The 72,089-nt window shown below is 37.5% G+C and overlaps 1 protein-coding gene across 5 annotated transcripts; it reads left to right on the top strand.

Annotated features, from left to right (window-relative positions):
• Positions 1-33,224: 33,224 nt before the first annotated feature.
• Positions 33,225-71,296, top strand: RUFY1 (RUN and FYVE domain containing 1). Of its 5 annotated transcripts, none has more exons than XM_031953532.1 (18): positions 33,225-33,914; positions 47,304-47,477; positions 48,395-48,512; positions 50,039-50,140; positions 51,265-51,388; positions 53,367-53,428; positions 54,489-54,554; positions 55,733-55,802; positions 59,726-59,827; positions 60,592-60,708; positions 61,102-61,269; positions 62,942-63,039; positions 63,370-63,489; positions 64,082-64,211; positions 66,171-66,265; positions 68,897-68,945; positions 69,902-69,979; positions 70,597-71,296. In XM_031953532.1, exons 1-18 carry the CDS (start codon positions 33,608-33,610, stop codon positions 70,738-70,740), a joined length of 2,124 nt encoding a protein of 707 aa, XP_031809392.1. In that variant the 5' UTR covers positions 33,225-33,607; the 3' UTR covers positions 70,741-71,296. The 5 variants fall into 5 exon arrangements, with proteins under 5 accessions (XP_031809392.1, XP_031809393.1, XP_023361399.1 ...); XM_023505631.2 differs by lacking the exon at positions 33,225-33,914 and adding an exon at positions 45,661-46,159; XM_023505633.2 differs by lacking the exon at positions 33,225-33,914 and adding an exon at positions 46,331-46,441.
• Positions 71,297-72,089: the final 793 nt, after the last annotated feature.

Genomic DNA, 72,089 nt, shown 5'->3' with positions numbered 1-72,089 from the left:
GATACTTAGAGGCCACTGGATAGTACAGAGAATAGTGCTGAACCTGGAAGATGAGATTTAAACCTGCCTCAGACACTTACTAGCTGTGTACCCTGGGAAAGTAACCTCTATAACCTCAGTTTCTTCAACTGTAAAATGGGGATTATAATAGTACTTACCTCTCAGAGTTGTTGTGAGGATCAAATAAGATGTCTATAAAGGGTTTTACAAATGTTAAAGCGCCATATAAATTATAGCTGTTACTATTATGTCTCTCTCTGGAGCATTTGTTTGGCTCATATCCTCATTCACTTAGATCCTAAATTGTTCTCTTCCCTTTTCAGCAAAACTCTCAAAGAAATCTCTAAATTAATAGGTAGGGTAGCATGAATTTACTACAATGAAAATAAAAATAAAATACATAGTATTAACATCTAAATGGTAGCAACAGCCCCAGACTCTTCAGGTAAAGTCTAAATCTTCTATTCTGACTGACCCCTCTACTGATCTTCTTTTGCATTGCGCTTCTTTATTCTTATAAGTAAGAGGGAAACCAATGCACCCAAAAACCATTGTAAGAAAGCATTATCAAAAAAGTCATAAGGGAAATAAAATCATCCCACCATCCCCTCATCTTCTTATGTGGCTGGGAGCAACCATCAAGTCTGCTACCTGGCTGGCATCCAAGTGACACCTGTCTGATACTTCATCCATTGGTTTCAGTAAGTCCCCCTGGACACCCAAGGAGTTCATGTTCTTTCTCTGGATCTCCTCCCAAAATGTCACAGATGACAGATCATCAAGATCAAGAGTGAGTCAGTCACTTGATGCTTCCATGGACTGGCTCCAAGCTCTCCCTAACTGAGATTTAAAGTTCAAAGAACAAAGCACCTTAACTGACCTCAATGAGGTCAAATCACCATATTCATACAAGCAACATCCCAAGTTACTACAAGAACTGATGGATGTGATCCCTATGCCACTCTCCTGCAAAACAATAGAGGTGCTGCTGGACTAGAGAAAAACAAATGTTGCCCCAATTGGAAGGAAGGAAGGGAGGAAGGGAGGGAGGGAGGAAAGGAAGGAAGGAAGGAAGGAGGAAAGGAATAAAGGAAGGAGGGAGGAAGGGAGGGAAGGAGGGAGGGAGGGAGGGAGAAAGGAAGGAGGGAAGAGAGGGAAGAAGGGATGGAGAAAGGAAGGAAGGAAGGAAGGAAGGAAGGAAGGAAGGAAGGAAAAAAGGAAGGAAGGAGGGAAGAGAGGGAAGAAGGAATGGAAGAAGAAAGGAAGGAAGGAATAAAGGAAGGAAGGAAGGAAAGAAGGAAGGAAGGAAAGAAGGAAAGAAGGAAGGAAGGAAGGAAGGAAGGAAGGAAGGAACCTAAAAAACCAATGGGCTTAGCTTCCATTCCTAAAGAAAATTCTAGGATAAATTATTAAAGTGATGTTAGTGAATTTCTAGCAAGACCATGCAAGATTAAGTTCCCTTCCCTTATTGACAGAGCTAATAGACATGATTGATGCATCTTTTTTCCTATTCATATATCTTATATTCCTTCTACCAGTTCTCCATCATAGTCCTAATATTCTTCATTCATAAAATATGGGGCAACCTGCTTATAACAAGAGACTTGAAGTGGGAGTTACTGATTCCGTATCTTTCCATTGTCCAAATGATCTTCAGAGACCATAGTATTCCTTAATCCACAATTATACACCACCACCAGAAGAACATTGGTGTTTAAAAAGAATATGTTGACCCTTTCTGGAATTTTGTCATGGGTAAATTTTTAGTTATCTAGACTGCTATTCTTCTTCCTACATTGTAGTTATGACTTGGTATCTAGCTTAATAGGTTATAAGATCCATGATAACAATTTTTCCCCTCCATTCTAAGTTGTTCCTTTTCTTCATTTTCTATCTTCCTCCATCTCCCATCTCCATAACTTTGCACAGGCTTTCCCACATACTTGAAACAAGCTGTCTTTTCATCTCTGCTTCACCTCCCTAATTTCCTTCAAAGTTTCTACATAAGAGCTTTTGTGATTCTCCCAATAAATCATTTATTTTACATAAGTTTGTATATGTCTATGTTGTCTTCTCTGATGAAATGTAGGCTCCATTAGGGTAGGAATTGTTTCATTTATGCCTTGGGCCCCAGCACCTAGCACAGTGCCTGGCCCCAGTAAACATAAATAACTTATTGATTAAGTGATGATGGTAAAATAAATATTAAGTCAACCCTGGGTTCTCAAAACTTATTTTAGCAGAGTAACAGCTCTGGCAGATCCTTCCAACCTAAAAAAGATTTATCTGCAGGCCCAGCATCAAAGAATGTGACTATTATCTGAGGACAAGCCTATGCAAGAATGGAAAAGTCCATCCCCAGAAGGTTAGCTTTGCAGTGATGAATATTTTTGGCTACAGCTTCTTATATAACTGTCTACTAAGATGTGGAAGGTTTTTAATCTGCATTTAGTGAGTATACTACCCACTACTATCAGTTGAATCAACAAGCACTAAGTATCTACAATGAGTAAGAGTTACAAAGGAAGGTGTAAGGGCTACAAAGAAAGAATTAAAACAACCCCTGCCCTCAACAAGCTTATACAGTAATGGGGAAGATAGCAAATGTGTATAAAAGTATCTACAGAATGAACATCAAGAAAATTCATATAAGTGCAAGATGGTTTGGAAGGAAGGACACTCCATTTGGAAAAGATCAGGAAAGATGTAGAAGATGGTGCCCAAGGTATATCTTGAAGGAAGAAAGGAGAAAAAGGAATAAGAGAGAAGAGAGTGTCTATAAGGGGAAGATGGAGAAGCAATACTTATTAGGCATGAAGCAATGAAAGGCCTGTGCAAAAGCAGAGTTGGTAGATGGACTGTGAGGAAGTCATAGGAAGTAAGTTTGTCTGGATTGTAGTTGGTGGATAAAGGAGAAATGGCCAACAAAAGATAATTTGGGTCCATGCTGTAAAGGGCTTTCAAAGACAGAAGAGTTAATATTTTATCCCAAAAGCATTAGGGAGCCACTGAAATTGATTGTATCGGAGAGTGATATGATCAAATAAAACTAAACTTTAAAAAAATTAATTTAACAACAGGCTGTAGGATGGACTGGAGAGGTGAGAAATTTGAAATAGGAATATCAATTAGGAGGATATCACAATAGGGAAGGGATTATTTACATGAGGATTTACAATAAGATAGTAGACATATGAATAGAAAGAAAGGGTTGGATGCCAGAAATATTGTAAAGACAAAAACAACAAGATTTTTTTGCATTTAATAATACTTTTTTTTCAATTACATGTAAAGTTAGTTTTCAACATTTATTTTTGCAAGATTTTGAATTTCTACCAGGATTATTCTTTTTTTTTTTCAGAGAATCGAATTTGACTGAGAAAAGGAAAGATGCAGGACAATAATTTGAGGGGATAGTGAACATTTATTAAAGATGGAGATTTGGCCATATTTGAAGGCACTGAGGAAGGAACCATTAGTTGAAGATTCAAGAGAGAGGGATTATTAAAGAAGCACACTGCTAGAAACCATGAGAACATTCAAGGACCACTGAACGTGTACAGGATTTGACCTTGGCAAGAAGCCAGGTCCTATCTTTGTCAGAGACTGGGGAAGAAAGGGACAGAATGAAAGGTGAAAGTACAGGCTTTTGACATGAAGAGAATAATAGAAGATGAAACTGACTTCAAGTGGCCTCAATTTTCTCACTAAAGTAAGATGCAAAGTCCTCTTTGGAGTGGGGCAGTAGGAGAGGTGTGGGAGGCTTGAGTAGAGAAGATTTGGAATAATCTCGTAGAGACTGAGAAAGGAAATCAATTAAAGAAGAATAAAAGGATTACCTCATAGCAGGAAGACCCAGCTGAAATTAGGGCTACATAATATGAATTTATAATTTACCTGGGCAGCACAATTATGAGACTTCCTCTAACTCTATTCAGTGCAGGAGCACAGGAGGTAGATGATAGGAATAATCTAGAACTAGATTTGATTTGGCAAGAAGAGATAGGTGGGGATAGGACAAACAGACAAGAGACTCAAAGTCAAAATTCAGTGTAGAGATGACCCTAACTATAAGGTTGAGATGGGAATGGGAGGAAAATGAAGTCAAAGCAAGGCTAAAGACTTAAAAAGTATTGAGGGAGAGAAGAAGTAGAGATTTTGATTATGGCAATGAATAGCTTAGGAGGTAGAATGGTAAGAAGTTATGGTAGATAAATTTTATAATTTTTATATTTAATTACATATTTACAATATATAATTTTATATATTTATGTAATTATTTTTATATTTACAATTAAGTTTATATTTATAGTTTATAATTAAGGAAGTGGATCACTTGCAGATATGGTGAGATTCAGTGGATGATCATCCCTTTGTGTAAAGGAGTTCAAATAAAGTGAAGTCAAGGGGCATTTATTAAGTGTCTGTAATGTACTAGACACTGGGCTAAGCACTAGAGACATTAAGAAAAGCACAAAACATTCTCTCCTCTCAAAGTGTTCACAGTCTAAGTGGGGAGACAACATACAAATAACTATGTACAATCAGAATTCAGAGAGAATTAAATGGACATAATAGAAGGAAGGCTTTGGCATCAAGGATCTGAAAAGGCTTCTTAAGGAAAGTAGTAGGTAATGAAGGAACCCAATTCAATTCAATAAGCGTTATTAAGTAATTAATAAAAGCAAAGAAATAAAATTCTTGCCCTCAAGGAACTTACTGTCTAAAGGGAGAAGACAGGAAGTAAGCTGGAAGCAAGGTGGTACTCCAGGGAGGTATCCAGCATGGGCATCTTTTTGTTCCTTGGAGGTGAAGCTAAGCAGAGCTGCAGGTGGAGAGTGGGGTAGCTGGAAGAGGTCATGGGATTTAAGGAGGTTCTGAGGAATTGGAAGTTTAAGGAATTTGAGAGAACATCAGTTTGAAATCTGAAGTCCACTAGTATAAGGGCAATTGTTGAGTAGAAGAAAATAAGAAGATAAAATCAGAGATCTTTAAAAAAAAAATAAGGTATTAAGACAATAATATTTGTCCTATTTATATCTGGGTGTAGATTTTTTATATCAGGCAATAACTAAACCACTGATTTGGGACAAGAGAAGAGAAAGGATCTGGATTCAAACATCACATGTGCTTAAAATAGGGGGAAAGGAGTGAAGACCTTGAATAATTTCACATAAACACTAAAATCTGAATCTGACCAACCTCCTTAAAGCCTAGGGAAGCTTTAGGGAGATAATCTCCAAAGTCAGGGACGTGATGATAAATGTTTAATTAGCTTTCAGGTTTTTTTTTGGGGGGGGGGAGGAAGGATTATAAACAACACACTTTTAAATTTAATTCACATTATTAGCATTTTCTCCATCACATTCTTAAATCTAGATCTTCAAAAAACAATAAACCAAGCCCTACTTTATAGTATTTGCCAATGTCTAAGGTATAAATGCTCAGACTAAAAATTCATAATCAGCTTTTATAAACTGATTCAAGCAGGTTCCAGTACACTCTTGTGCCTCTCACAATCTAAGATTGAACTTCAGGGTTTCCAGGACAGAGTATTTTTAAAAGATAGGATACACCCCACATTTGTCTTAGTCTCAATCCCTATTTGCCCCTTTAGCTAATTCGTATAGGTATGCCTTAGCTTTTGAAATAGATTCTAAGCTTTTGGAATATAGGAATCTTATCTCTTATAAGCATAGCATAGGGTTGACCACATACTGGGTACTCAATGAATACTTTTGAATTACCAGATGAACCAATTTGGTCCCAAACCTTACAATAATGACTCAAATGTTCCTTGAACTTCTTTTAAGTTTTAAGCAACACAATTTTCTTTAAATCCATTCAGTTCCAAAAGGACAAAAATTTATTGGGTACCTGGCACTAGCTCTGTGATAGCTGCTGAAGGAATTGCAAAGTTCAGATAACAGAGAATCCTTGCTCCCATAGTGCATACAGTCTATTATTGGAGGAAAAAACCTGAAAACAACTATGTAAAAGCAAGATATACACAGGAAAAACTGGCTAAAATCAACAGAGGGAAGGCTTAAGCATTAAGAAGGATCAGAACAGGGCAGCTAGGTAGCCAGTGGATAGAGCCACCAGCCCTGAAGTCAGGAGGACCTGAGTGCAAATCTGATCTCAGACACTTAACACTTCCTGACTGTGTGACCCTGGGCAAGTCACTTAACCCCCCAATTGCCTCAGGAGAGAAAGAGAGAGAGAGAGAGAGAGAGAGAGAGAGAGAGAGAGAGAGAGAGAGAGAGAAGGAGGAGGAGGAGGAGGAGGAGGAGGAGGAGGAGGAGGAGGAGGAGGAGGAGGAGGAGGAGGAGGAGGAGGAGGAGGAGGAGGAGGAGGAGGAGGAGGAGGAGGAGGAGGAGGAGGAGGAGGAGGAGGAGGAGGAGGAGGAGGAGGAGGAGGAGGAGGAGGAGGAGGAGGAGGAGGAGGAGGAGGAGGAGGAGGAGGAGGAGGAGGAGGAGGAGGAGGAGGAGGAGGAGGAGGAGGAGGAGGAGGAGGAGGAGGAGGAGGAGGAGGAGGAGGAGGAGGAGGAGGAGGAGGAGGGAGGAGGAGGAGGAGGAGGAGGAGGAGGAGGAGGAGAGGCTAATAGAAGGATAGGATACACACAGATAGCCATAATATAACATAACACATTATTACTGTCTCAGAGAGTTGTTAAATTCCAGGCCACATGATTCCTACTTGAGCAAAGTTTATTACTGGCTGGGGAGATCAAAGAAGGCTTCATGGAAGAGATATCATTTAAGTTGGGTTTTAAAGGATGAGTAGTAATTCAGTAGGAGAAAGAAGGGAATACTGAGTATAGGGAAAAGGCAGAGCAGAAGTAAAGCACAGATAGAAGATAGGCATCCCTAAGAAGCCCAAGAAGTCTGGAGCATCCAGCCCACAAGGCAAATGATACATGAAATGGCCGGAAATGTAGACTACAGAGGGCCTTGAATGTCAAACAGAAAAGCCTGGAATTAACTACAAACAGGAAACTGCAGAAAATTGTTGAGTGGAGGACTACCCAATCAGATCCATGCACAAGAAAGATTAGTGTTATATAAAAGTACAAATAGACTGGGAGGAAGGAGAGGAAGGAGAAACTGTTAGGAGCTAAATAGTCCAGGAGGATAGTTAAGGATAGGATGAAGGTTGTTCTGGGGGAAGGGAGTAGCAATGAGGAAAAATAGGAAGAGAGAAGATGTGAGAGATACTGCAGAGCTCTGGAAAGTTTCTGTTTTCATATCCCAGCATGAGGGTCCAGGCATCAGGCCAGGACATATACTCTCCCCATCACCCTCCCTGTAACACCTGAAGTCACTTCATGACTTGGAAGCTTGGCGTGTGAACAAATCCATCTTCCCTTCAGACCTCTTTCAGCACTCCGCAGTTGGCAGATTAGGCACAGGAGGAGAAACAGGTGAGGAAACTTCTGTCCATATTTCTTAGAGTTGGTAGTGGAATTTATTTGCAAAATATTTTGGGAAACTGCAAGAGCTAGAGAGAAAAAATGATAAAAGGACAACCAAGGATTGTAGAAATAAGTTCTCACACTGAGTCTAGTGCAGATGGTCTGCTTGGATTGCTTTAATGCCACAAGAACCAGAGGAGTGATGGGTGCCAAGTTATAGAAAGGGCACAATCATTGCTGTCTGTAGAGGCTTGAACTGGAGGGGATTCTGGTGTGCTGCCCAGACTTCAGCAAAATCAGGGAGCGTTCGCTCCTTAACTTCACTCATCTTTATGTTTTTGCACAAACCTTTTCATTTTAACAACAAATGCTGTAGAACATTTTAAACATAGACCAAACTTTCACACGCAAAAAAGGTGTAACTAAAATATCAGGAGCTCTGTTCTCTTCACTGATGAAGCAAAATATATAGGAAATGAAGACTGATTTACAGGTAATTTGGCATGGATGTAATGTCAAACTTTGTAGCTCTCCAATTCTTTCATTAACTTTGCAAGGTTTTATTGATGTCTTGAGACATCTGAGTGCCCTCATGTGGCTCATTTCAACCTTTCAGCCTCAAAGCAATTTCTATGCTAAAACTGCACATGTTACCAAATACAGTCTGTTGTCTGTTGTCTGTTTTAGAGGAAAGCTTCTTAGCTTTAAGGACGCCTCTCTTCTGACAAATACTAGCTGTGGGAACCTGGGCAAATCACCTATCAGTGCTCTAAGATTTTAAGTTGCAGGTGTAAAAGTATATTTAAAACATCTTATTAGTTTCTCTAGGAAATATTTAAAAATGAATATTTTCTCTAGTCTAAAACCTTTCCCAGACTTCCTCTTTATGAAAGTATGTAGAACAAAGGGTAAGGTACCCTGAAAAGGATCATGGGTGAAATCCAAATTTAATTCTCGTCTAGACAAAAGTCAATGGTTTTCCTACCCTTTCAAGTGATTAGGTTATTTACCCATCTAAGAGCAAAAAGTCTTCTTTTTCCCTAATCCCTGAAACAAGGACACTAGAACTCAATCATCTCCACTGAAAAAGAATGATACTGATCATATGAAAGAGACCCTTTTAAATCTTTGATGGATGTGGCCCTAGAAAGAATGGGAAAGTGACTTAAATAGTAACTATTTTAGAATGTTAATTCCAAATTTTTTTTTAAACATATATTTTTTTCCTTGTTCAAAATTCTCATAAATGCTACTTCAAAATGTTTTGGGATAGAAAGACAAGTCCAAAGGGTAAAGGGGAACACGAGAGGAGGGAACATGACTCACTGAACATCGCTCTCTCTCCAAACTAGAAATGCCTGGATATTAGATTAATATTTAAAATAAGTTGAATTATTTCTGGCAAATTTGTGCCAAAAATATGAGATACCATATTCATAATTTTTTTATTCAATAAAGAGAAGTTGACCTGTGTTGATAGAAGTTTCCTCACTTGATAGTTCCTTATTTCAATGAAATCAAAGCCTCAGTTCTTATTAGAGGGCCAACCCTTGCCCTAACTATGTGGAAATGTCCTTATTTGGAATTTATAGGGACTGAGTACAGAGTGTAGCTTGATTTAAGGATTAATAAATATATTGCATTGTATTGATTTTTAAAACAATCAAGTTCATAGAAAGAACCTTTTAAGATGATGAATTTTTTTAATTCACTAAATCAACATCTTTGAACTTATTTCCTTTTAATCTAATAAAAACCCTTCCTCCTCTCTAGTACCTTGTATTTCTTCACAAGACAGATTTCCCCACACAGAGTTTATGTTTAGGCAGCCATAATTAAATGCTCCCCACTTACTAAGAAAAAAAAAGTCTTAAGAATTGAGTTTTACTGAATGGATGTCCATCAGTTGGAGAATGGCTGAATAAATTGTGGTATATGAAAATTATGGAATATTACTGTTCTGTAAGAAATGACCAACAGGATGATTTCAGAAAGGCCTGGAGAGACTTACACGAACTGATGCTGAGTGAAATGAGCAGGACCAGGAGATCATTATATACTTCAACAACAATACTAGATGATGACCAGTTCTGATGGATCAGGCCATCCTCAGCAACGAGATCAACCAAATCATTTCTAATGGAGCAGTAATGAACTGAACTAGCTATGCCCAGAAAAAGAACTCTGGGAGATGACTAAAAACCATTACATTAAATTCCCAATCCCTATATTTATGCACACATGCATTTTTGATTTCCTTCAAGCTAATTGTACAATAATTCAGAGTCTGATTCTTTTTGTACAGCAAAATAATGTTTTGGTCATGTATACTTATTGTGTATCTAAGTTATATTTTAATATATTTAACATCTACTGGTCATCCTGCCATCTAGGGGAGGGGGGGGGGGGGGGTAAGAGGTGAAAAATTGGAACAAGAGGTTTGGCAATTGTTAATGCTGTAAAGTTACCCATGTATATATCCTGTAAATAAAAGGCTATTAAATAAAAATAAAAATAAAAAAAAAAGAATTGAGTTTTAGAATGCCATCATGTCAAAGACTTCTGAAATAAGAGACAGGGAAAGACCTTGCCAAAAAATTTCAGACTCAGAGCAGACAGCTAAGTCTGGGCCTTATCACTGGCCAATTTTCCTGATATCTGCTCGGTCCTAAGTCCCAAGCTACTTGCCTCTATATCCCCAGACATACTTGAGAAGTGACATTCCTACCATCAGTTCTCAGGGAACACACACACACACACACACATACCTCAACTCTCAAACTGAGGGACACCACAGAGAATCACTGAGAAGTTACATAAAAGTTAGGGATCTCTGAACCCCCAAGAACCACCTTCATCATGTGCAATTCACTTGCATTGAGGACATCTTTACAACTACCTAGTAGTAGAGAGACAATAGGGTCTAGCTGATATAGCTCTGAACTGGAATCAAGAAGATTTAAGTTCAAATTCTGCCTCAGAAACTTAATATCCATGTTATCCTAGACAGGTCACTTAACACCTCTCAATTTAAACTTTCCTCATCTGTAAAACAGAAATAATGATAGCATTAACTCTAGAGTTAGTTTAAGGATTAAATAAGATAATATATTAAAGTGTCCCACAAACTATCAAGTGTTATATAATATTAGCTTCTAAACTTAATACTTTGCCCTGTTACAACAGAAGGGTATGGGTCGATCTAGATTCCAGCTTCTTAAGCTGTGGGTCACAACCCATATAGGGTCCCATAACAACGTGGGGGTCACAAAATTATGGTTTATTATTAGGAAATGTTTGATTCACATACCTATTTTATGTACTTATATACCCAGGATCATGTAAAAATTTCTTAAGCAAAAAAAGGTCATGAATAAAAAAAGTTGAAGCAGCCCTGATCTACATCACACCAGTGTCTGTCATGCTGATGCCAAGGCGTAGCTTTAAACTTCCTTCAGTGAATTCTCGTCCCCATGCGGAGACTTGGCAGGCGTCTCTTCCCAGAAGCAGCACCTATAACCTAACCTAACTCACCCTCCTGCCTGGGCAGTAACTCACGGGGTGCCCCATAACTCTAACTCCTGCACTGGTGGCACACAGGAGAGAACAGGGCTCATACACACACGCAGCTCTTCCTGACCTTCCTATCAGAGTCTATCCCAGCCCTCGGGGTTTGCCTTGCCAGGACTTCGGGCAATGGCAGCACATCCCATGCACAAGACTCCACAGAATGTTAGGGCTGGAGGGACCTCAGAGGCTAAGTTCAATGCAAACCCAAAAAGAATTCCTGTTAGAGAGTAACCATCAACTGGTCTTCTCAGGTCAAGATCATCACTTCTACTACCACCATGCCTTGACTAGTATTTCCTTTCTTCTGACTGGAAGGCTAGAGAATAGAGTGCCAATGTGCTCCCAATGCCTTCGTTTATACGGGGAAGGAATTAGACTTTGTTCATTCTACTTCACATCTGCTGCTCTGCCTTGTCGCAGGTCCATGGAAAAAGAGGCCCCCTGGTGTCTGTCTCTCTTTCACACACACATTCTCTCCATCTCTCTCTCTGTCTCTGTCTCTCTCTGTGTCTCTCTGTCTCTCTCTGTTTCTCTCTCTCTGTTGCTTTCTCTCTATCATCTTTCTCCTCTCTCTCTCTCCCTCTCCCCCTCTCTCTCTTTCTTTTCTCCCCTCTCTTTTCTCTCTCTGTCTCTCTTCCCCTTCCTCCTCCCTCCTCCCCCTTTTTTTCTCTCTCCCAACTCCTTCTGTGTATTGTTTCCCCTTTCTGTTAGATTGTAAGCTCCATGAGGACAGGGACTATCTTTCTTTTTATTAATTGTATCCCCAGTACTTAGTACAGTGTGTCTACATATAGTAGTACTTCATTAAGGTTTATTGGATTGGATTGGTCATCTAGCCTTTTCTTCCCACTAGTGAAAGAGAACCCATTATCTCCTGAAATAGCCCATTCCATGTTTGTATAGTTCTAATTGTTAAGAACCTTTTCCTCATTCCAAGCCAAAATTTACCCTTTCCAATTTCCACTTATTGCTCCTAGGGAAACCCAAACATAGACACACAGGGAAAGGTGCCAGAGTACTAGACCATGCCTCATTCCAGGAGCTACATGGCTCTGCCACCATGAAGTCTTTCTCCCCTAGTTCTCTTTCTTTTCTTCCTATCAAGATAATTAACTGCCCAGTATTGAGGCCAGTTTAGAAATAGACTCATAGGCCCAGGTTCTCCTCCAGCTTTTACCTACTGCCTACAGACAATTTTAGAGAAGGAGAAAAGCTGATGACCTTTTTTAGGGTTAGTAGTTGCTGCTTTCTTGTTGACACAGGTTAATTCCCCTGCCTCTCTGATTGAATTAATACCCAAGCCAAATACTTCTTCTCTTAATATATATATATAAAGCTTCACCTCAAGTATTTGAGGTCACACTGAAAGTTCTCTGTAAATATTTCTAACTAAAAAAAATAAAGTTATTATATAAGGGGGAAAATATGTAATTTTTATTCTCTCTTTTTGCACTAGTTATTTCAAAAGCTCAGAACTAGACTACAGTTAAGTTAATATAGTATTATTTTGGATTGCTGGTTCCTTTTATGAAACTACCTCTGGAATGTTAAATATTTCCATCCTCAGACATTCACACAAATTCAGTAACTTATTCTGAAGATCACACTATCCCTGCTCTTTCTTTATAATGGCCTTTGGACAAAAGAAATAAAACCTGACCTACAAAACATTTTCATTGAATTGGAGGAAAATGATATCTTATTAATAATTCTTTTTAAAATCAATTGCAATATTTTAGTGAATTTTTCTTATGTATATTAAAAACATTTGTATTGGGTTGCCCCATATATTGCAACTTAATTATTTTACCCAAATAAAAAGGCCATTATTCACACTTAAACAGTACCCTCTGATCTTTTGATTGAAGGGTGGAGTCATAAACCCCTTCATGTAAGGAGAAAAGACAGGAGAGATATCTCTGACTGCATTCATTTTGAAACTTTTTTAATTTCTCCACAATGTCCTATTGACTATAGACTTAATTGCTTTACTATAAATAAAGAGGTTTTAAGAACTTCTTTTTGTAAATCTAAATCACATTTTCTTTTTCCCTCCTTCCTCTCAGCTGGTTTTTCACGCCACCTTTCATCATATTTCCTTTCTCTTCTTCTGCCATTCCCTCTCCTATCTTCTCTCTGCCCCTCACCTCTCCTCTCTTCCATACCTCTTCCATTCTCCTATTTTCCCCTCTTTTTTTCTTCATTCCTTTCTCTTCCCTTTCCCTCTTTCTCCTTCCTCATGGTACAAAGTCACCAAAGCCCAGCCTAAGATCTCAGGCTACTCAAAGCACAAACCAATTATGAAAACAGCTCTCACAGGCATACACATCACAGAGAAACAAAGACCCTTACAGAAAGACTACTAGTTAACTAGCAAGTCTGGGCAACTTCATGGCTCTGCCACATTGTGCTTTTGCCAGGCTCTCTTTTTCTCTCACGTCAATAAAATCAGTTTTACAACTACAGTAAGTATATTAGTCAGTTTAAGAAATATTAGGTCAGTGGCCAAAGATCTCTCTGCTTTTCTCTAATATTTACAGGAAGCTTAAGGATGGAAAGATGCCCTCTCCAGATGCATTGGCAACTGCTCCCTTCCTGTTCTCCACAGACTTGTCTTCTTGATTCTGGCAATATTAAAACAGAAGAGACCTTTGTTATGGCCTCTTCAAATGATTATTTTCATTAACAAAATACCATCTTCTCAATTCAGTGAAACAAGCAATTATTAATCACCAATTAGTTTCTTATGCCTGATCCTGAGGATACTAAGATGAAACATGACACAAACTTTACCCTCTAGGACCTTATAGTTTAATAGAGAGGATTACAAACACAAATACCAATAAGTGTTATACATAATAAAATGTGATGAGAGCAAAAAATAGGTCTGGATAAATTAGTAAAAAGAAAATTTGAAGAAAGTAATATATTCAGCTGGAAAGAAATGCCTGATCCAAAGGTTAAGACTTGTAGGAAGAGAGAATTTAAACAGCAAAGGTATAGGGGAAAGGTCCAGGGATGAAAGAGGACCTGAATGAATTCCTGGTGAAAGGAAATGGCAAGACAATATCAGGGAACATCTAGTAGTCCAGTTTGATTGCAACATAGATTGCAAGGGAATAAATAAGGTTGCAAAGATAAATAGAATCCAAGCTTTTCCATTAAGAAGATTAATTTGACAGTTGTATAAGGATAGATTGAAGAGAAGAGAAACTGGATACAAAGAAACTGGATAGAAGGTTATTATAATAGTCCAAGCTAGAGACAATTATGTCCTAAATGAGATTAATGTCAATGAGAGTGGACAGAGGAGTAGATGGATTTAAGAGATGTTCTAGAGATAGAACTGGAAGGATTTGGCAACTGATGTGGAACACGATGGAGAGAAAAATCAAAGAAAATTCTGTGACTTCGAGTCTTGAGAGTCTAGGAAAATAATATTAACTAGAAAAGCCTTTTTGGAGTCCCCATTGGTAATGATCATTCCCCCCACAAGACTTCACACAGTATACACACACACCTTTTACTAGACTGTAATTTTTTTTTTGGCTGAGGCAATCGGGGTTAAGCGACTTGCCCAGGGTCACACAGCTAGGGAATGTTAAGTGTCTGAGACCAGATTTGAACTCAGATCCTACTGACTCCAGGGCTGGTGCTCTATCCACTGCACCACCTAGCTGCCCCTAGACTGTAAATTCTATGAAAGTGCAGGCAGTGTCTTATTTAAAGTTTGTGTTTGGCTCAGCACATAGCTCAGTGCTCTCCATAACAGGTATTTGATAAATGAGTAAAACAGGTATGTACATTTAATGTCTCAGTGATACATGGCATGTCCAAGTAGCAGTAGCAACCCACACCTGTTCTCTGAAGAAAAGAAGGCTTGATTGACTTATTTGTCAACAAGAGAGAATGGGATCTGTCAGCCAGGCAGCACAACAACCAAGTAGTTTGTCCAAGGGTATCCAGTGCGCATGCATAGGTTCTCTTAACAGCTTAATCCACTGGTCAACAAGACTATGTTAACTTGCAACATGCATTTATAATGCTCTGACTTCCTACCATAAGCATGAATAGTAAGGTTTAGCTGCCTTTCCTGATCAAATTCAAACTATCATCTGGAAAAAATAAATAGAATTTTTCTCTAGAATATAAGGATTATAAACATCTTAACATGATCCTCTTAGTGGCTCCATCATCCTGCATTTGGAAAATCTGATCTTAATTAACTCATCTCAAATAGCTAGGTAGTATGGTAGATAAAGTGTTGGACTGGTATGTGATCTGGAGTGCCTGTGTTTGAATCCCACCTCACACACTTTCTAGCTGTATCACCCTGGATAAATTACTTTACCTCTCTCAGCCTCAGTTTCCTCATCTATTAAATGGGCATAAATAAAAGTACCTACCTCACCGAATTGTCATGAGGATCAAATTAAATTGCTAATCTCGAACATTGTGTAAATGTTTATTATAAGATTGAGACAGTTGACTTTTTTTAAAGATCACAAAATTTATTAGAACACTTTAAAGCAAAGAAACTGCAAAAAAAAAAAAAAAAAAAAAAAAAAAAGTTGCTGCACTTCATCACTTCCCCCAGTGTTTCTCCAAACTGGTAGATAGGAAAAAAAAATAAAGGAGGAGGTTAAATGTTGGGAACCCACGAAAATTAGCTCTGCAATCAGAAAAGGGGGGGGGGGAGCAGTGCAGGTTTGAGTAAAAGATAGAGGGAAGAATTGTTCATTGGAACTGGTCTCCTGGCCCGATTTCATTCACCCCTGAGGTTTCATGGCAAATGCCAGGGCAGTTTTGCCTCTAGCCATTGGTCTGTCTCTCCCCACCAATAATTTGGTGTTGTCTCAGCAATAGGTCTCAGACCCCAAACATTAGTTTTTCCTAAGTGTGCTTCCTGTCTCAAATCTTGCTTCATGAATGTGAGCTACTTGCATTTTTGTTTTTCTTCCCAAGTTATTTTTACATTCAGAATCCAATTTTTCTTGTGCAACAAGAAAACTGTGCAGATCCGTACACATATAATATTGTATCTAAGATATACTTTAACATGTTTAACATGTATGCGACTGCCTGCCATCTAGGGGAGGGGGTGGAGGGAGGGAAGGGAAAAGTTGGAACAGAAGTGAGTGCAAGGGATAATGTTGTAAAAATTACCCAGGCATGAGTTCTGTCAATAAATAGTCATAATAAAAAATAGAAGAAGAAAGCTAACCAGGTCCCAGGAAAGGAGACAAAACTTAGAAAGAGACAATAAAGAATTTGGACTTTTAAAAAAAATCTCGTTTCACTTGTTTCCATTCTCCACACTGCTGTCAAAATCGTTTTCTTTAAAAAATGATCTTACCATAAGACTTCTCTACTCAAACAACTTAAGGATAACTTATAAACTACTCTGGTTAGCTTTGGCAGGGAAGGAAACTGGGGGGTTGTGCAAAGCAATTAGAGTTAATTTGCCTAGTGCATTGACCTACACCACATTTCAAGACAAAATCAAAATGGGTTCATGATTTAGACATAGAGTGATATTATAAGCAAATTAGAAGAACATAGGATAGTTTACCTTTCAGATCTGTGGAGAAAGAAGGAATTTGTGTCCAAAGATGAACTGGAGATCACTATTGATTACAAAATAGATAATTTTGATTATATTAAATTAAAAAGGTTTTGTGCAGGGGCAGCTAAGTGGTGCAGTGGGTAGAGCACCAGTCCTGAAGTCAGGAAAACCTGAGTTCAAATCTGGCCTCAGTTGTGTGACCCTGGGCAAGTCACTTAACCCAATTGCCTCAGGGGGAAAAAAGTTTTTGTACAAATAAAACTAATGCAGACAAGATCAGAAGGGAAGCAATAAATTGGGAAAACATTTTTACATTTAAAGGTTCTGATAAAGGCCTCATTTCTAAAATATATAGAGAACTGACACAAATTTATAATAGTTCAAGCCATTCTCCAGTTGATAAATGGTCAAAGGATATGAACATACAATTTTCAGATGAAGAAATTGAAACTATTTATAGTCACCTTTGAAAAGGTGTTCCAAATCACTATTGATCAGAGAAATGCAAATTAAGACAACTCTGAGATACCACTGCACACCTGTCAGATTGGCTAAGATGACAGGAAAAGATCATTGTGAATGTTGGAGGGGATGCAGGAAAACTGGGACACTGATGCATTATTGGTAGAATTGTGAATGAATCCAATCATTCTGGAGAGCAATTTGGAACTATGCTCAAAAAGTTATCAAACTGTGCATACCCTTTGATCCAGCAGTGCTAGTACTGGGTTTATATTACAAAGAGATATTAAAAAAGGAAAAGGGACTTGCATGTGCAAAAATGTTTGTGGCAGCCCTGTTTGTAGGGGCAAAGAAATGAAAACTGAGTGGATGCCCCTCAGTTGGAGAATGGCTGAATAAGTTATGGTATATGAATATTATTGTTCTATAAAAAATGACCAGCAGGATGATTTTATAGAAGCCTAGAGAGCCTTACATGAGCTGATGCTAAGGGAAAAGAGTAGAATCAGGAGATCATTATACATGGCAACAGCGACATAATATAATGATCAATTCTAATGAATATGACTCTTTCCAACAGTGAGATGGCTGATGCCAGTCCCAATGATCTTGTGATGAAGAGAGTCACCCAGAGACAGAGGACTGTAGGAACTGAATGTGGACCACAACATAACATTCTCACTTTTTGTTGTTGTTTTCTTACTCATTTTCTTTCCTTTTTGATCTGATTTTTCTTATACAGCAAGAGAATTGTATAAATATGTTTACACATATAGGATTTAACATATATTTTAACATGTATAACATATATTGGATTGCTTGCCATCTCGGGGAGAGGATGGTGGGAAGGAGGGAAAAATCTGAAACACAAGGCTAGAGGTCAATGTTGAAAAATTATTCATGCATATGTTTTGAAAATAAAAAGCTTTAAAAATTTTTTGCCTATAAACTGGGAAAATATTTTTACAGTCAAAGGTTCTGATAAAGGCCTCATTTCCAAAATATATAGAGAATTAACTCTAATTTATAAAAAATCAAGCCATTCTCCAATTGAAAAATGGTCAAAGGGTATGAACAGACAATTCTCAGATGAAGAAATTGAAACTATTTCTAGTCATATGAAAAGATGCTCCAAGTCATTATTAATCAGAGAAATGCAAATTAAGACAACTCTAAGATACCACTACACACCTGTCAGATTGGCTAAGATGACAGGAAAAAATAATGCTGATTGTTGGAGGGGATGTGGGAAAACTGGGACATTGATGCATTGTTGGTGGAGTTGTGAATGAATCCAACCATTTTGGAGAGTAGTTTGGAACTATGCTCAAAAAGTTATCAAACTGTGCATACCCTTTGATCCAGCAGTGTTACTACTGGGCTTATATCCCAAAGAGATACTAAAGAAGGGAAAGGAACCTGTATGTGCAGGAATGTTTGTGGCAGCCCTGTTTGTAGTGGCTAGAAACTGGAAACTGAATGGATGTCCATCAGTTGGAGAATGGCTGAATAAATTGTGGTATATGAATATTATGGAATATTACTGTTCTGTAAGAAATGACCAACAGGATGATTTCAGAAAGGCCTGGAGAGACTTACACGAACTGATGCTGAGTGAAATGAGCAGGACCAGGAGATCATTATATACTTCAACAACAATACTATATGATGACCAGTTCTGATGGACCTGGCCATCCTCAGCAACGAGATCAACCAAATCATTTCCAATGGAGCAGTAATGAACTGAAACAGCTACGCCCAGAGAAAGAACTCTGGGAGATGACTAAAAACCATTACATTGAATTCCCAATCCCTATATTTATGCACACCTGCATTTTTCATTTCCTTCACAAGCTAATTGTACAATATTTCAGAGTCTGATTCTTTTTATACAGCAAAATAATGTTTTGGTCATGTATACTTATTGTGTATCTAATTTATATTTTAATGTATTTAACATCTACTGGTCATCCTGCCATCTAGGGGAGGGGGTGGGGGGTAAGAGGTGAAAAATTGGAACAAGAGGTTTGGCAATTGTTAATACTGTAAAGTTATCCATGCATATAACCTGTAAATAAAAGGCTATTAAATTTAAAAAAAAATAGTTTAGAAAAAAAATTTTTTTGCCTAGTCTCTCTCTCTCTCTCTCTCTCTCTCTCTCTCTCTCTCTCTCTCTCTCACACACACACACACACACACACACACACACACACACACACCACTCCACATCCCATCTTAGTGTCTTTGCACTGGCTATTCTCCATTTTTTAAATACAGTCTTTCCTTACCTCTACCTCAGAGCATTCCTCTCTTTCTTTAAGATGCAATTCAGGAACTATCTTTTGTGTGAAGTCTTTCCTGATATCCCCCTAACTGCTAGTGCCGGGTCTAACATTTAACTACCTTTTTATGATTTGTATTTATTAACTTTACAGTTATGCCATATGTATTTTTACACGTACTTATTATCTGCTCCATTAAAATATAAGTCCATTACAGGCAGGAATTGTCTCATTCTTTGTACTTGTATCCCTAGCACATAGTCTGGCACATAATGTGTGCTTAATAAATATTTATTTATTGGTTCATTCAGCATCTGCTTCAACTCTTTACCATAAAGCAGATCAGCAGTAATGGAAAGAGCCACAACAAATGATTGCAGACCTTCTGCCCCACCAAGAGCTCCAACTTTGTCCCTCTATGTTCCAACCCACAAGGAAGGAATAGCATAGAATAGTGAGTGAGACTCTTAAAGGGCATCAGGAAAATCAGGCCAAAGGAAATGCAAGGATTCGGGCAAATTTATGTCCCCTACATTTCTTTCTTTCCTCCTTCAATGTCTAAGAGGTCTTAGGAACACTAACCATAAATGTTTAATAAATAGATGCATGCATGCATTGAATGAATGAATGAATTCCAAAAATGAAGACAGACCTAAATTTCAAATTGACTTAAAAACCAGAAACCACTTGAAAAAATTATATATATATATATATATGGCAAATAAATAAATAAGTGTGTGTGTGTGTGTGTGTGTGTGTGTGTGTGTATCTGGCAACTTAAATTGGGAGTTTCCTGATTTAATATTGTTTCTAGGTGAAATATGATTCACCAAAATGGTTTTCCAATGTATATCATCATACACATATTCCTGAGGGACAATAGCCACTTTCCCACCCTAAGAGAGACTCTGATGATGGTATAAGTAGTTTTTCTAAATAAAGAAGTATTCTAGGGCCACCTAGTGGTCACTAGATTCTATGTATAATATATACTTTCTTGGAGCCATGGTCTGCATGGAGGTTTGGTAGATAACTGTTTTTTGCACCATACCTGAAACTATCAATACTTTCAGACTTCCTCTCTGCTAATAGCTAGTGCTATACCAAATGTAATATTTCTTTCTATTTTCCCCAATTCTACAAAAGTAGAAAGTTGAGACTATAAAGGTTCATGGAGAGCTCTAATCCAGCTCTCTCATTTCATAGGCAACAGCAAGATTATAAAATGATCAATTATGATTGCAGTGAGAGGACTGTGGGGATTAAATGTGGATCACAACATAGTATTTTCACCTTTTTGGTTATTATTTTCTTGCATTTAGTTTTCTTATATTTTTTTCCTTTTTGATATGATTTTTCTTGTGCAACATGATAATTATGGAAATATATATAAAAGAATTGTACATGTTTAACACATATTGGATTACTTGCCATCTAGGGGAGGGCATGGGGAAAGGAAGAGAGAAAAAAATTGGAAAACAAGGTTCTGCACAAGTGAATGTTGAAAACTATTTATGTATGTGTTATAAAAATTTAAAACTTTATTTAAAAAAAAGGTAACTTTTTCCCATTCCTCCACTTTCCCCTAGTAGTCCAATTATGGAAAATTCTGTCCCCTAGAATCTTTTCTGTCCCACCCACATCCCAACCTTGGTGTTTTATTAATTCTGGGAAACTCTGTAATTCCCTAAGCAGCCATAAATTGTTTTTAAAGAATCCTAATAAAAAGATGAGGACCTGACTGAACAAAGAACAGTACATCCTTCCAGACCTTGGACCTATCTGTTCCTATAAACTTTTTTTTTCAGTTCAGCAAATATTTCTTGGGTATCTCCTATATTTCTACTAAACTAAGATGCCAAAGATAGATAAGACACAACCTCTGTCTTCAGATAGTTCACAAGCTGGTAGGAAGGGTGATATATGGACATTTTTGTTTTTCTTGAGTCATTTTTCAGTCCTGTCCAATTCTTTGTGACTCCATTTAGGGTTTTCCTGGCAAAGATACTAGAGTGTTTTGCTCCTTCCTTCTCCAGATCATTTTATAGTTGAGGAAACTAAGGCAAACAGGGTTAAGTGACCTGCCAGGACCATATAGCTAGTAAGTATCCAAAGGAGATATGAATATGTGATTATAAGATCTGAGATAAGGGAAACCACTTCCAACTGGGGGATGAAGAGCAGAGGGATAAGTGAAAGATTTATGAAGCAGGAGGCATTTAAACTGAGATTTGAAGAGGTAGAGATAGGGAATAGCTTTCTAATCATAAAGAATGGAGTAAACAAAGACATAGAGGCAGGAAAACTTGAGGCATATTTGAAGAGCTGAGAACTTTCATGTTTTCATTAAAATATAAAGTACTTGAAGATGAGATAAAGATATAATTGTGAGATAAAGAAATAATTATTATTATTTCTTCCTTTATATTTGTAAAGAAATGGGCAAGCTGTTAGCCAAAATACATTGCAAAAACAAAGGATGGCTTTTGGTGTAAGCAGGGTGGGGTGGACTCTTTATTTTTTTTTTTTTTATTTAATAGCCTTTTATTTACAGGTTATATGTATGGGTAACTTTACAGCAATAACAATTGCCAAACCTCTTGTTCCAATTTTTCACCTCTTACCCTCCACCCCCTCCCCTAGATGGCAGGATGACCAGTAGATGTTAAATACATTAAAATATAAATTAGATACACAATAAATATACATGACCAAAACGTTATTTTGCTGTACAAATAGAATTGGACTCTGAAATATTGTACAATTAGCCTGTAAAGGAAATCAAAAATGTAGGTAGGCAAAAATATAGGGATTGGGAATTCAATGTAATGGTTTTTAGTCATCTCCCAGAGTTCTTTCGCTGGGCGTAGCTGGTTCAGTTCATTACTGCTCCATTGGAAATGATTTGGTTGATCTTGTTGCTGAGGATGGCCAGGTCCATCAGAACTAGTCATCATATAGTATTGTTGAAGTATATAATGATCTCTTGGTCCTGCTCATTTCACTCAGCATCAGTTCGTGTAAGTCTCTCCAGGCCTTTCTGAAATCATCCTGTTGGTCATTTCTTACTGAACAATAATATTCATATACCACAATTTATTCAGCCATTCTCCAACTGATGGACATCCATTCAGTTTCCAGTTTTTAGCCACTACAAAAAGGGCTGCCACAAACATTCGTGCACATACAAGTCCCTTTCACTTCTTTATAATCTCTTTGGGATATAATCCCAGTAGTAACACTGCTGGATCAAAGGGTATGCACAGTTTGATAACTTTTTGAGCATAGTTCCAAACTACTCTCCAAAATGGTTGGATTCGTTCACAATGGGGTGGACTCTTTAAAAGTACATAAATTTTACTCATTTTCTTTCCTTTTCTTTTGGTATTTTTTCTTTTTAACTTTTATTCTTGAGTCCTGCTCCTGGAATAAAAGCGATGTTGTCCTAAGCTTCCTGTGCAGCTCTGAAGCTTGGCTCTGAACCCGAGGGCCCATTATATTTGTAGGGGGTAGCTTTGCCTGTTCTTTTTAGGAAACAGCCTGATTTCCCAGAGTTTGCCTTCTGATATGGGACTGGAAGCTGCCCCCTTGTTGTGCTCCTCTACTGAGCCAGGACTGAGAATTTTAGTTGCTGATTTCCTGTGATTAAGACCCTCTTCCCGGCTTTCTCAGAGTCTGTCTGAACTGGGTTGAACACCCTTTTTATCTTAGTGGGACCGACCTTTCTTGAAGTTTTTACAATAAGATATCTTGAGTTGAAGAGTAGTTACATTCCATCAGGCTCTGTTCAGAAATTTGGTTTCATGTGGTTTTTGAGGAAAACTGGGAGAGCTTGAGCAGCTTCTTGAGTTTACTCTTCCATCTTGGCTCCACCCCCAGAATAGACATAAATTTTAAAAAGAATGCAAACCAGGAATGTAGATAGATGAAATGACCTTAACTTCTTTGCTTAGCTTATGTTCTTAAACAGCCTAATTTGCTTGCCAGTGTTGGAGGTGGGGAAGAGTGCAGGAAGAGAGAGCAGTCTGTATCACACACAGTTCCTGTGGGGCTTTTTTTAATCAGTTCCCAAAATGGGTTTTAAGGATACAAGATTTTCATTAGAGTTTAAAGAGGAATTACAAGAAACTTTCTAACCCTTTCAGATGGTTGTCTGGGATCACTAACTTGGGAGTCAAAAGAATATCTTTACTATAATTCTGGGACAATCTTTTATTGGCCACCATTAGCTAAGTGTTGTAGTTCCACAAAATCTTAGTAGATAGGAGATAGGAGATGGACCTGAAAAGCAGAAGCCAAAGCGTTAAAAGAGAAAAATTAGGTGACCGTAAGACTAATCATCTATCTATCAATCAATTTATCATTTGTTCAATCTACCATATTTACTAATTAATCATTTATTATGAATTTGCCATGCGCCAGATACTATATTAGACAGTGGAGTGTAAAGACAAAAAAGAAACAGGCCTTTCCTTCAGGAAGCTACATTCTATCAAGAGAGACAACATGTATATAAATTGCTATATGCAAAATATATGACAGGGTAGGGATTGATATTAGTAACTGGAAGAATCAGGAAAAGCTTAACATGTAGAAGATAATACTTGAACAGAGCTTTGAAAGAACAAGGGATTCTAAGAGGCAGAAGTGAAGAGAGCGTGCATTCCAAACAAGAGAGAGAGCCTGGGGATAGGTTCAGGAGGAATATTCTATGTAGGGAACAATAATAAGAAAGCCGGTTTGACCAGATCATAGAGTAAACAAAAGAGAATAATATATAAGGTTGGAAAGATGGGTTGGGGTCAGGTTGTGAAGGGCTCCAAAAATTAAACAGAGGGCCTTATATTTGATCTAAGAGTGGCAGTAGGGAGTCACTGAAGTTTATGAGTAAGGGAGTGACATAGTTATAGCTACGTTTTAGGAATATCACTTTGGTAGCTGTATAGGAAATGGATCAGAGAGAAAAGAGGTATGAAACCAATGGAAAAATGCCCAGTTGACACAATGCAATGCCCAACGGAGAATGCAGACCGAACACCCACCAGAGATGACATGCCCAACAAATACTATGTGCCTGGGACAGAATCACACCTCATAGAGAATAGAGATTCAATGAAGAGCAGAAAACACAAGAACTGTCATATCAACAAAGTACACAGAGACACAAACAGTGTCAGCCATGTGAACTACTCTGGCCACTTCGAAGATATGTTCTAGCCACAGTTTTTCTCTGTATGTGTGTGAGCCTCTTCATATGTGTGCCTTCAAGGAATATTCCCTGGTTCTCCCATGTTCCCTTTCCCACTTATAATGTAAAACCCCTGGGAGAATCTACTTCATGTGAGCAAAAATGGATATTTCCTGTAACTTTATTTTCTTTGCTGCTTGATTTGTTATATTGGTTTTGATTTAATATGCCTTATGACTGATTAGTAAAAGTAAAAATAAATGGAGGCTCATGAGCTATGGTTTTAAGTAGGTCAGTCAACAAATCAATAAGCATTTACTAAGTGTTTCCCATATGCCAGGAACTGTGCCAAGTCCTTGGATGCAAACAAAGGCTCAAAACAGTCCCTGCCCACAAGGAGCTAACATTCAAATGGGGAAGATAATATGCAAACAACTATGTATGTATAAACTAGAAAGAGAGAAAATCTGAGAGTAATCTCAGAGGGAAGGTATTAATTGTGGGGGGATTAAGAAAGGCCTCTTTCGGAAGGTGGAATTTGAGCTGAGTCTTGCCAGAAGGATGCCAGAAGTAGAGATGAAAAGGGAAAGGATCCCAGGCATGAGGAAGAGCCAGTAAAAGGGATAGTCCGAAAATAGGGTTTTGTGTTGCATAAAATAGAAAGAAAGTCAGGGTCACTGCATCATAGAGTATACAGAGGGGAATACATTCTAAAGCTAATTGAAAGATAGAAAGGGGCCATATTGCAAAAGACTGTGAAAGACAAGGGATTTATAGTTTATCCTGGAGGCAATAATAAGCCACTGGAATTTATTGAGTAAGGGAGTGACATAATCACATCCTGTACTTTAGAAGGGGCATCCAGGTGGCACAGTGCATAGAGCACCAGATTTGAAATCTGAAAGGCATGAGTTCAAATCTGTTCTCAGACATTCTATTTTAATAGCTGAGTAACCCTGGAAAAGTTACTTCACTCTGTTTGCCTCAGTTTCCTTATTTGTAAAAATGATCTAGAGAAGGAAATGACAAACTACTCTACTATCTTTTAAATAGTCATGAAGGGTTGGACACAACTGAAAATCAATGAACAACAACAACTGCAGCACTTTAGGAAAATCATTTTGACAGTCAAATGGAAGAGACTAAAGTGAGGAAGAGGGCAAGAAGGCCACCCAGAAGGCTAGTGCAGGTAGGAGAAGATAAAGACTTATTCAGAGTAGCAACTGTGAGTAGCAAGAAGGGGAAATATGAGAGATGTCATGAAGATAGAAACAATAGGGCTTGATAACAGATTGGATACATGGGGTGAGTAAGAGTGAGAAGTTGAGGATGAAATCAAGACAGTAAGCCTGAGTGACTGAGAAGATTGAGGTTAGGAAGTTAGGAGGAGGGGAAGCCTTAAGGGGTAAGGTAATGAGTTCTGTTTTGAACAGATTTAATTTAAGATATCTACATTCCAGTTCAAGATGTCCAATAAGCAAATGGTTCAGCAAGATTGAAGGAAAGAAGAGTCTGATTCTTTTTGTACAGCAAAATAACGTTTTGGTCATGTATACTTTTTGTGTATCTAATTTATATTTTAATATATTTAACATCTACTGGTCATCCTGCCATCTAGGAGAGGGGGTGGGGGGGGGGGGTAAGAGGTGAAAAACTGGAACAAGAGGTTTGGCAATTGTTAATGATATAAAGTTACCCATGCATATATCCTGTAAATAAAAGGCTATTAAATAAATAAATAAAAAAAATAATTACATTAAAAAAAAAAAAGATTGAAGGAAAGATATGTTGGGGCTATATAAATAGGTAGAGGAATCATCTACATTGAAATGAAAACTGAAGCCAAGAGAGCTGATTAAATCACCAAATGAAGTAGAATAGAAGAAAAAAAAAAAAGAAGACGACCTAGAACAGAGCCTTAAAAAATGGTCATAGCTAGTGTGTATAAGCTGGATGAAGATTTAGCAAAAGAGACTGAGAAGTCAGACAATTAGGAGGAGAACCAGGATAACAGTATAATGAAAACCTAAAAAGAAGAGAGCATCTGTGAGAAGAGGATAATCAACAGTATAAAAAGCTACAGAGGGGTCAAGAAAGAGTAAGACTGAGAAAAGATCATTCGCTTCGGGAATTAAGAGGTCACTGGTGACTTTGGAGAGAGAAGTTTCATTTCAATAATTAATTCAGAAGGTAGATTGCCAAGAGGCCTGAAATCAAGTGAGAAAAGAGCATGTTTTTTTCCAGTTGTGTATACCTAGGATTCATGTACAAGTCATGTATCCTAGAAAGAGAAAAAAGACAAAAATGATAGCTGGACAAGATGGGAGGATCAAGTAGGGTTTTTTTAAGAATGAAGATCCATGGGCATGTTTGAAGTTATCAGGGAAGAGCCATTAGATAGGGAGAAATTAAAAATTAGAGAGAGAATGGAGATAATAGAAAAAGCAACCTACTCCCTCTTGGTTCTCTCATCTGACTGCTCCTAAGTCTTTTTTTTTTCCAGATTATCTTTCTCCTAAGCAGGGGTAGTCACCAATTTGAAATATTGATTCCTTTTTTTTCTCTCCAACTGTCTCCCCCTTTCCTCTCTCATACTTTTAGAGATTATATCAGCTCTCATCAGTCCAATTATTATCTCCAGCAACTGTGATCCAGTTCAATTACATAGAATCCATTATAATGGAAATCTACCTGGATTTTCCATAAATATTTCAAACTTGAGAGGTAGAGTTGTCATATCAGATAGAGCTGATTTCAAAGCTAGGAATACTTGAGTTCAGGTCCCACTTCTGACACATTCTGACTGTCACCTATGTGCCTGAAGCAAATAATTATTAAACAAAACTTCTTACCTTCTTATTTTATATACATACTTATACATATGTGATATGTATATTTCATATAAATTTTTTTTTCATTTTTGTCTTCATATCCCCAATACTTAGTCCTTTATTATGTGCATAGGAACATAATAAATACTTGTTGAATTGCAATGAATTGTGGGGTGGGGATTAGCAATTTTTCATGTTTATTCCCTCTTCATGACAAATCTGTATAGTAAATTTCTAGAAAGTGGGTTGATAACAATGAGATGATTCAAACCAGTTCCAATTGTTCAGTGATGAAAAGAGCCATCTATACCCAGAGAGAGGACTGGGGGAGCTGAATGTGGATCACAACATAGCATTTTCACTTTTTCTGTTCTTGTTTACTTGTATTTTATTTTCTCTCTCAGGTTTTTTTTTTCCCTTCTTGATCTGATTTTTCTTGTGCAGCAAAATAACTGTATAAATATGTATACATATATTTTAACATATTTAACATGTATTAGACTGCCTGCCATCTAGGAGAGGGGATAGGGGGAAGGAAGAGAAAATTTGTAACAGAAAGTTTTCCAAGGGTCAGTGTTGAAAAATTACCCATGCACATGTTTTATAAATAAAAAGGTTTAATTTAAAAAAAAAAAAAAGAAAGAAAAGAAAAGAAAGTGGGTTGATAATTGGGAAGCATGTCACACTGATATCTGTGGAGTCAGCACAGACTGCTGCCCTATAATCCTGTCCCAAACATTTCAAAATTGAACAAACAAAGCTACTGGGCCCACTTACAGGTTCTTACAATTAGCAAATACCTCAGAGATCATCAGCCTAAGATTATCCTAGGCATAGCATTTTCATTTATAGTCTTGTCCAACTCTTGCCATAATTGCATTATAAAGATGAGGAATCTAGGGTCCTTTGGACCAAAACAAAATCTCAGGTCCCTGACTTTCAATGCTACATACTTCCCATTGTACTACAGTACTAATATGTACTTGCAAACATCAGGTTCTGATATTTGCTTCCAGTTTCCTTATCTATAAAACCAGGCTAATAAAAATTGTGTCATCCACTTCACAGAACTTGTGGGAGGAAAGTGCATTGTAAATTTTAAAGTGTATGCAAGTATGAACTATTTGCTCCTACATGAGGCTCTTTGGTTGCCCGATTCAAGTGCTATCTTCTTGAAACCTACAGAAAAAGAGCTTGAAGCTGTGGATTATCCACAGGTGGCATGTAATATCCAAACTGGCCACCAGATGACTCTCTATTTGTATCACTATCCTGGAGACACTGGGTCCCTTTCCGCTCTGCACTGGGCAGCCCTTTCCTAAAAGACCACGCTGTGAAGCAACTCAGTTCAGATTAACCCTTTGCTAGATGGGACTAAAATTAATACAGGGAATTTGAGTGAATATTGCTCAATATGGCAGAATAGAAAATCTACTTTCTATACCTAACTCATAGTTGGAACTTAGCATTCTAGGATCACATGATTTATTGTAAATAAGATCAATCAATAAATATTTATTAAGGGCTTACTATGTGCCAGGAACTGTGATAAACATTGGGTTTATTAAAAGAGGCCCTTCAAAGGGCTTACATTCTAATGAAAAGAAACCCAGACTAATCTCAGCACATTTGCAGGTCCTGGGAATGAATTGGTGGAATGAATGAGGTGTACCCTAGCCATTGCAGACCCATGGACTAAAACGAGAAGGTAAAGAAGATGTGTTTCCACCAGCTCCCCATCTCTAATCTTTTATTTCCAGTTTCCCTCTGGAACTCAGATGCTGCAGCCTTTGGCTCTGTCTTCTCAGAGCAAGTTCCAGCTCCAAGGAAGAGCATTGTGAAAGAAGCAATGAAAAAAAGAAGAGGAGAAAGAGCAGAAAAGAAGGTGTGCAGAGAATTTGTAAACAGCATATAGAGTTCTTTTTTTTTTATTTATTTAATAGCCTTTTATTTACAGGTTATATGCATGGGTAACTTTATAGCATTAACAATTGCCAAACCTCTTGTTCCAATTTTTCACCTCTTACCCCCCCACCCCCTCCCCTAGATGGCAGGATGACCAGTAGATGTTAAATATATTAAAATATAAATTAGATACACAATAAGTATACATGACCAAAACGTTATTTTGCTGTACAAAAAGAATCAGACTCTGAAATATTGTACAATTAGCTTGTGAAGGAAATCAAAAATGCAGGTGTGCATAAATATAGGGATTGGGAATTCAATGTAATGGTTTTTAGTCATCTCCCAGAGTTCTTTTTCTGGGCATAGCTAGTTCAGTTCATTACTGCTCCATTGGAAATGATTTGGTTGATCTCATTGCTGAGGATGGCCTGGTCCATCAGAACTGGTCATCATATAGTGTTGTTGTTGAAGTATATAATGATCTCCTGGTCCTGCTCATTTCACTCAGCATCAGTTCGTGTAAGTCTCTCCAGGCCTTTCTGAAATCATCCTGCTGCTCATTTCTTACAGAACAATAGTATTCCATAATATTCATATACCACAATTTATTCAGCCATTCTCCAACTGATGGACATCCATTCAGTTTCCAGTTTTTAGCCACTACAAAAAGGGTTAGAGTCGGGAGTCAGGAGGCATTTAGGGTTAGAGTTCTTCTTTTAAACTATCACCTGGTGTTTTTGGCCCCCCAGATCCCACTTAGGACAGCATGAGTTCCACTGTCATCTCTATATTCTAAAGAAAGCAGAGCTAATTTCACTTCCCAAAGAGTTTCATTCCATTGCTTTGCCTCCCTCTATAATGACAAGAACTTACATTTATATAGCACTTACTATGTTCTAGGAACTGTGTTAAGTACTTTTAAATTAAAATTAAATTTTAAATGCACAAATTATTTATTTGATCCTCATAACTCTGGGAAGTAGGTGCTATTATTATCCACATTTTACATAGGAAGAAACTGTTATGCCACAGTCTCCTTGAGCTGTTTTACTTCCGTTTACCTGCATTAGTTTCCCTGAATTATATCTCCATTGCCCTGAGTTAGTATGCAACCCTCACCTTTTTTCCTGTCCATTAGGGCTGTACTACCCACTCTAAACATTCCAAAAGATAAGACTATCTCAGGTACATAATTACTTCTGTTTGTTCAGACATCCTGACTCTGGCCTCCCAGTTAGTAAGAATTTATCATTTTCAACCCCATCCTGCTAGAACCGAATTTATGGTCCATCCCTGAAAATTCCTGCTCTTTGCCTCCTGCCTTTGTTTCTCTTCTTACTAGAGTCCTATTTAAAAAAAACCTGGGAGTCTCACATTCACCGCTGGATATTTTGAGACGAAAATCCTGTCCAGTCAATCAATAAAGCTCTCCAATAAATAAAATATTAAAACTCTCTAATCTCTATCTTGCCTCAGTTCTCTGGCATTACAAAGCTAAGGCAAACAAGTTAGTTTCCTTGTTCAGCATTTATAGGACTGCTTGCCATCTAGGGGAGAGGGTGGAAGGAGAGGGGAAAAACCAGAACAGAAGTGAGTGCAAGGGATAATGTTGTAAAAAATTACCCTGGCATGGGTTCTGTCAATAAAAAAGTTATAATAATAAATTTTTTAAAATTTTAAAAAGTTTACTTGTTCAGGATCAAACCACTAGTAATCTGGATTTGAACACAGATCTTCTTGACTCCAGGACGGTTCTAATGACGACTCCATCTAATTGGATCTCAACAGAGACTTTTTTTTTAATCTGCAGAAGCCACAGAAACAGGAAATAGGCCATAAGAAGTAACTGAAGGAACCTCACACAACACCCTGTCTGAGTCCTGCTTCAAGTATCTGGCAAATTTCCCCATCAGTGCCATTTCCACCGATATCAAAGGTTTCATACCGCAGTATATTATATGAATTAAATCCAGGATTGTAAAACAGTGTTTTTCAAACTCAAAAAGAATCCAAGTGTTCCCATCATATGTGAATGAAGTTTCCATAACAATTTTCCATGAAAAAAAAAAAAATCATCAACGATGTACATTTTTCTCCTGTAAAATATTTAAAATAAAATTATTTATAAAAACTAGTTTTAAAAAGTTTAAAAACTGTAGGTAAAAAGGACTTTGTTTGTTTTTTTTTCTTTTTACTTCCTCATGCCCCTTTTTATTCCAAGTGTATTCTTACTCCCAAGCCCCAGTCTTCCTCCCCATGATACAGATGGGAAAACCTTCCGATTTGCAGTCAGAAGCTCTAGGTTCCACCCTGTGTCTTTGTGACTTTGGGCAACTCACTTAATCTCCCTAGATTTCAGTTATCTGTAAAATGAAGGGATAGGAATAGATGTCTTCTAAAATCACTCCCAGTCCTAGGGCCATGATCCCAGTAAAAGATTTTTTTTTCCTAGTGCCTTAGAAGCCATAGCCAAATTGGCCTGGGGAAAAGAGTCCTGGAAACTGTTTAGAACTCATCCACTTGGAATCCACAAGGTGGCACCCAAACCTCAGAGTTAGTGTGTTGTCAGACAGTTCCTGACTTTGGGGAAAGAATCCTCAGAAGTGAGAAACCGGCTTCTAACCTCATGTGATGAAGAAAGGATCTTAGTTCTGGAGCTGGAAAGGGCTTAAAAGATAATTAGCCCAAGTCCCTCCGATTTCGGAATGTTTTCCTTGGGGGTTTTTGGCACTAATTTTAAGTGGCCCGACATCTTTTATTAGTATATGAGCTAAAGCAAGATCTTCTGCCCGTTCCTTCCGTTTTGGGGGTTGAAGGAGTGTGAAGGGGAAAGCGAGAAACAGCTGGGAAAGTAGTGGCCGGGAGGAAGAATATGTAGAGGAAGGGCCACTTGGTCCACTACAGTCTGTAAATCAATAATGTCTAGGAACAGGAGTTAGACACACACAAAAAAAAAAAAAAAAAAAAAAAAAAAAAAAAAAAAAAAAAAAAAAAAAAAAACACTTTGTCCTTTTTATTTCTTAAATATTGATGTAAGAAATCAAAGTGATCAACACAGAGCACTTGCTTCCAAACATGAACCGTAAAAGGCTTTCTGCAGAGCTAATTCTCGCAGGATCATCGAACTCTTGCGCTTATTTCAGGAATCCTCTACCTGGAAGTAGATTTAGGGAAGGATCCCCCCTCCACCACATCCCTGCTTCTGTTTCACTGACACCCGATTTCCTTCACTGCGGAAGGCGTTCTTTAGCAAAAACAGTCGTCTTCATTTCTCAGAACACCCTCCCTCAATTCTGTGTGTTGCTTGTGGCAAGTTGTGTACGGGTTATCTTCCCAGTGAGCTGTAAGGTTCTTGAGGAGAGCGCCGCTGGTTCCGCCCTTCTGCGCCAGCTCGCTGGGTGACTTCCCTGCGCCAGCTCGGGACCGGAAGCTCGCCCCCTGCCTGACAAGGAAGGCCATTCAGCATACCGGAGAGGCGCGGGTGTGGGGGTGACACGCGCGAGCTTTAGGAAGAGTCACTGGACACCGCGTGGAGGATGGAGAGAGAGACGCGTGTTGGGCAGACCCGCCGGCAGGCTGCTATTGCTAGGGTCCGAGCACGAGGGGTAGAGGCCCGCGAGAAAGGTGTCAGGGAGAGAAGAGGGCACGCGCAAGCTCCGAGCTCCCTCCTCTCCCAGAAGCAGCTAAGTCGGGCGTTCCGATGCCTCCTTAGTGCCTCTCCCGCGCTGGGCCCCGAGAACACGAGGACAAAGAAGGGAGCGACGGCACTCACGACGTCCACATTCGTTCCCGAAGTCATCCCTTCCCTAATCCCCTCCCCCACTGCTGGTTCCTGGAATTTATTTACTTTAAATCAGGACGGCCCTTCAGGTCCGCCCCAGGTGGGACTGAAAGAAGCGCGACGCTCGCGGTCACGTGAGCGCCAAGACTCGGGCAAGCCTGGCGCTTTCTCCCCGGAGAACTCCGCCCTCCCCCACCCGGCCGCCCAAACCCTATCACAGCGAAGCCCGGGGAGATGGGCTCCAAAAGCCACCGTCGCGAGCCGCGAAGCGCGTTCTTGCTTAAATGATCAGTCGTCCCTGCGGCTCACCCCTGCCCTTTTTGGCTGGGAGACCCATTCAAGTTGTTGACCCGCGAGAATCCCTCACCAAGTTCACTCTTGCCCGCCTGGCACCCGGGAACTCCCCAAAGTGCCCCTTCTTTCCCACCAGTCCGAAAACTCCCTAAAACTCCTTCCAGCCCGCGCTGGCTCGCGCCCGCCGCCCGCCCAAAGTGGGAGAAAGGCACAAGGTCCGATGGCACCTGCCCGGGGCGAGCGGGCGGGCGGGCGGCTGGGGCGGCTGCGAGCCCGCTTCCTCCTGACTGGTGTCAGATGACTGTGTAAAGATGGCCGAAGGGGAGGCTGCTCACTCCCCCGCTGTGGATCCGCGGGAAGACTTCGAGATCGTAGACCGGACTGGGATCCCGCCAGCGCACGAAGCGCGCAGTGAGGCCGGGGCTAAGGCGACGGCCGGGGACGAGGCAGGCTGGTCGCGCCCCATTCTCTCCCTGGCCAGGAAGGCGTCCGAGAACTTCTCGGCGAGCTGCGGACACGCGCTGCGCTCGGCAGCCTCTTCCGCGGGGCTCCGGAGCAAACTCCCTGGCGGCGGCGGCGGCGGCGGCGGCGGCGGCGGAGACAGCCCCGCCGGCCCAGGTAAGCGAACGAGCCGGGCGAGCCCGCTGGGAGGCTCTGCGAGCCCGGGGCTGGCCGCCGCCCAAAGCGCGCCCGCCGCGGACGAGGCGCCGCCCGTGCGGGAGAGCCGGGCCAAAGTCCGACCCAAATAAATCACGCACCTCCCCTCCTCCCACCCCCCCACCCCCCCACCCCCCTTCTCTGACCGACTCCTTGGAGCGAGGGATGGGGGGTTACTCTTTGTGTTAGCGAAACCCGGATTGAGACGGGTTTTAAAGAAAATCGCAGCGACAACAATAGCGTGCGGTCACGGCCTCGGAGTCAGAAGTTTAAAAACCCCAGTTTATCTGTTTCTAACTTCTAGCAGTAGGCGGGGCTTTATCACAGCTGAAATAAATCTGTGCGATCGAAACATTAAATATTGATGGAATGGAGTTAAGGAGCTTGCTCCACTTCGTTATCCCTCGCACGCTTGCTTAGGAAAGGTAGGCAGGTGACGTGCAGGTGGAATGGAAGTGAGTTGCTTGAAATCCTAGCGCCGTAAGGTGCAAGCGCCGGATTTGAACCCAGGGTAACCGATTCCGTGGCCATAGCTTCTCTCCTCACCCAGTATTGCCTTTTGAGACGTGACCGCACTTTCACTAGAAGAAACTGAACAGAGACTGGATAATAACCTTTTAGAGAAATGGGGATCTGTCCCTTCTGAGATGTCTTTCAACTCCAAAGCTCTGTTTGCTATGATTGTGGAAAAGAACCAGTTTTAACCTGGTTAGACATAAAGGTCTAAATGGGGACGGCCAATGTGAAAATCTTTCTTTTATTTGATTATCCCTCATGCTTTCAGGTACTCTGAATCACAAAATCTCACTGTTTTTAGAAAGGACATGAGAGTTCATTTAGTCCGAACTCTCTAGATTCCCCTTCAATAGCTCTGCCTAAACCTAATCAATCAGGGAGGGACATAATTACTATTACTTCCTTAGATTGTATCACTAGACACCTATAAAATGTTAAGGAGCATACACTAGTTTGAGATGACTGAATAGTTTTTTTTTTTTTTTCTTGCAATAGTATTTTATTTTTCCAAAACTTGCAAAAATAGCTCTCAACATTCATCTTTGCAAAACCTTGAGTTCCAAATTTTTCTCCTTCTCTTCCCTCTCCTCTCCCCAAGACTGCAAGCAATCTGATATAGGTTTAAACATGTGCAATTATTCTAAACATATTTCCATAGATTGAATAGCTTTTCTTAGGGAAACAGAAGTTCAGGGATTAAAAGGATAAAACCTGGGAATGTGGAGTCTGCAATTAGAAGATTTGGGCAACTCACAGCAGTAGCAGATAGCAAGAAGCTCAAGAAAGAAAGATGAGATACTGAAGACAAGTTTTGCTTTTTTTTCTCTCTCTTTAAAAGCAATTTTGCTATCATACATTATAACCCAGGTGGAATTTATACCAGCAATGTAGGACTTATTCGATATTAGGAAAATTGTCAACATATCAATAGTAAAACCAACAGGAATCTTTATCCTAGTAGATGCAGAAAAAGCTTTTGACAAAATATAACACCCATTCCTTTGAAAACACTAGAAAGTATAGGAATAAATGGAGCTTACCTTAAAATGATAAGTAATTTTTAATTAAAACCATCAGTAAACATTACCTGTAATGGACATAACCAAAAGCCTTCCCAAGTACAATCAGGGTGAAACTAGGATACCCATTATTATCTCTATTATTCAATATTGTACAAAAAATATTAGCTATAGCAACAAGAGAAGAAAAAGAAATTGAAGGAATTAGAGTAGGACATGAGGAAACAAAACTATCACTCTTTGCAGATGATATGATATAAAGAATCTTTGAGAATCAACTAAAAACTTGTGAAAATAATTAACAACTTTAGCAAAGTTGCAAGATACAAAATAAACCCACATAAATCATCAGTATTTCTATATATTCCCAACAAAGTCCACCAACAAGATATAGAAAAAGAAATTCCATTTAAAATAACTGTAAATAATATAAAATACTTGGGGTTCTACCTACCAAGACAAACCCAGGAATTATATGAACACAATTACAAAAACTATTTTGCTCCTGGCCCTCCTTAGACAGGAGAAAGGCCAATTAAATAATCTCTCATGAGGACAGTATTTAGGGGAAAAAAAACAATTTTCCATTGGTATATAGGTCTTTGAAGTTTGTCTAAACTATGATCCATGAGGCCAAGAACCACTGTTACCTAAACTTTGTATTTCCCCTAACAACTGTATGTTAAAGTGAAGGTTTGCAGAAATGGAACTGCTATTCATAAAACTTCTATGCAAATGAAATGTGAACGATATACACCATGTTTATATATGCTTTTCTCCTCCCTTTTTTCTCTCAACCTTTGATTTCTGGACTCTCACTGTAAAAGATTTGCAATTTGCTCCCAAAATTGCAATTTGGGAGCGTAGCCTAGGGCATTGTGAGTTTATAACTTAAACTGAGTCACATAGCTTGTTCTGGGGCAGACTTAAACCCAGATCTTCCTGACTCAAAAAAACTGGCCTTTGCTGTCTGAATTATTTTTCCCTGTCTCCTTTTGTTCTAATGCCTTCTTCATAAAAAATTTTTCTCAACCCTCCACCAGTCAGATAGTAATTTCTTCTTCCAAACTTCCATAGTAATTTGTTTTTACCTATCTCAGTATGTAGTTCACATAGTAAGAATTTATTAACTGTTGAACAAATGGATTACTATGGGAAGTGCTGTCAAAATGGTTAATCTACTGCCAGAAAGTGGGATAAACCTAGTTATATTAAGTAGAAAGATTTGTGATACCAAGGTATCTTATACTAATATTCTTAATAGGGAAAGATTTTATTAAACAGGTTAATGGAGCATTTAATATTTTGAATACTGTGTAAGAAAGAACATGCCACATAAAAGGCTAGAGGTGCAATATGAAACAAATTAGTTCATTTTTTAATATAATTATTGAATTTTTAGAGACAGCTTTCTATAGTACCTAGAAAACTACTGTCAAAGCCAGGAAAACCTCACTTCAAAAATTAATACTTAATAGCATACTAGTAACCCTGGGCAGATTAGTTTTTTTTTTTTAAATCAGCTTGGGAACATAAAATTGTGAACATAATTTGTCACAGTATGTCATAATTATGAATCAGATATACTACTTTCTGCTACTGCTAGCTTTGTGACCTTGAACAAGTCATGTTAGTTTTTAGTTTCCTCATGCATAAAACAAGGCATAATAGTACTTTTACTGACTAGGATTGATGGAACACCTTTTGGGTTGTACTCCTCTCTTGCGATGTTATTTCACAATTATATTTGATTTCCCTTACCTGAATGTGAGATCTTTGAAGACAATGATTGTTTTCAATTCATTTATATTCCTTTAACAAGTTCTCATCAAAGCCCTAAATATAGTCGATGCTCAAGAACTATTTGAACAAATGCCATTTCTTGGAAGAGCTGTAGCTTCCATTAAAAAGTGAAGCTGCAAGATTATCTGGATTATCTTTTCTTTTGTGTGTGTGGCCTATTTATACATCCCAGATGTCTTTGACCATTTCATATTATAAGATTTGAAATTTTAATACTGTTTTTCTTAATTAAGGATGTTTTGTGAAGTCTGTTTTTACCAAATTGGCTTTTATGATAGGGTATTTCTCAAGAAATTTCACTTCTGTGAAAGTTTTATTCAAGAAAGTTTTTTTCAGAAATTGGTTTGTTTTTTAATGCTTGATATGTGGACATATCCTTTGTTTTTCCAGTTTGGCAGGTCTTTGTATTTTGCTTTCTGACTAATAGGTACAGCATATTCAATTAAGTTACCCTGGGTAGGTGAATCCTTTCATTATGCTGAAATGTGTGTGCAAAATAGTTTCAGTGAACCAGATTCTGTGAAAATATCAGTGTACATAGGTTCTTTATGACAAAACATGAAAAAAGTCATGAATTCAATATAGCAGAGCTTTGTGAAAGTCTTGATGTATGCTAGGAACTGTGGGAGAAATATAAAATTCTTGATACAAACACAGATAAACAGTTAAACTACAATATAAAGGAAGAAATAACTAAGTTCTAAAATTAAGTTGGATGATAAATAATGAAAGATATGAGCCTTAAGGGAAAACTTCATGGAAGAGGAGGGATTTGGGTTTATCCTTGAAAATGGATGAAAAGAAATTAGGAGAGTATTTCAAAGGTTCAAAGATCATGAGGAAAGTGAGTATGATGTGGCAGAGAATAAAGAGAAGGGCCTGATCCTGCTGGAGGCAGTGTGAGATAAGGTTGGATAGACAGGATGAAGAAATACTATAATGGGCTTGAATCCAGAACTAATTCAGATTTCCTTTTTTTTTTTTTTTTTTTTTTTTTTTTAAAATTGTGCATTAGAATAAGGAATCTTAATCTGGGGTTCACATTCCCAAAGTGGTCTTAGAACTTGGATGAGCAGGGGGGAATCATACAAAAGAGTTAAAACATTTCTAAGGGTTGATCTTTATTTTTACTGACTTCTAACTGAAATTTAATATTTCCTTTAATTATGAATGCAAGCCACAAATCATAGCAGTATCGGTAGTTCCTGTGTTTTATCTCCATCAGAAGTCACAGGCCTTTTCATATCACATAGGGAGTTATTACAAATATTTTGAAATTTCCACACTCATCATTATTTCAAAAGTACTATAATTATTTGACTCACCACTAACTCATACATAATGGAAGTCTTCCTTGTGTTCAGATATCTTTGCAATGCATCTGGCCAACAGTTGAGGTCCAGTGGCTTTACCAGACTGCCAAATGGATAATGACACAAAAAGTTGAGAACCCTCAGGTTATTCTGACAATGGTTTGAAGGATAGATTAGAGGAGAGAGTAAGTCATTGCCATTAGCTCAAGTAGTAGGTACTGGATATAGAAAAGCTAAAATAAGGGCTAGATAAACATCACTAGAAAATGAGCAGATCAGACTTACTGGTTTCTAAAGTCACTTCCAGCTCTAAATTCTGTAAATCTCTAAATTAATAATTGGTGTCTGGGGATATAAGGGATAAAGGAGAAGCAGCTCTGCTCAAAATGTTAAATTCAAAGAAGCAGTGATAACAGCCAAATTATCACCATCATACTTTCTATAATATGGTAATAAAGACCCTGGGATTTATAGACTCATAGGAAAATGTGAATTTAGAAGTCATCTAAGCTTCTCATTTTTCTTTCTAGACCATAAGTTAGTTGAAATCAGGGATCATGTTTCCATATGGTATGTTTTCCATACCTTTGTGCCTAGTAAAAGACTTGGTATTTGGTAGGAGTTTAATAGGGACACTTAGGTAGTACCATGGAGAGAACACTGGGCCTAGAGTCAGGAATGTGAGTTCAGATCAGACTTCAGATTCTTACTAGCGGTGTCATCTTGGACAAGTCATCTAACACCAATTTGCCTCAGTTTTTCTGTAAAATGGGGTTACCCAGGAAAAGGAATGGCAGACCACCCCAGTATGTTTGCTAGGAAAACCCCATAGATAAAGTTCATGGGATGGATCATGTAAAGTTGGACAACTAAACAACTGATGATTTAATGTGGGTCTTTACCTGAGTTGCAAATGAAGACATATCAGAAATTTAATCAAATCAACAAATATAATTTAAGTGCCTGCTATGGACAAGATACTGCTAGATGATAGGGATGTAAAATAAAATTCAATCTATCTTTCAAGGAGTTTACCTTCTATTAGAAAAAGTAATTAGATTTGAATCAGATTCCCAGTTCCCTATTCAGTGTTCTTTCCATTTCTTTGCCACTAGGTTAGGTACCTTAATTTCTTGAAAGTATCATGTATAAGCATATGTCTTTTTTATACATGAATTATTTTGCATTTTGAATGTTAGAAAATGGTTTAAGGTTTTCCTTTAATGATTCTGAATACTTCAAAAGAGCTAAAATCTTAATGGCCTATTTGGAATGGTCATTGTGGAGTAAATATGGAGAAAGTAGTCCTGGAAAAAATGAAGGATGAATCTCACAATAAAAGTATGGTACAATGGAAAGATTTAGTCAGATGATTGAAACTTACCTCTGTGACTTGTGTGCACAGATTATTTATCCTTTTTCAGCCTCAGTATCTTTATATAGAATGAGGGATTTGGACTAGATAACCTTTTAGGTCTAAATCTGTGATTCTGTGAAAATGGTCTTTATTTCTTAGCAGCCTCTTTAGCCTTAATTTCAAAAACACTCATTTAAAATGCCAGTCTGCCTTTTTAAAGTATGGATGACATTTATGTCAAATATCATTTGCCCAGACTATTCAGACCAAGATATAGCCAGCCAGTTCATTTTGGCATTTATGACACTGCTGAATTCTCTAATACAAAAGGTAAACTACCTAAAATCTACCTTTGGGGGAAAAAAATTATCAAATGGTAGGTATTTGAGTACTTAAAGAGCCACATCATTACCACAATTTATATGTATAAAATAAGTGCTATTACTGAACTATTTCATCTTTTATTATTTCATAATATATTTCTTGACCAGTAATAGCTTTAGATTGAGAAAAGCTATTGGATTAAAACTTTGCCCATTTCATCATTTGGACAACATTAAAGGTTTTAAGGAGGAATTTTAAGAAAGTGGCAAAATTCTTTCATCTTCCACATATGTAGTGACTTTCCACCTGACTACTTTAACATAGTCATTTCTTAGCAACTGTATAAAAATAACCAGATTCCTTTCTTAGGTTTTGTGAAGTGGATTTTCCTTATACATACAGTATTACATCTTACACAACAATCTATTTTAAAGCAAGGCCTCGATCACTTAGATTTTAATGTATATAAATGCTGTTAATTCCATTGCTTGATCTCTTCATAGTATCGTTTTAATATTTCTTAGTAATTATCAGCTTTGCTTAGTAGCAATTTTATATTTTAAAAATCTACTAATATTGAGAATTTCCTCTAAGAATATAATGCCAAATCACTGGATAATATCTGTGAAATAATGTGTTGATAGCAATCCTGAGACTTGTTGAAGACCTTAACTTAAAAAGGCCAAGGTCTCCCACTGCATCCAGGGGCATCTCCAGCCATCTTGATCTATAGATTAAGATCTATAGATCTTGCTACTGGACCCAGATAACTCTGGAGGGGAAAGTGAGGCAGGTGACCTTGCACAGCCCTCCCTCACTTAAATCCAATTCACTTTCGTGTCATGTTACCACCTCCCTGATGTCATGTTCCTCTTCCAGAAAGCAAGACAAACAGCAACAACAACTTATTAATCCAATTCTGCTCCCTAAGATTTGTCAGTGTTGCTTTAGCAAAAAGTTTGTCATCATTCATCCTGAAATGTGGGCCATAATTTCTGTTTTCCCTGGTTTAATTTCTTCCTCAAAGCACTCTCCCTAAAGGGAAATTATTCACCTGTATAATTGAAGACGTTTCCATTGGGAATTGTTAGTGCTTTGAAAAGCAAAAAAGATAATTCTAACCCCAATTCTACGGAAACTGTCTATCATTTTGTCTTAAATTGTCCACTCTTGAAATGGATCATCTAGAGTTCTTATTTAATATTTTTTCCTATGAAATAAATCCAAATAGCCTTCAATTTCCTATTTATGATTTGCTTCCATTTTTCCTCTGTAAAGTTTTCTTTTTTTCCTTTACAAAAAATTTTTTTTTAATATGGTAACGTTTAGCAGACTTCTAAAACAAATTTTCCTTTTCAAAATTCAGAGTTCATCTTTCCTCATGGAATTGAAATAGAATAAGTGGTGTCACCCCTGTTTTACATCTGGGGAAACAAGGATCATTCAAGTAAATATGATAACATGGCAATAACCAAGATTCTGATTTTTCACAAAGCTAAATTATACTGAATTCAGTCTAACAAACATTAAATAAAAGCCTGTTATATGCAAGGCAGTGCTCTAGGAACTAGAGATCCAAAGACAAAACAAAAAATAATCCCTATTTTGCAGGAACTTAGATTCTTTTTTTTTTTTTTTTAATAGCCTTTTATTTACAAGATATATGCATGGGTAACTTTACAGCATTAACAATTGCCAAACCTCTTGTTCCAATTTTTCACCTCTTACCCCTCACCCCCTCCCCTAGATGGCAGGATGACCAGTAGATGTTAAATATATTAAAATATAAATTAGATACATAATAAGTATACATGACCAAAACGTTATTTTGCTGTACAAAAAGAATCAGACTCTGAAATATTGTACAATTAGCTTGTGAAGGAAATCAAAAATGCAGGTGGGCATAAATATAGGGATTGGGAATTCAATGTAATGGTTTTTAGTCATCTCCCAGAGTTCTTTCTCTGGGCGTAGCTGGTTCAGTTCATTACTGCTCCATTAGAAATGATTTGGTTGATCTCGTTGCTGAGGATGGCCTGGTCCATCAGAACTGGTCGTCCTCTAGTATTGTTGTTGAAGTATATAATGATCTCCTGGTCCTGCTCATTTCACTCAGCATCAGTTCGTGTAAGTCTCTCCAGGCCTTTCTGAAATCATCCTGTTGGTCATTTCTTACAGAACAGTAATATTCCATAATATTCATATACCACAATTTATTCAGCCATTCTCCAACTGATGGACATCCATTCAGTTTCCAGTTTCTAGCCACTACAAAAAGGGCTGCCACAAACATTCAGGAACTTAGATTCTACTGAGGGGATAAATTATGTAAGCAGTTATATAAACAGTACATAAATAATATTTGAGGAGAGGATAGTTAACTAAAGTGATTGGAAGATTTCTAATAGGAAGTAGTTCATGAACAAAGTCTTGAAGGAAGAAACTAAAGATTCCTAAAGACAGAAGCAGAGTAAGAGTATATTCTCAACATGAGGCCACCTGTACAAAGGCAGGACATAGGCAGCGAAGTTCTGGGGAGCTTTAAATGTGAGACTGACACATTTATATTTTATCTTAGAGGCAACAGAGAGCCACTGACAATTTTTGAGCAAGGAATTTGCTAAGATTTGTGCTCTAGGAAGATTATTTTTACTAGAATGTGGAGAATGGACTGAATGGGAGAGATAGGAAGTTTTTTAGGAAGCTTGCAATAGTCCAGGCAAGAGTGTGGGGGATGTGAATTAGGATAGAAGTCACACGAATAGAAACACATGGTGACAGGTGTTGTGGAAGTAGAAGGAACAAAATTCAGTAACTTATTGGATGGGAATAAAGGAGGAAGAGAGCAATGTAAAGATCGTTCACTTGAGTGACTGGGACTTATAGTATTCTCAACATTAATATAAAAATAAATGTAGATCTGAAGGGCAAGTTCAGTTTTGAATTTAGATGTCTCTAGGACATTCTGTTGTTGATGCCCAGCAGGCATCTGAAGATGCAAGATTGAAACAGAAAGATCTGAACAAAGTTGTCACTGAAGTTTAGAAAATTACACTGAAAGAAATGATAAACACAAAGGAGTCAAAGATTGATACAGATAAAAGTAATAAGAACAGTACAATTTGCTCCTTGGCCACAATCATGTAAAAAAGAAACACTAAAAAACTTCAAAACTCCTTTTTGATGCAGTGACCAATTTTGACATCTGACTGTAGAATGCTTTCTTCTCAGAAGAGGTGGGTTAAACATAGGGAAAGAGGCATACACTGTCAGACCTAGCCAACAATTTGCTTAGCTGTATGTACTAAGTTACCAAAAAAGGTGGGAGTTGGAGCTGATAAACACTGTCAGAGACTACATATAAATAGGTCAAGAATGATGAAGCCTCAGATAAGGCTGTCCAAAGTAGCAACTCAGAAATCACTGGTAACCTTGGAGAGACACTTTCAGTTGAATGATGAGGTTAGAAGCCAAATTACAAAGGGTTGGGAACTGTGTAGGAGGGAAAGAAGTGGAGGCAATGAGTTTCCTATGGCATTTTATTGGAGCTTAGTTATGAAAGACCAAAATACAGAACAGTATCTTAAGGGGATAGTAATGTCAAGTGAAGATTTGTAAAGGATCAGAAGGAAGAGACCTATGGATTTTCGTTAACAGAGAGGAAAAAGTGGATAGTAAGAAATTGAAGAATAGAGAGTGATTAAGGGGTCAAAACCCAGCCCTCCTCCCAACTCCACCATCCCTCATTTACCCAAGTTTTCCTCACTTTTCCTGCCCCTATTCCCACTCCATAGCCAATCAGATGTTCAGTGTCATCTGAAGTAGTTTTCACATCTCTATTTTCTTTCACACACCTAGCACTCTAATTCAGGTCTTCAACACTTCTTATATGGATCATTGCATTAGCCTCCTAATTGGTCTTCCTGTCTCAACTCCATTTTCTGCACAGCTTCCAAAATTTATTCATAAATAAAAGTCCAATCATGTGACTTCCCTGCTTTGGAAACTTCAGTATCATCTCTATAGTAAATAATAATTAATAAAACAGATGCGATCTGGTCTGCTTTCCACAATTAGGCTCCAACCCTTCGTTTTAGAATTTCACATTACTCCTTATAATAAGAGAATGTTGCATAGTAGATAGAGAGCCAGCCTGAAAACCCTAAATCGTTAACTTGAGTGACTGGGACTTATAGTATTCTCAACATTAATATAAAAATAAAGGTAGATCTGAAGGGCAAGTTCAGTTTTGAATTTAGATGTCTCAGAGACAAGTTCTGCTTCTGACACAGGCTGACTCTATGACTGGGCAAACCTCATGCTCTTGGCAACTCTCAAGACAAAACATTGCTGAGGAGCTGTGCTGCATTAATAGTTTCCTCACCTGGCAGTTCCCCATCATTGAAATCACAGGGTTAGTCCATATGGCCCTCTTGTTTTGCATTCCAATTAAATTAAATTGCCCTACTTACTGTACCTCATACAATATATTCCATCCCCCCCATAAGAGATACTGACTGTTCAGCAATAGGGACACAATCCCATTTCTTTCAGCAGTCCTTTAATACCAGGTTAAGTAGAAGCAGCTTCAGAATTCACTTTCACAAAAATCTAGTCTCTTCATTATGCTGGAATAACCTTAAAATAAAAAAAGTGGAAGAGACCTAAAGGAACATGTAATTGTACTCTTTATTTTAAGGATAAAGAAACTGAGACTGAAAGTCAAGTGACTTGCTGCTACTTGAGATTCCAGCCCAAATGCTCCTCTCAATTTTCTGTCTTCATCAGTCCTTGAACTATAAAGCAGTTGCCACATAGTAGGTGCCATACTTGGTCCTTTCCTGTTTAAAACAATCTCTTACCAGATCAAAATGATGGGATAGTATAATTAAAACAAACCCATAGAACTGTTCTATGGGGAACATTGGACCTCCCACGGCCTTTCTGTTAAAGGCATCGAAGTTACCGGGCCTTGCTAAGTATTCAGTAATGCGCCTTTCTTTCATTCCAAAAACAAGTGTGTTAAATGAATAACTTAGGCGAGGATTTGAGGAACAGGGGGTTGATGAGGAAAGGCAAAGCCGGCCAAGCAAGCTCTGGGCTTGGCGCTGACTCCCAGATGGGCCTCATTCATGGAACTGGAAAGGACCCGTGTAGCCCAAACTCTCCATTCAACAGAGGAGGAAACTGAGGTCCAGGGATGGTAAATAGGCCAGAGTCAAGCTGGGACAAGTCTTACTTGAACCCAGGAGCTCAGTGTTCAGCGGGAGGGATATACAGCGGTGCCTCCTCCTCACGGCTCTCCCCCCTCCCGTCCCCCGCCCGTCTTTTAGGAGAGGAGTAAAGGAAATTTCTATTTCAATTAACAGTTACTGAGGGTCTGCTGTGGGTCGGCGGGGCCTGGCCTCAGACGGTAAAGGGGACGGGGAGGAGGTTTGTAGCGCCCCAGGGGGAAAGAGCTCTGCTAGACAGGATTCCGAAGGAAGGGCGGACTGCCACGGTCAGAAGCCCCGTCCCGGCCTGGGGCGACGCCCGGGGGCCCGGTCACTAAGCCCTGACGTTATTTCCCAGCCCAAGCTCCCCTCCCAGTGACACCAAAATCAGATTTAAGGGTAGCTGAGCCAGCACCCGCGTCACCAGCTAACAGAAGGAGGGACCGGAATCTTTCCTCTAGCCCCGTGACCGCAGAACACCATGGCCGCCCCGCCCCTTCCTGAAACGCCGGGGCCCATTTAGCGCGGGAAGGCACCATGTCAGGACTGAAACCGAAGAAGAACGTAAAATGGCGTCTCCCCGACTTTGTCTCGCGAGATTCGGGGACTTGCACCGTGATTCTCTCGTTTGCATCCTTCCCTCTCGCCCCAAGAATTGGAGGTGGGATGATGTCCCTTCCCCGCCCTGGGATTGGGGCGGGGAGGACTGTGTACTTCGCGAAGTTTTGTGTTTTCATTGGTCAAGAGAGCAAGGTGGCGGGGCAAGACATCCAATCCTAAGAAGCCCCTGGAGAGCGTGAGGCTGTCTCCTAGGCAACATCCTTGGGTAGCCCGGGAGAAGGCCCCGGGCGTAACTGACTATCCTCTTCCCGGCCTTTGGGGTCCAGTGGTGATGCAGCAGCCCGAGTCCTGTCCCCCTGGGCCTTTGCAGCACGCCTGGCGGGTGGGAAGCCCGGGGAGTGGAGTGGGCGCGGACTGCAGACGAGCGGGGCCTCTCGGGGTAGAGAATTTAAGGGCCTGGCTGGGGGCGGCCGACTCCTCCGGGCTGCGAGTACGCTGGCCTGCAGGCCGCGCGCCCGAGCCGGGCCTAGGGCCCATTATCCCCCGCCCCGTCCCCGGGCCTGGGCCCGCCTTTGTAAAAGGAAGGGTTGGATTCCCTGATCTCCCACGCCTCCTGGCTAAGCTTACAGTCCTAAAATGGGGATGTGAGTCTGGTTCCCCGAGGGCATGGCGAGGAAAATGCTAGTTTAAGAAAAGAAAAAAGCGCTCTGCGAGTTGATCTTGTTATTGTTACTAGTATTGTTTGTCCGACGGCTTCCTTCCATGGGCTGACTTGGGGGAAGGAAGCGTCTCCAGCTTGTGCCTCTGGAGTCTATGAGCAAGCTTGGAAGTTGGCTTAGTAGTGATAATGACCGCACCCTGGGGTCAGCCCAGCTGAGTACAAGAAGTCCTTTATTCTGACCTTTGATTTTTAGGGGATGAATTCTTTGGTAAACTGAGAAGCATTGGGTAAATGTGGAATGGGGGTAGGGAGAGATGGAAAGGTCTCATGGGAGATAAAACTGGAAAAGTAGCATTAGATCAGCTTGTTATCAGCTTCTCAGCAAAAATGCTGTCGGTTCTGTCCTTGATATGCATAGTAAGTACGTTAGAATTCCAAAGTGCATAATGCAGACAAACTCCTGCTGTCTCTGGAACTAAATTTTGTTTACCATGTCTCCATAGGTAGGCCCCATCAAATGGCAAATGAGCTCATTTTTTTAACTAGTCACATTAAGCAAGGCATGGCTTCTTTTCACCAACAGCTGCTAAATGCCAAATGATGGAAGAACGCTCCAACTTGATGAATATGATGAAGCTGAGTATTAAAGTCTTGATCCAGTCAGCCCTGAGCCTAGGTAGAAGCTTGGATGCAGACTACGCCCCTTTGCAACAGTTCTTTGTGGTGATGGAGCATTGTCTCAAACATGGCCTGAAAGGTGAGCATCCTTGTATTGTAGAATATAAGAATTTGGGCTGAAGTGTTTAGAAGGATGATTTGAAGAAGTGAATTATGTTGATAGTAAGAATTAAAAAGAAGGGTTTTCTTTTAAAATAGTTTATCTGTAATACCTACCTTCAAATGAACATTCAGTATATATATTTCTATGTAGAAGTAATTAGCCCAGGAATCTGTCAGTAGATAGATAGATATAGATGAGTAATTAACCTAGAAATTTCTTAACTGTTTGTTTATGGGTTTTATTTTTCTACTTACAACATATTTCTCCTTATCCATTCAAACCAACCCCCAAAATTATATCAGCTATAGAAAGAACATTAAGTATCACAAAGATCTGGCTTCTATTCCTGGCTCTTCCATTGATTCATAGTATGATTTGAAGTGCCTTGTGTCTCCTCTGGATCTGTTTTCTTATTTGCAAAGTAAGGAGGCTAAACTAGGTGATTTTTTTTCTTTTTTTTTAAGACTGAGTCTCCCTTTATCAGCCAGGTTGGAGAGGTAACTGGTCATGGCTCTGAACCTATTACTACTTTGATCTACTCTTATTTCCAACCTGAGCTAGTTCACTCCTCAGGTAATTTGATACCCTATTCTTATCCTGGGAATTTCACTATATTGGGAACCAGCCTTAGTAGATACCTGATAGTTTGTCTTAGTCTACTTCATTTCAGAATTCCAGAGCCATTGATCCATCAGCCTCAACCTTTATGAATCAATTGTGCATCAGCATACCAAACGTCTAGATGATCTCTTAAGGTTTCTCAGAACTCAGAAGAGTCAACGATTTACAAAGTAGTAATGATAAAGTACCATTTGTGGTTGTAGTTTTGTGGATTAAGGAAGTTTTGAAGCTTTACACTATTAACAAAATTTTGTATTTTCCATTCCTTGTAGTTAAGAAGAGTTTTATTGGCCAAAATAAGTCTTTCTTTGGTCCCCTGGAGCTGGTGGAGAAACTTTGTCCAGAAGCATCAGATATAGCTACTAGTGTTAAAAATCTGCCCGAATTAAAGTAAGTGAGAAGTAATTATATAAATTCTGATATAATTTCAGTTCTCTAAGAAATTGAACTCTTTCTGCAATTCTTCCTAATGCATATAAACATTATTCAGCTAAACATAATACATTTAATAGCTCAACCTTTATATTTAGACTGCAAAACAATTGAGACATTTAAGACACTTTTTACCTTATGATCAAGACCTTTAACCTCTGGGTCTCTGTTTCCTCATTTGTGTCAAATGAGAAAGTTAGCCTAGCTAATTTCCAAAGGCTCTTCTATTTCTTACCGGGATAGGTATTCTCACTGCACTCTCACATTATTTCACCTTCCTCTGAAATCTCAGAAAAAGATGTTTCAGATGTATTCGTTCCATTTTATAAATTAGTAGATTACTAATGGCTGGTTGAAATATGATGTAGGAAACAGAACACTGGTTCTGGAGTCAGAGGACCTGGGGTCTTCTTCATCTGAAGTTTACTATTCTGGCTTCAGGTTCCTTCTCTGCAAAGTGAAGGAGCTGAATTACATATCTAAAGGTCTCTCAGTTCTTGAGCTATGACCCAAGAATGAGGACCTAGTTTTAGGTTCTAAAATATGTAGAGTATAAGTCTTGACCAAGTTTGGCTTCACATGCTAATACTAATTTTACTGTCTGCTGTAACTCAGATATGTTATCATTGTGCATTTCCACAATCAAATGGAAAACAAGTCATTGAAATTTGGTATAATTCTGTAAATACAAGGTGCCTGAGAAATCAGGTTGGCTAAATTCCAATTATTTTTGAAGAACATATCTGTCACTTTATTATACATGTTTTCTTAAGAAACAGAAATATTGCAGAAATTTGTTTATTTTTTGGGTTTGCAGAAGGGATGATTAAAGGAGGTAGCAATTTTATTTCTTTTAAAATTTCTTTTAAAATTTTGACAGAAGTTCTAGAAGCTATATACCATATACACTTGCTTATAGTATTTTAATCAAATTATTTTGCTGTCAGTCTGGCATCATACTAGAACTTGTCAGGCAGATTTTATGCCCAAGTATGCTCTGCCTCCATCTTAAAAATGGATTGAGCTTTCTCTCCTTTTCCTTGGTTTTGTATTATTGCTGTAGTTGTCAGTGTTATTAACTAAATTGGCTTGAATATTAATTCCAGTTTTATTTTAAAAAATTAATCATTCAGAATAAGCTATTTAAATCTGCTCTAGAAGGATTTTATATCTATTTTTCTCCCATGTTGTTTCATGATTTCTATTTTTAAATAGCTATTTACAACCCATTTTTTCCCTCAAGTCATAAAACTGTTGCTCCATAATTAAATCCAAGGCATCTACTTATTTTTATTTTATAATAATATTTGTATTCTTTTATTTAAATCAAGCATAATTTTTTCAGGTTCCTGGAGAAAATTGTATATATATTGGAACTTTATTTTTAAAAATCTGTGTTTCTTAAAAATGAATAAAACTTATATTGGGGTCTTTTTCACATTTTGTTTTTTGCTGGTTTTTTGATCCATTTGTTTTGATTTTAGGACAGCAGTAGGAAGAGGAAGGGCTTGGCTTTACCTTGCACTCATGCAAAAGAAATTGGCAGATTATCTGAAAGTGCTTATAGATAATAAGCATCTCTTAAGGTATCCTATAATCTTTTTGAATTTCTAATAGTTATCTAACATTAGATTAAAAATATTCATATACATGATGTTTATTTTAGGCAAGAATCTATGACATATGGTTTCTTTTCAGATTAGCATTATTAATATTAAAAATTCTCTTTGACCATAATTATAGTAGCAATATTTATAGCATAATCTAGGAATCAGAACAGTGTTGTGGAAATAGCTTCTTAAGTTAAAAGTTCTGGATTCTAGTTTTGGCTTTCACACTTAACCAGTATGTCACACTGGGAAAACCATCTAACTCCTTTGAACGTCAACATCCCTCTCTTCAAAATGGGAATAATACTTCATTCCATCAGCCTTAAGTGCCTGTTATGAAAAAAAGGTATTGAAATCCCTCAAGATGTTATAGAGATATGAGCTATTATTGTTGTCTAAAGAATAGCATTTATTATACAGCCATAGGGGTTTTTTTTTAATTCTTTCATTTATTGAGTACTGGTAACATCCTGAAAATGTGTTATTGGTATTAATAATAACTATTTGACATTAAAAATTATTTTTTTAGAGTTTAGAGAAAGTAACATAGACTTTGTGATTATTTTTCATTGAGATGGAAAAAACTTTTCTTATAAGAGGATTTCACTACTTTGGCCAATCAACAGAAGAATGTCAACATATAAATGTCAGAGAATTTGATAAAAAATCCATATTTATAGGGTCAGTGATACCTGCTATGTTAAATTTAACATTTTACACGGGGGGGGGCCCAGTGCATCTTTGACATTTGTGTTTATGTAAATAGTACCCGTGTATCTGTTTTTTGCTTCTTCTGATTGCCTATGGTTAATGGTGGGAGAATTTTTTCCCATATAATTCCCTTTTCCAATTGGTACAGAGGGTGGGATGGACCTTTTTCCAAGGCAGGTATCATTCCCTAAAAAGTCGTAATAGTTTTCATAAATATTCATGGACAGTGTACCTTTTATTGTGTTACTTTAAAAATCATGTTTAAATTTCCACAAATATAATTTGGGGAAACTTTACAATTTGTATTAAATGCCAGATTAAGCTTGTATATAAATGTCAGCATGATTGTTAAAATAAACATAAGTTTGGTGGTTGCCAATCTCTCTTAGTGAATTCTATGAACCTGAGGCATTGATGATGGAAGAAGAAGGAACAGTAATTGTAGGTCTGCTGGTGGGCCTCAATGTTCTTGATGCTAACCTTTGTTTAAAAGGAGAAGATTTGGACTCTCAGGTAAAACAGAATTCTTGCTATCAATGAAATACTTGAGTTAAACCAGTGTTGATTACTAGTTGTAAAGACATGGGATATACTTGGAACAAATAACAATTTGGAAGTTTAAGTTATAGGCCCAGTGTTTTAAGTGTTTCCATATATTCTTTAACAATTACTGGTGCATTCTTGATTTCTTAACAATTAGATAATCCTAAACTAAGTGAAGAAAAGAAAAACATAGAGAAGTAGGGAGGGAATAGTTCCTTTTCTAGCCTAGTCCAGCTAGAGTTAGAATACTGTGTGGACTCTGAATTTCAGGAAAGACATAAACAAACTAGAGTTTGACTAGAAGATGGTGCCTATGATTTGGGGAAGACTGGAGAATATGCCATATAAAGATCAGTAAAGGAAATGGAAATGCTTGGCCTAGAGTAAATTTAGAAAGGATGGGATTAAGTATTTGAGAGGGCTAAAGAAGAAGAGTGGGTACAAGTTGAAGAAGGGGAGATTTAACTTGATGAAATGAAAAACTTCCTAAGAATTAGAGCTACCCAAAAATACAATGGATTGCCTGTGTATATAGGTGTAAAAGACACAATATGAAATGAGATTTACAGTTTCATATATATTTTTTGTGTTCTGCTTTGTATATATAGAAAGGCTCTATATTTGGTGTCTAAATTCAAAATAATTTCTTTCTCCTCTTTTCATCTCTCCCTTCCCCCATCCTCCCCCCTCTACCCCAAAGTAAGCTATATATATGGAGAAACATGAGCTTTTCTTTAATAGAAGCTGGATCTCCAAGGCTTAGAAGAAACTCTTTGGCACTGATTGGACTAGATGGCCAAAGAAGGCCCATCAGGTGTTTGGATCTTATGATTCTATAGTGAAAATTGATTCTTCTAAAAAACCAGTCTTTGTCTAAATTGGAACTTAAAGCCATTTAGTGGAGGGATTGCCTTACTATGGTAATTTTTCTGTTACTGGATAAAGATAACCTTCTAGTGATAGTGGCTTCTCAACATTTATGTATGAACTCTCTTCTGAGCAGTGGATGAGCAGAGAACTAGATCATAGTTCTTCCCCCTTTTTGTTCAGGGGATATGGAGAACATCCTCACTTCTCTCACAGTACTACCCATTATCATGAAGGTCTCCTGAAGGCAGGCCTCGGCAGTCCTTTTCCCCATTCCCAAAAGACTCCCCAAGACTGGGAATTCCCTTGAGAGTTCCTAGAGTATGGCCTTGATTGGTTCATAAAAAACTCTTGCAGAGAGCACCATTATCACTTTTTCATAAGTCACTAACAAGTACTGAGGAAGTCAGAATTTCCCCCTGCCTTCTTTAATATCCAGACTAACTTCATTCAAATGGAACTTTGTTTTCAGCAAGTTTGTAAGTTATATCTACTGGTCATCATGCCATCTAGGGGAGGGGGTGGGGGGTAAGAGGTGAAAAATTGGAACAAGAGGTTTGGCAATTGTTAATGCTGTAAAGTTACCCATGCATATATCCTGTAAATAAAAGGCTATTAAAAAAAAAAAAAAGTTTGTAAGTTATAATATATTGACCAGAATACATTTTTTTTTTAAGTCACAAAATCTTTAGAGTTAGAAGTTTAACTAGTCCCTCTGATTCTTACATGATAGGGGTATTTGGTTGTCATTTAGCCACCTTTAGGGGGTGGGCTAAATGGCTGCTGAGGACTCTACTATCTCCATTATCTCTGATCACTTTCCAGAGTAGTCATGCAAATCATTTGCTTTAAAAGTCATCAACCATAACAGGAATGTTTTGACTTCTTGAGCTTTATTGTTAACAAAATTCAGATACTACAAGGGAAATGATTATTTTAAGGGGACAGGAATTTAAATGTTTAACCTAAGTTATGAAAACAGTGAATAGTAAAAAAAATAAGAAATGCCATCTTAGATTTTTCTTTTATAGAAAGAGTTGTCTAAACTTTGGTATGTGTGTCTGTGTGTTTTTTAAACCAGGTTGGAGTGATCGATTTTTCCTTGTATCTTAAGGATGTGCAGGATATTGATGGTGACAGAGAGTATGTATAGTCAATTATTCTTTATAATGTAATTCTAACAAATATTGTGGTAGAGTACAAGTTGTCTTGGTGCAATAGAAAGCACAATGGACAAGAAGTCAGAAGACCTGGATAGTCTTCCATTTGCTACTTGCTGCCTTTGGCATATCACTGCTCCCCATCTCTGAGTCTCAGTTTCCATATAATGAAGTATTGAAGTAGTGAAACCAGATTTGCTACACTCTGATGAACTCATAATTATGAAGGGGCACCAGAGAAAGCTTAAGAGGACCAAGTTTCTAATTCTTACTTGAACATTTAATAAACAGATGGTATTCAGCAAATCACTTAACATCTTAGACTCTTGAGATCCTCTTCTATATTCCTACCTTATTCCCCTCACAGACTTCTTGTGAAGATCAAATGAAATAATGGATGTGAAAATCCTTCATATCTATGAAAGCCCTGTCAAAATGTCTGGTGTTATTTTTGATATTCGCACTGAATTAATTCCATATTTTGAAATAAGCAAACTATATTTCACTAAACATAAAGCTAACATATTAAAATCCATTGGGTTTGGTTTATTTGCTTTTGTTTTTTTTGTAAATGCAAGTGCCAGCTCAGTAGTTCCATTTCTGGCCTTTCAAATAGCTATCTAAAATATCTAAATGAGATGAACCCTCTCCATGAATCTAAAGACTGCCGGTTATAACCTTGAGTTTGGGCCATTGACATTCCCAAAGCTCATCAACCAGAAGGAGACAAACTAACAGATCAGATCGTAAAGGCTTCAAGAACCTTAGTGATTGGTAACAATAGTCGTTGTTTTTCAGTAGAAATATGGAACTGGTTCATCGATAGATAATGTCTCACACTTCTTTTTCCTTCACTAGTGCTAGTCATTAGTTTGGAGGAAAAACATTGTACTCCAGCATTTCTTTCTAAGTTTTATGACTGAGTGGTTTTCTAATACTAGAGACACTAATGCTTGTATGAGGTAGTCAGTTTTGGGAGGGGAATAAAGAATGGAGATGAGAAATAACTAATGAATTCAGGAATCCCTTTTTATTAAAAACAGACAAGAAAGAATTACTGATGTCCTTGATCAAAAGAATTATGTGGAAGAACTTAACAGACACTTAAGGTAGGACTCATTTGTTTTTTATTTTTATTGCTCATTAAGCAAGTCACTTTTCTTTTCTGAATCTTTTTCCTCATCTGTAAAATGTGGATAACCATGCTTATACTATTCCACAGAGTTTGTAGACATAAAGTGTTTTGTAAAGCATAAAAACATTTGTAAATGTGAGATTTTACTATTACAGGTGTTTTTTAAATTTCTAATTTGCTTTTATTTTTTCATGAAAAAATATCCTGAATTTACAATTCATAGTTATAATTATTCACAAGATGTTTGTTTCCAAAGAAAATTCACTAGAAATGTTATCATAATTTCATTTTTTTTTTAAGAAGCCTTTTTCTGGTTGTCTTACATTTTCATTTTACAAACAAAAGTAACAGCTAGCACTTGAGTTGTATGAAATGGAGTAATTTAGTTTCCTTCTAGGAAATAGTTTCGAATATTTTTTTACAGTCTTTTTTGGCCAGTATTCTACAAATCATAAGATGAAAAGTTTTCAAAGGGAGACTAGCAGAATAAAGGATTTTTCAGTATTATGTCAAATAATTTAAGCTCAGTTTTTGGCACTCAGTCTTTTTGTTTCCCAGTTAAACAGTTATTCTGAATTTTAGACAGTATTCAGCAAATATGGAATCATATATGGTAGGCATGGAGATATCTTCATCTCAGGAGCCATTCAGATCATAGCAATATAGAAACTGATCTGAAAGGCAGTATCTTAAAGATTTATTCTTATAGTATGGACATAGCTGGACTATGTTCTCTTTGTCATTTAAATCATTTTTGATGAGCTTTATAAATACTATTTGTAGCAAGTAAAATTGTACTAACCATACCTTGGATGTTTATAGCAAGTAAATGAAATTCATGTGTATCTTACAGATATATTTACTTTCATTGCTAAAACTTATCTGACGAGGCAAAATTTTACTTTTAATGACCCTGTCATTATTAAATTTCAAACCTATACTCTAGCTTTTGGCTCCTCTAGAATATACTTTGTGATTTTAAACAATGAAGTGATGGGGGAGGAGATAAGAAAAAGTTCATAAGATTATTCCTTTCCATCTCAGCCCTCCAGAGGTGCTATAAAACCAAGGTTGAGAACTATCACCTTAAGTATATAGAATTGTGTAAGTTTAGTGTGCCCACAATTTCAGTCTTTAATCTTTCTATTACAGCTGCACTGTTGGGGATCTTCAGGCTAAGATAGATTGTCTAGAAAAGACCAATTCAAAACTTCAAGAAGAGGTTTGTAACTTAATTTTTTTTAAGTTTTGCAGTTATAGTTATCTGAATTGGATTTGATTTATCAGCGTTTAATTGATCCCAATTCTCTTCTTGTGGGATCTTCCTCCAGCAGTTATCTTATCTCCTCCCTACCATCCTTCTCATTGGCCTACAAACATATTCTGATCTCTTTCCACTTCCAAGAAAGCCCACCTTTACTCCTTCTAGATCAACTAATTACTCTCCCATTTCTCTCCTTGCTTTTAAACTTTTCAAAGTTCTTTAAACCAGATGTCTTTTTTCCTTTCACTCCCTACTCTTTCTTTTCTCAATCTTTTGCAGTGTGATATGAGTACTATTGAATTGCTTCTCTCAAAGTTACCAGTGACTCTTAGTCACCAAATTCACTGGTAGCTTCTTTTCAGTCTTCCTTTTCCCTTACCTCTATGTAGCTGCTGACTCGCTCTAAATATGTGATCCTATGAGTCCTCTTTCTAGATGCTCCCTCTTCCTTTTATTTAAATAATATTGTACCCTAACAGTTCTCCTACATCCCTTACCATACCTTGTCTCTATCACTGGCACCTCATCTTTTTCTTTACCCCTCGGAGTAAGTTTTCCCTGCAGCAGTCTTTTATCCTGTTCTAAATTCTTTCTCCTGGTAATCTCATTTATACCCATAGCATCCAGTACCATCTATATACAAATAACACTCAAATTGATATTTCTAGTATGGAAAACTTCTAAGCTTGACTCACATCTTCACCTGCTTCCAGGACCTCTACTTAACAATTCCTGTCAGTATCTCAAAGTTAACCTGCTTCAAATCAAAATCACTTCTCCACTAAACTCAGCCATCTTCACTATTTGTGTCTATGGCACACACCCATTCTCTTGACCTTGTGGATATCTCTGATCCTCTCTCACTTCTCATATCTAGTTATTTGCCAGATCTATCTCCAAAACAGTTTGTACCTTCATCTTGTCCACTTCAGTTCTAGTAGAATACATTGTCACAACATTATCCAATCACTGCCACCCACTCAGACTATAGCATTCTCTTTCTTACAGGTCTTCCCTCCTTTCATTTTCTTCTTTCACATCCACCCTGATTAGCAACCTGTTTTGTATAAATAAATCTGGGAATGCTATTTTTTTGCTCAGAAATCTTTAGTGCCTTCAGATTGCCTCCTGAGTTTTTTAGGCTTCTTTTCTTCTCCTTCTCTAGAGCCACACACACTTCCCCAGCCTTATGTTCTGTTTCTCCCTTTATTCCCACTCTGTTGCAGCCAAACTGGACTCTCTGCTTCCCAAATAACGTAATTGCTCGCATACTTTTCTGCATTTGGAGAAGCCATCCTTCTTTCTCTTCACCAATTGAATTCCTCTTTATTCTTTTATATAGCACAATTCCCTTGCTTTCATATTAGGACCCACCTTTTCTTTCAGACTTAATAGAGCAGTTTTTTTTTAATAGTTTTCTGATAAGTACCTTAAAGGTAGGGATTATATTTTATTTATCTTCCCTGCCTCCAACATGTTATTGTTGTTGCTGTGTTACTGAGTTTCTAGTGGGTGAAATTTGTCTTAGGCCCTATGTAGGATTACTATCTAGAAAGCCTTATCTCCCCAAAATCTGTGACCCACTCTTAGCAACTCGTACTGTTATAGCTCTTGTTTCTTTGATTTGGCAACAGGTAAGTGTCAGCCTCAGTCAGAAAGATCAGGGTTCAAGTCTCTCCTTTGACCCATTCTAGTCACATGATCTTTTGATTAATTTAAACTCTCACAGGGCCCAGATTCTCTTAAGTCTGTAAGTTACAGAAGAGTTGCTGATTGGCATTGATGAGGGAATTTCCTCATTAGTATACCCTAAACAACAATTAAATCATAGGTCTAAACCCAGAAAGAAAGAAAAAAGGCTCTCATTTTTTTTAAACTGAGTTTACTGAGGTTCAGGAACCCCTTCAAACTTAGCCAGGCAGGTCTTTAGGTGATAAATTATGACCAGATCTGCACTTGAAGCCTTTCCAGCTTAGTAATAAGGCCTTCTAAAACTTCACTTAAAAACCCAGGGTTCCTCCATGCCATTATAAGACATTAAAATGAAACTTCAGTGGACAGCCTGTGACATTACTATTTGGGCAATTTTTTTGTTTGTTGTTCTTTAATCCAAATGGAAATACTATTTGTGGCATAGAATTATAGATAGTACATTATATAGCTACTCTTTGTACAAGAGGTTATAAAGTTTGTTGAGAGGTACAAATACCCTAGCCTTCCCCCTCCAAAATACCTGCCTCTTGGAAATAGGGAACTAAATCAAATCAAGTCAAGTCAACAGACATTTATTATAAGACTTGACCAGTCTTTCCATAGCATGGTCTTTCTCTTGTTTCTTACATAGGAAGTGGAAAATGAGAGGACAGGAAGATCAAGGGATGAGGAAGAGGCGAAAGTTTTCTACCAGCTGCCAGGCAGACACTCCTTTGTGGACATGATAGCCATCTTGTCTCCTCTCTTAGCAAGAGATGGCATTCTCAACTGTTTGTGAACCTTTCTTCAGGTAGCTGTCCCTTTCTACTTAGGCATCTTCATCTTGCTGTTCTGAAGGGTTGGGAGAAATGTTTTCCATAATTTTATTGATAAGTATGCTTTAAGTGTGGAGTTATTAGTCAGTTTGCACTAGTTCATAAATTAGAAGAATTGAAAAGGAATTTTATATTGGTTAGCATTCTGTTATTGACCAGTGGGGCCAATGTAAAATTCAGGAAATTAGTTGCAATATTATCCATTTTTTAGATGTTACTGAGCTCAAGTATGAATCAAATACATTTACAAGAATTTATAAGAGATTCGCCAGTTAAAGTGCCATTTGGAGTAACTTGTGTATGTTATTTCTTATCTGTTCTTTATCATTGTAAGAAGAGAATTCTGAAAGCTCTTTGTCCCATATTGGACAAAGTGATCTTATGCATATAAAGCCCATTCTTAAGGTTATAGCGAAATATACACAGTTAGTTTCTCTAATCATCAAATGCATGTTATTTGGCAGCCACAAGTTTTGGTTTAAGTGCTGAGACTGAATGATTCCCTTCTCATAATTTGGCTTATGAACTTCCCAAATGAAACTTACTATCACAGTATTGGGGGGGAAAGAATAGGGAAATGTCCTAACTAGGATTTTTCAGATGCTCTCTTGTGCTTTTCTTTACATTTATTCTGAGGCAGGGGTAAGGAGAGCTGGCTTGTGTATTTATACCTAACATACATAGCAGGTCTTTAAGCCTTCCTTGCTGATCATAGAAATTATCTTTCTTTGGGTAATCCTCATTTTCCCTATATACAACTGTGAAAAGTGTAAATAAAAGGATGTTTTTTTTTTTTTTTTTAATACTTTCTCAGTGCTTGATCTTTGCCTACCTGAGATTTTAAATCCTCAAGTTTCTATATACACTGGCAACTCAAGTTCTACTCCTGAAAACTTAAGCTTTTACTTTAAAAATCAACTAATATCCTTTTAGCAAAAGCTGCCAGTTCTGTGAGCTTAATGGCATTTACGTGAATGGAAGGGACAAAAGGAGATGTTTAAAATTCATTCTCTTTATCTGTGACATGTTAACCTTTTAGAACTAAAATTTGATCCCTGACCTCGTAAGAATATATTTTTAAAGAATTAAAAGGGAGATTGTGACAGTAATAGTAAAAGGAGTTTCTTGACTTAGCTAAATGTCCTTAGTGTTATTTCACCTGTGGGAGCCTAATTTCCCTCATCTGAAAGGAAATAATCCTATTTGGCTCTAAATTTCTATGATCCTGCTTTTATATGAATGCTAAGATTTGTGTACTTTGTGTCTAACTTTGAATCATAAATTATATGCAAATTTCAGTGAATTAAATGGGTATTAATGTCTGCACTAAAATTCTTCTCCTTTTTTGACCAGCTTTCAGCAGCTACAGATCGGATTGATTCACTTCAAGAAGAACAGCGACAATTAAAAGAACAAAATGAATTAATCCGGGAAAGAAGTGAAAAAAGTGTAGAGGTTAGAAAACTGGCCGCAGAAAATAAGCATGTTTTTATTCAGCAAACACTCCTCTTGGAGCTGAATAAGGATCGTATCCTTGAAATTTCTCCAGTGGAAATTTTGCTCTGGCTTGTGGAAGACAGCCAGGTCATCTCCCAGCCATTACATTGGCAGTACTTCATCTGTTAGAAATTATAGAGTAACTTGTTTCTCAATTGTTTTGGGCTCCACTGTAAGAGAAAACAAATGTGAAGGAAAATGCTAAAACCATTCTGTGAGTGGAAATGGAGAATTGTTTCATATGGCTCCTTTTTTCTGACTTAACAACAAGCTGGAAAAATATTCCTATATTACATCGATTTTGACTTTCAGATACCATCCTTTGAAAGTGCTATCCGGAAAGGGCAGGACCAGTTTGTTTCATTTATCTAGATTGGTTGTCTGATTATATTAAACCTATGAATGTTTTATCTTTTTCCTTTTGTAATATGAAAGTTAGGGTTTTAGGAAGGATTTCAAGTTCCTTAAAATGGGAATTTATTCATCCCATTTAGAACCTTTATTTAAATAAATGAGCAAAAGAATTGTTCTCAGGTAGCTAAATGGCTCAGTGGATAAAGCACCAGCTCTGAAGTCAGGAGGACCTGAGTTCAAATCTGGTCTCAGACATTTAACATTTCCTGACTGTGTGACCCTGGGCAAATCACTTAACCCCAAATGCCACAGCAAAAAAAATAAAAAATTGTTCTCTGGAGTACTCTTAATATTTGTATTTGATACAGGTAACAAAACAAGATACAAAAGTAGAGCTTGAGACTTACAAACAAACCCGACAAGGCCTGGATGAAATGTATAGTGATGTATGGAAACAGTTGAAAGAGGAAAAAAGAGTCCGAATGGTGAGTATGGGACACTAGGACAAGAATAATTCCAAGAATGTATTCAGCTGCTGAAATCACTGGGAAAGTAGACAAAGTTGCAAAAGTTTAAAGTAAGATTCATTTTGTCAGTCACATCAACAATCATTAATGTTTTGTTGGCATGATGCAGAGGCCAGTTTTGCTTCACAGACATATAGTACATTATGCAAAGAATATTATGTTGCCTGCAGTGTCTTATGTGACCTTACTGACTCTCCTTCAGCCTTGTGATTCCATAATGATTGTTGACTTTAAGGTAGACATGGAAACTTAGTAAATGTTTACAGTGTTAAGCACTAATATCCTAAGCACTAACCAAGAAGGGCAGCATGCAAAAATTAAAACTAGATTTGTGATTATCTTCCTCCTAAGGAACTAGAGAAAGAACTGGAGCTGCAAATTGGAATGAAAACAGAAATGGAGATTGCAATGAAACTTCTAGAAAAGGATACACATGAAAAACAAGACACACTAGTTGCTCTTCGCCAACAACTGGAAGAAGTCAAAGCAATTAACTTGCAGATGTTTCATAAAGCCCAGGTAGAAATCAGCTTTGTAATGAAGGCAATACATTGAAATGCCATGTGGTAACAGAGATCTCACTATATGTCAGACTTTTTTTTCTTTGCTTTCTTTGTTCTGCTCATTTCTGCTTCACATTCTAATTGTTCAACACCAGTCACATACAAGTAGATTTTTATTAACTTAAGTGTTTGGTTTCCAAATTTTTCCATTTTCCATGTTAAGCTTTCCTATTATGTAAAATATACCCACACAGCCTCCGTGTATGCCTTTCCTTCTCTTCAACTAAAGTGGCGGGAAGATTAAGTACAGAAATGGCAGGGATAGGAGTGGGTCTTTGCTGAGAATATGCTTTGATTAGATGGAAACCATTCAAATTGTCTGCTGCATTGTGCTGACTTTCAAATAATCCTTGTTTACTTATATACCTCATATGTTGATCTTGTTTATTCAAAAATATCCTTTCTAAAACACTGAATTTTTTTTTTTAAGTTTTACTTCCTACTTTATTATATAAATAACCATAGAAAATCATGTTTCATTATGGTTCCTCTTTCACTTCCTTAGTCTTTGTCAAAGACATTGAAAATAATAATGCTAATGAATGGACTTTTTACTCCTTTTCTTCTTTGCCTCTCTTTCATCCTTTCTTTCTAGTATTAAAGACATCACTATAAAATGAATCAGTACTACCTTATTGAATCACAAAGATTTAGAAATGTCTTTTTTGGAACCTGTTTCATTAATCATTCAGAGCCCAGATCTCTCCTACTATCTCTAAATTCCTTTAACATATGTTAACCGTTAAATGAATACTCTTTACACATATATCTATTAAAGCTTTACAGATATTTCTCCTCCAAAAATGAAAAAGAAACAATCATAAAGAAATGTTTGATACAAACAATGCCAGTTAATAGAATCTGATAGATTTATCTTTCCTCTAATTTTAATTGCATCTGGATCCTCTCCTTGGATTCTCACCATAGGTTTCTTGAGTGAGGCATTCTGGGATTACAGTTGCTTTCTTGACTTCTCTCTGAACCATAAGTCAGATTTCAACCAGTCTAGTTCAAGTCTGTTTGGACAACTTATCCAACTATCCATTCTGTGACTTGAAATTCAAATAAAAGAATGGCCCGAGAGTTGCCATAGTGACCATACTTCAGTGTATTTGTGTGTAATTGACAGCCATCTCCCCTTCTTCTCATACTCTTGAAAGACCATGTTCCCATACCTTATATTTACCTTCTTTCCACCTAAGTGCTTAATTATGTTACTTTTTTTTTTCCAAATTAAAACAAGCCTTTTGAGTTTATTAGCTCCAGCAAGGATAGTGTACTCTAGTGGTAAATGCAAAGGACTAACATAATCGTTGGTGACTACAGTCTTTCGCCAACTACATTCGTCTTCCCTTTTCTGTCTGTAAGACTGAGATTTACTCATATATTTTCTAGGACTCTGACACAGCAAAAATGATACATTTTTTAGAGGGATAAAAAAATAAGACATTAAGAATATATTTTAGGTAGGCTTCCGAAGGTTTTGATTTGAGTTGATTCTCTGACATCTGATACTTTTGTTATGATTGTAGCTGACATCTCTATATAGCATTCTATAATTTACAACATCGGATACATATAAACATTTTCTCATTTAATTCTTTGAATTTAACTTTTTTCTTATCTAGAATGCAGAGAGCTGCTTACAACAGAAGAATGAAACAATCATATCTTATGAAGGAAAAACCAGTCAAGTAATGTCTGCCATGAAAGAAATGGAAGAGAGGTATATAATGATTATTACCTGATGCTTATTAGCAAGTCTCTGTGGAATTCTATGAAAGTGGGTATTTCTAATTCTGTGAAATAAAAATTCATCCATTCTTCTAGAGACTAATACTGTAATTCTCTTAAAGAATGATACAAAATGACCTTGCACCAAAAGCCTGAGACTTTTATATGTGTCCTTAATCATACTGAAAATGGAGGCTGTGAAAGGGTCTCTACTCTGACTCAGAACTATGTATGAGAGATTGGAATAGTGATTTTATAAGACGTTGAGTCTCAATGCTACCTCATATATTTTCTGAATGTATGTCTTCATATTTTGATCTAGATTACATTACTCAGAAAAGGCCAGGCAAAGTGCTGAAGAGAGAAACAACAAACTGAAGCAAGAATTTGGTGGCAAAGTTGAAACCCTACAACAGCAGCTCTCCCAACTGGACAAACAATGGTAGATAATCCCCAGCTACAATTGCTTGATGTGAGGAGGAACAATGATGTGTTTTCTGGTTGTGATGTAACAATTATTCCCTGAATTTCAAAGTAACTATTACTGGAGCATATATTCCAGTGTACACCACAATAGTAGTAGTAGGTCTTAGCATTACAGATAATACAAATAAAACAGTTAATACAAATAAAACAGTAAATTTGTTTCCTTTTTATCAGTCTTGTTTTCCTCTTCTCTGAAAGTTGCCTTATTTCCTATCTAAAATCTTTTGAGATTTACCTCAGGCAAAAGCCTCTTCTAACCTATGTTCTGAACAGTTTTTCTGTCTAATTCCCAGGTCAGCACAGTGATAAATTTTTTTTAGCACTTGACAATAGAAAACAATTACCTTTCTCATAGGTAATGGTTATAGAAGCTACACATTTTTGGGAGAAAGTGGAATGATTAGAAGGATCACTGAGAAAGAAAACTTGCCAGCTCATGAAATGAGACTTCCAAGTGACTTTCCATTTGGCTTATACTAGTCCAAAGTTTAATTGTCTTCCATAATATAACAATCTCCATTTAAAACCATCTTCTTTTTTAAAAACAGCTCAAGTCTCGAGAGAGAGTTAAAGTCAGAAAAAGAGCAAAGGCAAGCTCTTCAGAAAGAGTTGCAGCAAGAGAAAAATACCGCTTCTCTGCTCAAAACTGAGTTGCACCAGGTTGATGGGCTAAAAAAGGTAAATTGCACAGTGTGTAGATGATTGAGAGTTTGTGCTTATCATATTGAAGCTTAAGAAAAGCCATTTGAAGATAGTTCTCTTTTTGTATAAATGGAATGATTAAAGACTTTCAGAGCCTTTGAAGTGTGATTTAGTTGAACAGAAAAGTTGAATTTCAGAAAGATCTTTCAGCACCATTTACCAATAAACAGAATGGCAAATACCTTTGGGTAGATAATACCTAATAATCCTACCCTAACATCTTCAAGATGAAAAAAGACTCAGGAGAGCCCACCTATCTTTAGTGATTCTGAACCATCCCTGAGAACTATGTATGAGAGTTCTATAGCCATCCCAGGAGGCTAATATCATACCCTTCAAACTGGAACCCTAATTTCATCTTGGAATAGGTTCAAACCTATAGTAACCCTGGCTTTTTCAAGAATCAGAGGAGATAGCCTTCAAATGCCTTGGAACTAGTTCGTGCAAGGGACAGGCTGGGCTTGTTGACAAGTCAGAAATAAAGGAGAAGTGGAAATAAGGGCATATTCTCTTAAGGCAAAATAAATTTCCCTGTATAAATTCCTCTCTAGGATCTATCCTATATGATTCCTTAGCAGAATGACTGGAAGGGGCCCTTTCTTTCTCTGAATAGAATTAGAGATTTATTAGAAACCATGGGTTTCTTATTTCATAAGAGTATAAGGGCCTACTAATTTTTGTTTAGTTAGGTGGTCAAAATAGCCCAGAGGGAAAACAACCAATCCAACACAGTAGTTTCCCTTAATCCTTAGATAGGTCACATAGAATGTTACCACTTTATACAAGTCTACTTCCTTTCCCAATATTAGGATACAATCCCCGTTCAGATTGTTTTCTTACCTCTAAACTGTAAAAATTCACCATTCCCTCAAGTGATTACAATTTTGTTTTCATTGTGATTTATTTTGTATACCCACCGTAACTTATGAATTTAGAATTTTCAGATACTATTTGAAATACCTATATATCATGCCTCTTGGTGCTGTAAATAAGTCATAAATGGGTTTTTGTTACAAGAAACCAGCTAATTGAAGATCCATTGACTAATAGCGTTACTTCCAACAAAAAAACTATTTGTGTTAGCTTTGAATCAAAATACAAAGAATTTAGGAAGCAAAATTCAAGTGTTCATATCTGAATTTTTTAAGTACTATTTCAAGAAAATGAAAATTTTAAAATACATTACGTTTACTATAATTGCTATTTGAGGGCTTGACTACAAAGCAGATCTATATTAGATGGGCATATATCTTTTTTTTGGTTTTTTGAGGAGAAAGTTGTTTTTATTTTTTTCATTTCTAAATTCTTTCTCTTCCCCTCATCCTTTGAGAGACAAGAAAAATACAATATCTTTTCTGAAGTCATGCAGATTTTCACATTAGATGGATTACAAACAGTAAGAAAGGTGAAAAAATATGCTTCAGTCTCCACTCAGAATGCATCAATTTTCTCTGTATAGATAGCATTTTTCATAATGAATCCTTTGAAATTTTCATGGATCATTGTATTGATCATAGTACCTAAAAGTTTCACAATTGATTGTCATTACAATATTATCATTGTGTATAATGTTCTAGTTCTGTTCACTTCACTTTGTATCTGCTCATATAAGTCTCAGATTTTTCTGAAGCCATCCCCATTATCATTTCTTACAGCAAAATAGCATTCCAAGATGAGATAAACTGAGAAATATAGCAGTTTTTAACCTAGATAAACATCTTGAGTTACTTTTTGGATAAAGTCATTTTTGTGCCAAAGATTAGTACACGAGTCAAATAAATCATATAAATAATTCAGGAAATAAATCCTAAAAAATTAGTTCTTCTATCAGTTCATTCTTGCAGCTTCAGGGAATTTTCCCAGCCCTGGTTAGTGTTGCTATTGTGAATATCCTTGAAAAATAAGAATCTTTGATTATTTATAAAATATTTATAGGAACTTCAAAAACTATATGAGAAAAAAGAAGAATTACAGAAGATTTGTGAAGAACAGGAACAAGCACTACAGGAAATGGGATTGCACCTCAGCCAGTAAGTTCCCAGATTCAATATAATTAGGATAAATGGAACTTTTAAACTGAGTCAGATCAGAAAACTGTGTTAAGCACTAAAAATCTGTTTGCCAGCCATTCCATCTACCTCAATCATTCCATATCTACTTAAGTCTCATTCCTTTCTACACCCCTTTTTACCCATACTCTTCTCTTTTTGTGTTTAGTCTTAAACAGGTATACTTGGGACAATCACAGTGATTTTCTTCAGAGCAGGTTAACAGTTTCCGTTTGGATCTCTCTGCCTTTTTATTACTTTGTCCTCCTCAAGAAAAATATGATGAAACTAAAAAGGTTCAGAGATAAGCAACTAACCTGAATCCTACTGCATAAACTAAACTTTTAAAAGATTAAAACTTTTTAGCCTATAAATATAAATGAAATGGCTAGTGTATACAGATTATAAATGGGTATTCTTCAAACTAGCAAAGTATGTCTAAACAAATTAAAATGCCTTTTTTCTCATAAAGTATAATTTTTGCACCTCATTAGTCTTATGAGGTTATGTTATAGGTTATTTTAAAAAATGTTTAGTCAGTTCTTAGATGAAATTGCAAAGCTATTCTTGTGTTATCAAGGGAAGTAAAGACATTTCAGTTCACATCCTACCACCTTCAACCTCATTTAGGTACAGTTGTGAATTTCCAAGGCATATTAGTCCTTGGAACTTCCAAATAGAATACCAGGGACTGATCTGATATGACTTTTCTTATACTCTTACATTCTAAGAATATGTCCCATTGTCATTAATGGGTATTGATGGGTATTGAATTACAAAAGAGTGAGTCTCTGAAGTGTTTTCTGGTACAGCAGCTCGCAAAATATATAGTATTGAACTACATGATTCCTTCATGTTTTCTACAAGCTAATCTTTTGCTAACATTTTGTAGCCATGTCTTCACTTTTGTTTCTGATCTAGGCTTGTAATTTTTAATTTATTCAGACAGGCCTTGATGTTTTACCAATAACAAATTGACAATGCATTCTTCCTATTTGTTATGGGCATTCATTTTTGCATTTGCCAGAAATGAATAAGTCAAATAGAGAATGCTTGCAGTCTGCTGAAAAATACTGTAGCCTAAGTAGGAAAATAAACATATAAGACAAGTCTGGCATTTTGCTGTGTCTGACCTTCTGTGAGTGAAAATTGCTCCTTTCCCTGCCTTTGTTGCCTAAGAGAGAATAGGATTCTTTTTTCATCTTCCCCCCAGACCCAGGACATATTATTCTTTATAACAATTAAATATCAAAACAGACCCAAAGCATCACATTGCCTATGTCTGAAAGTGTATTCCTCATGCCATACATAAGAATCTACCACTTCTTTGTCAGTGTCTTTTAAAATTTTGACTTCATATTGTATATCAGCATTTGTCATTTGGGGTCCTGATGTGTGTGCCTTCTTTTTCTATCCAAAACATTGGTAGATAAGCTTGTGGCAGTATCTTGTGTGTTATTTAATGCATTAAATAGGTTGTCTCAACTAGCAAATCTCCCAAGCCTTTGTGCTAACATACTAAATGCTCTTCTCCAGTATTATTACCAACAGTGTAGAGAAGCACACCACCAAGGTAAAATCCAGAATCAGCTTACATTAACAAGTATAATAGAAAAATTGTCTCCAAAATGGCTACTTACAAAATTGTGCATTTGTAGGAAGCTAGGATTAATGAAAAGATCTAAGAAGACAACAGACTTTAGGAGTTATGGCTAACTAAATATTTTCAGTGGAAGTTGGTAGTATTGTATTATGCTCATTTTGTTATATTGCCCTCAACTCAAGGTTGACATTCATTAAAAAAAGGAGAATGTTTTTAGAAGTTTAATTTCAATCAAAACTATATACTTTAGAAACTTAAACTTTATTGATATTTTCTTTGGCTTTGCTCTTAAAAGTATGATTTCCAACCTGCGTTTAGTTTGGAATATTTGTGTATAGATGCAAAGTGCTCACTGACTGCTAGACTAGCTCTAGATGTAGTTTCAAAATCCCCAGTTGATCTCCTTAATCATTGTAATCTTGAACAAGGCATTCTTAGCTGCCCTGGGTCATTCAGCCTAGTTAAAGTAGAAGTTCACTATCTTAAGCATCATTTAGAACACCACACTGGAATATCCTTTTTTTCTCCCTCTGATTTTTCCCTTTTCTACTTTTGTTCTTACTCTTTGTTCTGTAACTAAAGAATAGAGATTTCAATTCTCTCTTAGGCATCAAAGGCAAGGAAAAGAGCCACTTAATTTCCTCCAACTTTCATCAAGATACTATGAGATGGCCTAGTATATAAAACTGTAGTATGTATAGCTTATTTTCTTTCTTCTAATTGTTCATAAATCTTTGTGGTATTTGGAAATTTATATTCTTGTTCAAATTAATGATCCTAACCAAGTAGGAATAGAAATAAATTAAAATCGCCCCTTAGAAATTAGAGAAAAAACACACCTACCCCAAATACATAAAGAAGAGAATGGTGGGATCTCTGTACCAAAAAATAAAAGGGGGAAAAGTTAATTTCATGGTATTTTATTTTCACAAAAACTTTTTTCTTTATTTCAGCAGACATGATAAAGCTTTTTTTTCTTCTGTCAGAACTGTCTTTTTTCCCCCCCGCAGATCAAAACTAAAGATGGAAGATATAAAAGAGGTCAATAAGGCACTGAAGGTACTGGATTATGAATAACCAAGGGGTATTTGCATATTAGAAAATTGTGACTTGGTAAATCTTTGTGATTCAGTATAACTGATGTATGAAGTGAAAGTTTCTATATCTATTGCCCACTCGTCCTCATCGAGTCTCACAGTGATTAGGGAAAGACTATGGAAAACATGCTGTTTCAGCTCAGCTTGAAAAGATCAGTAGAATTTTGATAAGTCACATAGGAAGAGGGAAGATTATAGCTAGAAGGCACAGAAAATGGAAAAGTAGAGAGGCATATTTGAGGAATAACTGGCACAATCCATCTTGATTAGAGCATGAGATATGTGATAGGAAGAAAGTGTGAGAGAAAGCTAGAAAGATAGGTAGGAGAGTCAAGTGTGTGGAGCCTTAATGCCAAGCCATGGAGTTTGAACTTTATACAGTAAACAATGAGGGAGCAAGAGAGTAACATAAACAGTGATGCATTAGTAAAATTGCTGTGTCCACAGAGGGCAGTATGTATTGGAAAGGGAATAAACTAGAAGCAGAGAGACTGGTTAAGAGGCTATTATGAGAGTGATCCAGCAAAAAAGTGACATGGAAATGGAAAAGAGATGTGAGAGACATGAGGGGAGAAATGATAAGACTCATACACTGATTTTACAGGAAAAATACACATCATAAGTTTACATAGACTGAAGCGATGAGAAACAGCAGGTCATCTACTTCCTCTTTTTACAGATAGAAGAAAGCCTCAGGTCCAATGTCTCACAGGCAGCAAACAGCAAAGCTAGAAAAATGCAGCCCAAACTTGATGCTCCTTCACAAACTTTTCAGAAAAATTAAATTCTAAAAATTTCAGTTGTTTCAAGAGATCAGCATTTAAATTCCTCTTAACTGCTTAGATGAGATGTCACTGCCAAGATGTGTCACTGGCATTTCTAGCCACTAGTCTTTGTTTGGCTTCCTTTTCTCCTTAGGGTCACACCTGGCTAAAAGATGATGAAGCAACGTACTGCAAACAGTGTGAGAAAGAGTTCTCCATCTCCCGGAGGAAGGTAAGGGCCCACCCCTCTGAGGCTCCTGTCTTGAGAGTTTATTAAAGGTAAAAAACATTCCTGCTACCTGAATCATTAGAACCATTACACATGCCCATCTCATCACTTTACCTAATTAGGGTGCTCGGTTCTAGCATTGCAGGGACCTCCGTTCTGGTTGCTCAGTATCTTCAAAGATGACTGGGTAGGACAGACAAATTATCTCGGAACTTTGGATAAGAGATGGGGTGCCTTGATCTTTTTTAAACTACTTGTTGACTAAAGGATATCATTCATTGGTTTGATTCTCACCACAAAATCTCAGGAGAAAATTTCGGTTGCTGTTCATTTGCATTAAGTAGCATACTCTTTAGTCAATAAGATTGTTTCACAAGTGTTTGTGGGCAATAAACATTGAGTAGTTATGAGCACAAAAGCCCTAGGGCTTTGTTCCCACAAGCTATTTAAAACTATTGAAAGATTCCAAAGTCCAAATCCTGTTTTTGTAGACTAGGGTCAGTAGTAATGAACTGGGATGACAAAGAATTTTAAAGTACATTTCAAAGTGTAAAGCAGCTGAGTTTTAGGTAATAAAACCCATCTGCCTTGTTGCCTTTTTTTTTTTAACCATGCTCTAGCATCACTGTCGGAATTGTGGACACATCTTTTGTAATACATGTTCAAGCAATGAACTTGCACTGCCATCCTACCCAAGGCCTGTACGTGTATGTGATGCCTGCCATACTCTCCTCCTTCAGAGATATTCATCCAATTCCTCCTAGGGATCACGAATGCTGAAAAGTCCTTAAGTTAGCTGCAGAGTAAATGAGTTCCTGCCTCCCTGTAACAAAGCTTGGGAATGTGAATTTTGCAGTTTTTCTGATCGTTATAAATATTCCTGGCAGTAAACTGTTCATTCTGAAAAAAGGCAAAGGAAAGTCTTAGAACAGTAATCGGATCCTCATTGTGCTTGCAATCTGTATGTTACTGATTTACAGGGGGGTTTCATGAGAGCAGAAAGAAAAGGGTTTGTAAACAGCACTTCATATACTTTAATGTATTTTAATGGTTCTTTAATGTACTGAAATATTGGTGTGCTTTTTTATGGTCCAAGATTATTTTCTCTATTTAAATTTTATTTCTCCTTTGTTCTCTTGACTTTGGTCTTCCAGAATGGTTTGTTTTTCTGCACAGTGAATCTCAAGATTTTGCTACTGTAATTTTTCACATGTAAAATACATCTTTGAAAGTTTTCTGATTCATGTGGTCTCCAGAAAACTGAAATTTTCTTCCCTTGAACTTAAAATAAACATCAAGATTTGCTTCTCATGCCCATGAGATACAATAAAAGCTTTTTGATTTGTTTTAATGTAAGCACGCACAACATATAGACTACAAAACTTAAAAGCTCTGGGCTTTTCCAGACCATGAATCTTTCATTAAGCCACTTTTTTCCAAGCTTACCCAACTCTTGACTTGTATGTAGAATGGCTAAAAAACCCTGACCAATGGCACTTCTAGTCCCTCTGATTTAATGTTTTTAGTTTTGAAAGACTATGGGAACAGCAGCACTTGGGTAAGGGAGAGTTGGAAAAAAGCATGTACTGACAGATAAGCTACCAGGAACTAAGACCCCAAGTTTAACCTCACGTGGTTCCTTACCTAGGTAAGGATTAATATAGAAATTTTACCTAAAGCCAAGTTTTTGTTCATTCGTTTCAGTCCTGGGGTTTTCTTGGCAAAGTTACTGGAGTGGTTTGCCATTTCCTTCTCCAGCTCATTTTACACGAGGAAAGGGAAGCCAAGTTGTGACTTGCTTATGGTCACACAATATCTGGTACATTTGTTTAGGCCAGTTAAAAACTGGGGGGACAATTAACAGTATCAAAAGAGAAATAAATCAAGCAAGCAATGTTAATGAACAGTGCAAGGAACGATTAACCCATTTCTGCTACTGCTTCCTTACCACCCACTCATTCTTCAGCTCTCTGCCTTCTGTCCTTAAACATTCTACTGAAAAACTGCTCTCTAAAGTCACCAATAATCTCCTGAATGTCAAACCCAAATTTTAAAAATGACATCACTACTTCATTGATGACTCTTCACCTGGCCCTAGTGGTTTTGACAATTT

The sequence above is a fragment of the Sarcophilus harrisii genome, chromosome 2 (assembly GCF_902635505.1).
Source record: "Sarcophilus harrisii chromosome 2, mSarHar1.11, whole genome shotgun sequence".
Lineage (NCBI taxonomy): Eukaryota > Metazoa > Chordata > Mammalia > Dasyuromorphia > Dasyuridae > Sarcophilus > Sarcophilus harrisii.
This window is presented reverse-complemented; position numbering and strand designations above follow the sequence as displayed.

Excerpts from the sequence above, each read along its gene's own strand:
- RUFY1 (XM_031953532.1), top strand. The coding sequence starts at position 33,608 with ATGGCCGAAGGGGAGGCTGCTCACTCCCCCGCTGTGGATCCGCGGGAA. Across the intron at positions 47,478-48,394 it reads TCTCAAACATGGCCTGAAAG|TTAAGAAGAGTTTTATTGGC; the intron begins GTGAGCATCCTT and ends CATTCCTTGTAG. Across the intron at positions 63,040-63,369 it reads ATGAAAGAAATGGAAGAGAG|ATTACATTACTCAGAAAAGG; the intron begins GTATATAATGAT and ends ATTTTGATCTAG.